Consider the following 71,889-nt stretch of genomic DNA (forward strand, 5'->3'; position numbering starts at 1 on the left):
GATGTGATGAGAGAAAGATCTATTTCCCTCCCAATCTTTTATAAGAATCTTGCAATGACTCCATTAATGTCATGCATCATGATTTAACCCTAATTACAAGGAATCCAGGAGAAAAGCACAAACATCAATAAATTTAATAGATACATACACACAGCACATGGAATGGTGGAGAGCAATGCAGGTAGTCCTCGACTTACCACAATTGAGCCCAAAGTTTATGATGCTAAGTGAGAAATCTGTTAAGTGAGTTTTGCCCCATTTTACAACTTTTCTTGCCACATTTGTTAAGTGGATCACTACAGTTGTTAAATCACTAACATGGTTGTTAAGTGAATCCGGTTTCCCCATTGACTTTGCTATTCAGGTGGTCACATAAGGGGATCACATGAACCCAACAACCGGCAAATAAATGAATCAGTTGTCAAGTATCCAAAGGTAAATCAGATGAACACGGGATGCTAAAATGGTCACAAGTTCAAAAAGTGGTCGTAAGTCACTTTTTTCAGTGTGGTTTTCATTTTGATCACTAAATGAACTGCGGTAAGTCGAGGAGTACCTATACAAATAATATTGCGTGCCATCCACGGTAAGATGGCTTAGGGTTAATAATAAATATTATTATTGTTGTTGTTGTTGCAATAAATCTTACAAAATAAAAATAAATCACATAAAAATAAACAATTATGAAAGATAACTGGAGGTCGATCATTTACTTTTATGTGACTTATTTTACCCCTGAAAGAAGTCCCTCCCCCCCAAACCAGGAAGGCAGCTGTATCCCCATCCTCCCTGAGGTTCATTTTGACCAGGAAGTGCAATCCAGCATGGGGATCCCCCAAAGCCCTTGGAGCCCCCACAGACCGTGGGGTGACTTTGGGCCAAGCCCAACCGACTTTACAGAGTTGTGGCCCTAAAAAGGAAATAAGAGTTTTAACCCCTCCCCTTCTATCCCCACCATACAAATGCACATAAAGCATCTAAATCTTAATTTAAATCTAAATGTCAGTCATCATACACCTTGATGGATGTATTCTTTTTTTTATGTACACTGAGAGCATAAGCACCAAAGACAAATTCTTTGTGTGTCCAATCACAGTTGGCCAATAAAGAATTCAATTCAATTCTTCGTTCCACTATTCTATTCTATATTCTATTCTATTCTACTCTTCATTCTATTATTATATCCTATACTTTTTCTATTCTATTCTCTATTCCATTATTATATTCTATGCTCTTCCTCTATTCTATTCTCCATTATTATATTCTATATTCTACTCTACTTTCCCTATTCTCTATTCCATTATTATATTCTATAATCTTCCTCTATTCTATTCTCTATTCCATTATATTCTATATTCTAATCAACTTTCTCTATTCTATTCTATATTAGATTATTATATTCTGTGCTCTTTCTCTGTTCTATTCTCCATCCCATTACTATATTCTATATTCTACTCTACTTTCCCTATTATCTATTCCATTATTATATTCTATAATCTTTCTCTATTCTATTCTCTATTTCATTATATTCTATATTCTACTCGACTCTCTCTATTCTATTCTTTTCTATTTTATTCTATTCTTTCCTATTCTATTCTATAGATCTCATAGAATTTAGACGCCATTAAAATCAATACACTTCCATTTCTCCCCTCCCCTCCCCCAAATTCGGGTATGTGTGTAATAGTCGCGTGGCCCATTGAGCTTCCCCCCCCGACCGTCAATCAAGCAAGGGAGTGGGGGGAAATCAATGCTTCTCGGCCTAGAAGGGACACGGGGCCTAGTCAAAGAGGCTCCGGCGGGCAGCCCCCTCCTCTAGGCAAGAGGCGGCCAGGCCCGACACCCACCTGAGCCATGCCCGCCCGGTGTCACCTGCTCCTCAGGGTCTTTTCCGCGTCCGCCTAGCTCCGAGCCGGCGTGAGGGAGGGAAAGCGGCCGCCTTCTCGCCTCCTCAGCCGCGGCTTTTATACCTCAGCGAAGCCGCCTTCGCGCGGACGCCGCCATCTTTATACGTCTCCTCACGCCGCCGCACAGAGGCTGCCCCGCCCTCTCCCCTGCCTACGGGCCAATCGGCTGTCGAAGAGCGGGCTCGCGCGCTTCTCGCCCATTGGGCCCCTCGCGCGCGCGCCGCCAATACAAGCACGGGCGGGGAAGGGCGGCCAATAGGAGCGGCGGGAGGGCGGGGCCCGAAGAGGCGGCGGTGGTGGTGGGGCGACTTAGAAACGCAAGAGGGGAAAAGGGTGGGCTTTCGGGCTGTCGGTCAAACCCGGGAAAACAACTGACTCGCCAATAGGAAGCCAGTCTTCATAAATCATTAATAATAAAGATATATGAAGTGTGCAAGGATGCACGTACGAATCCATCCAGTTGGAGCACTGCAACCCTGGGATTGCGGAAAATATAAGCAGATCACTAGAGTGGAGCAGATAGGCGTAAAAAAGCATTGCCAATACTGGTCTATTTAATAGCAATAGCATTTTAGATTTATATACCGCTTTATAGTGCTTTCCAGCCCTCTCAAAACGGTTTACAAAGTCAGCCTCTTGTCCCCAACAATCTGGCTCCTTATTTTGCCCACCTCAGAAGGACCGAAAGCTGAGTCAACCTTGTGCTGATCAGGATCCAACTGCTGGCGGTGGGCAGAATTAGCTTTCAATTCTGCATTATAAGCACTAGGAAGGAAGGAAGGAAGGAAGGAAGGAAGGAAGGAAGGAAGGAAGGAAGGAAGGAAGGAAGGACAGACAGACACTTAGGACAGACAATAGCAATAGACCTTAGACTTAAATACCGCTTCAAAGTGCTTTACAGCCCTCTCTAAGCGGTTTACTGAGTCAGCCTACTTCTCCCAACAATCTGGGTCTCCTCATTTTACCCACCTAGGAAGGATGGAAGGCTGAGTCACCTTGAGACAGTCAGGATCCAACTGCTGGCAGTGGGCAGAGTTAGCCTTCAATACTGCATTCTAACCACTGTCACGATGGATGGATGGATCCATGGAAGGAAGGAAAGAAGGAAGGAAGGAATAGCACTTAAACTTATATACCACTTCACAGTGCTTTAGAGCCCTCTCAAAGCGGGAAAACTCAGACCCACCAAATGATCCTTCAGGCAAATTAATTAATTTGCAACAGCAACAGCAAAAAAAAAAAAGTTATCAAGCAGTTTATTGGTTACATTTGCATACAGGCGAATGTGACGATATCAAACAAGCTTCAAAAAGGAGTGGATTTTTTTTTTTAAAAAAAAGTCATATTACAGTGACCCTGAGCAACTTCAAAATTTCAATTTAAACTGAACTGAGTTTAAAGGCTAAACTACCCTTTAGCAAATTCCTCAAAAGCCTCTCCAATGGGCAGGACACAGGTAAGTCCTCGGTTTACAACAATTCGGAGCTAAATGTTTGTCGCTAAGCAAGAAGGCTGTTAAGGGAGTGGCGCCTGATTTTATGACTTTTCCCCCTCCACTGTTATTAAGCGAATCTGTGCAATGGTTAAGCAAATCCATCTTTCCCCTTCCATTGACTTCGCTTGTTCGAAGCTACCTGGGAAAGTCACCAATGGTGCTTAATTCTGATGACATGATGATGGAGATGCACCTGGATATTTGTAAGCATGGGAACCGGTCGTAAGTCACTTTTTTTTTTAGTGCTGTTGCAGGGTGGATTTGATATAAATCAAGTCGATTTAAATCACTAGTACAAAGGCTTGATTTAAATCAACTTGATTCAAATCCTCATTTTTAAAGAGCGACCTTCATCGCTGTCTTGCAGCAGCTCACCGACAGTCCCAATATTGCAGCATATATACAGCCTCATGCTAACATAACCGAGCTCCTTTTTATGCTGAATAAACACAATTATTAACGTATCTTAAATAGAGATAGAAATAGATTTACTCCAAAAGCGTTTTATTAAAATCAATTTAATAAAAGTAAAAAAATATCCAATTGAAAATTTAAAAATTCTATTTAAATGTTTTAAAAACGATTTTTTTTACAATCTATTTTTATCCACCCTGCGCTGTTGTAACTTCAAACAGTTGCTAAGTGAACGGTTGTAAATCAAGGATTACCTGTGTCCCAGCTAACGCTAAGCTTGGCTTCCATTTTTACATGTAGCACCAAAAATAATAATAATAATAATCTCAAATGTTATTTCCTTGGTTACGGTTTGCATGTGTGCTAATTTGTGCCCCTAAAATAAATCACGCGCGAGACCCGGGAAATCATGCAACTGCAACTCCAATGTGTAGTTTGCGCCTTGAGTGAACCAGGCCAGATTGCAGATTTGGGGAGTGGATGGATGTCCCCTAAGGTATCTGAACTGCCCTTCACGTTCTAAAAATCCTCAAAAATTAGCTCTCCTGACGGTTAGTTTAGGATTAAACACTTGTACCCCAAGCAGATGTGGTTGTATTTGGTTTGGTTTTTTGAAAGTGAGGTAGCATCGAGGCTTTTACTCAGAACTCCTTACTGTGGAGTGCTACAGTTACGTCCTCTCCCATCAAGCCATGATTTAGGTCTCCACATCTTCCCACTTAACCGTGAGACGGATCTTGGAGTCTTAGTGAGACAACCAGCTAAATATGAGCCAGCGGTGTGTGGCGGCAGCCCCAAAAAACAATGCAATGCTAAATTGCATTAACAGAGGGATACACTCAAGATCAAGGGAGGTACCAATACCACTCTATATAAAGTAAGGGCACCCCTAGAATACTGCATCCAGTTTTGGTCACTACACTATGAAAAAAGATGCTGAGACTCTACAAAGAGTGCAGAGAAGAGCAACAAAGAGGATTAGGGAACTGGAGGCTAAAACATACGACGAACGGTTGCAGGAACTGGGCATGGCTGGTCTAGTAAAGAGAAGGACCAGGGGAGACAGGATAGAAATCTTCCAATATTGGAGGGGCTGCCACAGAGAGGAGGGGTCAAGCTATTCTCCAAAGCCCTCCGAAGGCCAGACAAGGAACAATGGATAGAAACTGAACAAGGAGAGATTCAACCTAGAAATATGGAGGAATTTCCTGACAGTGAGAACCATCAACCCATGGGACAGAAGTTGCCTTTGGAAGTTTTGGGGGCTTCATCGCTGGTTGATTAAATATTCCAAGAACTGTAAGGAAAGCAAATAAAATAAAATAAAAAAATCTGGATGGTTTCAGCCATCTGCGGAATGCTAACTTGGAAAAAAAAAATACTGCAGGAGGAGACAGAATGCAAAATCAGGGGGGGAATAAATCTCTGGCAGTCCCTTTTTTAAAGTAACTGGGCTCAACTCATGGGGTTTAAACTGCAGAAAAAATTGGCTGGGATTTTTAATATTTCTTGACAAAAGCACCTCTGTCAGCTGCGGGCCGAGAACTGGCAAGCAATCTTAACATTTGAGGAATTAACTTTAAGCCCTTTGCGGCTGCAAGGGAGTGCATTAAACCACCGGCCGTGCCTCTCTCTATTTAAATTGGCAATCCTAGCCACAGATCCTCACCAGGGTGGGTTCATTTTCTGCAAGAGCCACCTCAGTAGAGTCAGCTTTCCGTTCAATAAGCTAGCGTATTTTTTGGAGTATAAGTTGCTCTGAAGTATAAGAGCATCTAGCTTTTGGGGAGGAAAACAAGGAATTTTTTTTTGCCTCCCAGCAATTTGCCTCCTTGCAGCAAACAGCCTGTTTCAATTTCAATTTAGCACAAGCAGCTGATTGTCGGGCCTCCCCATGATCAGCTGTTTTAGGCTTCAGGGATTGCCATAGCCTATTGCCGCCTCCACACGCCCCATTTTCAGCCTTCGTTTCCTGTTTTCAGGCTCTATGCGCCCTGTTTTTGGCCTCTGCGTGCCCCATTTTCCGCCCGTTCCGGGCAGCAAGAATAAAAAATGGGGCGCGCAGAGGCCAAAAATGACCTGCGGGGGCAGAAAACGGGGGGGGGGGCACAGGCAGAAATAGGCAATGGAAATCTCTGCCTCCAGAAACAGCTGATGGTTGGGAGGCTGATCCAACCAACCATCAGCTGCTTGTGCTAATCAAGCTGTGCTGAAGCTGAAATGGGCTGTTTGCTGTTTGCTGCAAGGAGGCAAATTGCTGGGAGGCAGAGGCCAGCGGGTGGGGGCTGGCGGGTGGGCGGGGCTACATTCAGTGTATAAGACGCACCCAAATTTTCACCCTCTTTTAGCCTGCGTCCAAAACGGACTACATGGGGACTCCTGGGAGGGGAGGGGTGGGCGGGGCCAGCCAGGAGTGGGATTTGGGGGTTCTCCGAACTGCACCGAATCTTAGCTAGAGGTTCTCCCGAACCCGTCAACCCCCAGCAGCCCAGCCCTGAGGGCCCGTACCCCTTTTATATATTCCCCCCCTCTTTTCCTGCTTCAGACTGCAGAAAGAGCATCGCTCGATCTTTAAAGTAATTTTTAAAAGGAACCCCAAGGAAATTTGGAATAAACGCAATTCTTGATCGACCAGCCGAGGCCACAGAACAAAACAAGGCCAAACCACAAAACCTGGTTTCGTTACACCAGCTTTTGTTATATGCCTAGGAAAAGAAGGAAGAAACAATGGTCTGATTTTAAGGATTTTTCCATCGCTCCAATCACTGCGAGCACAGAGAATTCCTCTTATTCTTGCAGGCACCTCTGTTAAAAAAAACAAACCAACCACCCCACAATCACAAAATGCTAATGCTATATTAAAAGGTAGCACAGCATTGCCGATACTGAATGGTGACTTTGTTTTCCACTTTGTCATTTCGGCGCTTCTGCCTTCCAGCTCTCGGCGGTCAAAAGAAAAGAGGAAAAATAGAAGTGTTCTCTTTGGAGAATACATGATTCCCCAAAGTTCTTTGGGATATTCATTAAGCGAGTTAAATAATTGTGGGGGAGTTTTCCGCTCCAAAGAGATATGCGTGATTTTTTTTTCCCTCCCCAAAACCAGCACAGATCCTTTTGTGCAAAAAAAAAAAGAGCTTGTTTTTAAGAGAAGAGTCTGCTTTTTCTGATTCAAACGCTTCTGTTCTGGATTTTGTACAGACGCACACAAAATGCGTTTCCCCCCCCCCCTTGTCCTTCCGCGAATACTACAGTGATTCTAGGCAACGTTAAAATCAGATCTTCTCTCTTGAAATGCTGACTAGGTTCTTGCCTTGACAGACGGGCAATTCATTTTCTTCTTCTTCTTTTTTACTTCCTCCTATTGCAATTCATCCGTAGGACAGGGATTATATTTGCAGCTGAAACTGGTAAGTGCTGCTTTTCCACTGGGTGATATCGGCATTCAGCATGGTCCGTTCGGTGAAGGTGACGTGTCCTTCCCCGTCGACAAGAACGATGGTGTTCGCTCTGGGGAAAAAAAGGGGGGGGGAGGGGGGGACAAGAAATTTATTCATTTATCGGCACAAGTACAGGCGGTCTTGACTTACAAATAGTTCCTTTAGTGACCATTCAAAGTTACGGCGGCCCTAAAAAAAAAAAGACTTATGATTCAAGAATTTTAGCAACCGGTTTTGTGTCTGGTTGCTGGGTGGGCATGGACATGGCGGGCGTGGCCTACTTGCACCATGGCAGGTGGGGTTATTTTTGCCCTTGACTTGCAAACCAGGAGGCCCGTTTTTTCCCTTCCCAGAGTTTCCATGCAGGTCCTGCATTTATCTGGCATCCCAAATGGGCCGCGTGGAAACTCCTGGGAGGGGAGGGCCAGGGTGGGCGGGGCCAGCCAGTCATTGCAACTACCGGTTCGGCGAACTAGATGTAAAATTAGCATTCGGTTCGGCCGAACCTAAACCGTCTGAATCCCACCTCTGCTTATGACCAAATTTCACACTTGCATCGCCGCCGTCACCTTGTAGGTCATCTAGTCCAACCACCCAGCCCAAGCAGGAGACCCTACACCATTTCTGACAGATGGCAATCCAGTCTCTCCTTGAGAGCTTCCAGGGATGAAAGTCAAGAGGGAAGCCAGAGTCACGTAACGACTAACAAGGGCGGCGATTCACTGAACAATGGCGGCGAGAGAGGTCGTAAAATGGGGCAAAATTCACAAATGTTTTGCATAGCCACAGAAATCTGGGGCTCCATTCTGGTCGTAAGTCGAGGACTATCTATATTATGCTGTTTTTAGGACACTAAGCAGTCCACCGCAAGACAAAGATATATATATGTGTGTGTGTGTGTGTGTGTGTGTGTGTGTGTATTTGTGCTGATAAATAAATAAAGGGAGACTAGTATATATCTATTTCAAGCTATTTAGCTCTCATCAGCTAGCCATACCCTTACTGGGAATTGAACCTCCCATATTTGGGCATACCAGGGGTAACACAAATATATATCATCATATATTTGTGGGGTCAAAATGTGGGCTTAAAAATATGTGGGCTTAAGCCCACAGCTTGAAGATGGCAGGTGAGATCCTGCCGAAACGTTGCAAAGACAATCTCAACCTTACACGGGAAAAGACCCGAATACAACAAAACCAGCATATATGTGTGTGTGTGTGTGTGTGTGTGTGTGTGTTTGTGTGTGTGTGTGTGTGTGTGTGTGTGTGTGACTAATGCAACAAATTCAATTGCATTTTAAAAGCTAAATGGATATAAAAGATGGATTAGGATTCAAAACCACTCCGAGCGTTATTAATAATTTTTCAATGCTCTTCTAAACAGTCAGGATTTGCTCCACGGAAGGCCAAGGGAGATGATTTATTTCAAGCAAGATTAAGGTAGTTCTAAGATAATTATCTTCAGGGTTCCTAATTCTTCATTCGTCTGTCCATCCCTTTAGTCATGTAGCAACGAGAGAAACAAGCTGGAGACAGACAGGAAATTGAAAACGGGGTTGAAAAAACCCTTAAGGGCAGCAACTTAAGATCCTGTCTCTTTGCTCGACACAGTAGAATTCTGGACCTTTGGCCCGGTTTTATTAGAGATTACCTGGCGTTGCCCGGGTATTTATTTATAGGGGAAAAATGTCCGGACCAAACATAATTTTTAATGTTGGATTTTCGCCCTTACCAGAGGGAGCCCCCTTGTGGAGTACTGTGAAGCTGTTACCATGGCAACTCCACCGTGCTGTACAGTAGAAGCCATTTTAAGGCAGTACAGTAGAAGCCATTTTAAGGCACAACAGGCTGTATCTTAACGGAACACCCCCCCTGAGGGGCATCTTACCCCCACAGTATTTGTCTCCAGAGAGTAAGTCATCTGTGTACCAAGTTTGATTGAAATTGCTCGATCAAAATCCTTCTGAATTAAGAGTTGGAAGGGATCTTGGAGATCATCTAGTCCAACCCACTGCTGAATCCGGAGACCCTATACCATGCCAGACAAGTGACTGTCCAGTTTTCCTCTGCTCCGCCAAGCAGCTGGAGCATCGCAAGGCAGTGGTGCGCATGCACGTGGTGGACTCCCGGCCCCGTCGCAGTGTACCGGTTGCGACGGGATACAGAATCCATCTATCCTCTGTGCACCAAAGGATGCTCTTTTCTCTTTAAAAAAGTAGGGTGCAACATTTTAAGAAGGAGAGAGAGGCTGCCTACCAGTAGTGGGTTCCGGATCCCGTTCCAACCGGTACTGTTGGAACGGGGCCAGCGGCGTCCACATAGACGCGCGCAGCGCACGCATGCATCTTAGCGCCTCCGCGAGCCCCCACAATGCTCCAGCTGCTCAGCGGAGTGTCGCGCAGATGCTGTATGCGCCGTGCGCGGAAGCGCCGAAGACTTAAAAGACCGCTAAGGAGCTCGGGTGGGCAGGTGGGCCCTCCTGTGCACCATACCGGAACGGTATCCAGTGCTCCGGGCAGGCTCCGGTTCACCCGTACCAGGGCATACCCCCTGCAACCTACCACTGCTGTCTGCCTATTATTTTTCCCACTGGCACCTCCATCCGCCCTGCCAAATCAATTCCCAACGGAGAAGCTCAACTGTGTCCTTGTTTGTGTCTCTATATCGGGCCAAATTCGGGATTTATGACACTCTCCTGGAACAGGGGTGGGGGAAAAGGAAGACAGATAAAGTTTTTTGACTCTTGGCTTCCAGATAATATTGGATTTTGATTTATAATCAACTTATCTGGCTTGCAAGGCTTGGTCGGACATTTACATCCCCCCCCCCCGAAAGGTAATAACTGTAATCAATAAATTACAATGGCAATCAATTGAAATCACCAAGTTTGCCGGGTGGGGTCCAGCCCAGAATTAAAACGAGCCTTCCTTCAACTTTCCCGGCGTGGGAAATTCACTTTGCAGGATGGCTCAGGCCACAAATTTTGACTCTTGTTGGGTGTTTGTCATCATTCTTTTTTCCCTTCATCTTTTGATCTATGGCAGCTCGTGCTTATTTCATCCCCAAACGTACGTTGGCAGTAGGTGTATCAAAGTCTCAGCGTAATCAATTCCTTTGCAGAGAGCCCAATAAATCTGGAGCGAACAATGGCTTCTATGTCTGGGAGCAGCAATTTAATTTGAGGGGTGGGCTGTTTTTTCCTGGGCTGGGGGATCTTGATGGGATTTCTTCCTTTTAACGCAGAGTGGGTAAACTCTATTTACATCAGGTATATGCATACTCACCCATTCACTATTAAAAATGGCAGGAAAAATTATATCCTCTCTATCTGGTGTCGGCCAGCAATAGAATCTGGGTGGACCTTTCCTGGCTGTAACTACTACAGGTTTACTCCTTGACTTATAACAACTGGGACCAGAATGTCAGTTGCTAAGCAAGGCGGTTGTTAAATAAGTCACAGCCAATTTCCTTTTTTTTTCCTTTGCCACGATTATTAAGCAAATCACTATCATTGTTCAATGAATCATGGGGTCGCAAATAGCAATAGATTTTATATACCTTACTTTTATATACCTTATACCCTTAGATTTATATACTGTTTCACAGTGCTTTCCAGACCTCTCTAAGCAGTTTACAGAGCCAGCCTCTTGCCCCCAACAATCTGGGTCCTCATTTTACCCACCTCGGAAGGATGGAAGGCTGAGTCAACCTTGAGCTGGTCAGGATTGAACTGCTGGTGTGTGGGCAGAGTTAGCCTGCAATACTGCATTCTAATCACTGCACTACAATGAGAAGGAAGGAAGGAAAGAAGGAGAGGGAGAAGAAAGAAGGAAGGAAAAGGGAGGGAGGAAACAGGAAAAGGGAGGGAAGAAAGTAAGGAAGGAAGGAAGGAAGGGAAAAAAGAGCATTAGTACTAGGCTTTAGATTTATATACTGCTTAACAGTGCTTTGCAGCCCTCCCTAAGCAGTTTATAATGTCAGGCTATTCCCTCCAGCAATTGGAGCCCTCATGTAACCGACCTTGGAAGGATGGAAGACTGAGTCAACTTTAAGTCGGTCAGAATCGAACAACAGACTGTGGCAGAGTTAACCTGCAATACTGCATTCTAGATACAGTTCCACCATGGCAAGGAAGGAAGGAGGGAGGAAGGGAGAAAGGAAGGAAGGAAGGAAGGAAGGAAGGAAGGAAGGAAGGAAGGAAGGAAGGAGAAACAATAGCACTTAGACTTATATACTGCTTCACAGTGTTTTTACAGCCCTCTCTAAGCAGTTTACAGAGTCAGCCCCCAACAATCTGGGTCCTCATTTTACCCACCTCGGAAGGATGGAAGGCTCAATCAACCTTGAGATGGTCAGAATCGAACTGCTAGAAGCCACAGCAGTCAGCAAAAGTAGCCTGCAATACTGCATTCTAACCACGGCGCCACCTGGTGATCTGGTGATCCCAGTTGCTGCAACTGTTGTAAATACAGTCAGATTGCCCAAATTCTGATCAGGAGACCATTGGAATGCCATGACGGTTACTAAGTGTCAGGTTCGATCGTAACTCCTGCTTGAACAGGGGGCTGGACTAGAAGACCTCCATGGTCCCTTCCAGCTCATTCATTCATTATTTTTTTTACTGCTATTGTAATTTTGAATGGCCACAAAATGAATGGTTGCAAGTCAAGGATTAGCTGAAGTCTGGGAGGACTGCATTCACTTAAAAAGATAAAAGGAAAAGGTTCCCCTCGCACACATGTGCTAGTCGTTCCCGACTCTAGGGGGCGGCGCTCATCTCCGTTTCAAAGCCGAAGAGCCAGCGCTGTCCCAAGACGTCTCCGTGGTCGTGTGGCCGGCATGACTCAACGCCGAAGGCGCACGGAACGCTGTTCCCTTCCCACCAAAGGTTTTCTACTTGCAATTTTTTTTATCTGCTTTCAAACTGCTTGGTTGGCAGAAGCTGGGACAAGTCACGGGAGCTCACTCCGTTACGCGGAGCTAGGGATTCAAACCACTGACCTTTCTGATCGACAGGTCTTAGCCACTGAGCCACCGCGTCCTCCTTTCACTTACAGGTTCTCTAAAATGCAATCGAGACAGTAAAATTTTCCTCTTACCTGGTTCCATAATCTGGACATCGGACGCACAAAGCTGCGTACTTGTTTAGGAACGGAAGGACGTAATCCTTTCCCTGGTCCTCCATTGCAGGGTCCGGAAGCTGACTGGAGCAAAAAGAAGCCAAATCAGAGATCATGGAACTGAAATTCACCACTTTCTGTGCTTAGATGAGTATTTATTGGTGGCATAGGGGTAATCTTGTAAGTGGTGCTATGGCCTAGAGGTGGAGCTCTCGCCTCACAATAAGGAGTTCCATCCTAGGTAGAAACTGATTATTTCTCTGTCTGGACACAATGAGAATATAGCTGATGCTAAATTCCGTATTGGCGACAGGAAGGGCATCCGGCCAATACATACTCAGCTCCATTCAGTTGCCCCAACGCCACCCCAGAAGGCATTTCCCCCCTCCTGGAGGCTCAAGGAAAGCCTCCGGAGCTCAAGGAGGGAAAAAACGCCCTCCTTGCCGTGGTGCAGGAGGCCGGCTAGGCCACGCCCACCAGGCCACGCCCACTCAGCAATCGGGCAGAGAACCGGTGGCTAAAATTTTTGAAGCCCACCCCTGGAAGCTTGGGGGTCATTTCCCTGATGAATTATGGCAGGGGTTCCCAATCCCCAGTCTCTGAACCAATACCGGCCTGCAGCTAGCCACTCAAGAATAAATAATTCTATTCTATTCTATTCTGTAATTCTATTCTATTTATTTTGCAATTCTATTCTATTCTGTAATTCTGTTCTATTCTGTAATTCTATTCTATTCTGTAATTCTATTCTATTCTGTAATTCTATTCTGTAATTCTATTCTATAATTCTATTCTATTCTATAATTCTGTTCTGTAATTCTATTCTATTCTGTAATTCTATTCTATTCTGTAATTCTATTCTATTCTGTAGTTCTATTCTATTCTATTCTATTCTGTAATTCTATTCTATTCTATTTTGTAATTCTATTCTATTCTATTTTGTAATTCTATTCTATTCTGTAATTCTATTCTATTCTGTAATTCTATTTGGTAATTCTATTCTATTCTATTCTATAATTCTGTTCTGTAATTCTATTCTATTCTGTAATTCTATTCTATTCTATGTTCTATTCCATCCTCTATTCTCTATATCCCATTCTCTATTCTATTTCCTGGATTCTGGATGGGGACCATACCGCCATCAAGTCAGTCGGTCTGTAAGCCAAGGCAAGGGAAGTTATGAATCTCCAGATGTTGATGGCCTACAACTCTCAAACTCGCAGACCCTTGGACATCTGCAGTCCCCCAGAGAACAGCTTGGAGCAAAGCAAGAGAGGACATGGAGCCTTACGGGTCCTGGTTATTCAGCAGTTTAATCAGTTCCTGGACCAAGTCTTCTTTCTTGAGGTTCTGGCTGTGCTTGACGACATCTGAAAAAAGCTGCTTTCCGTACTGAAGTTTCTTCCAGGGCGTATCCAGCAAAGAATTGCTCAAGCCGTAGACCCCTGTGTGGCGAGAACCAATCTACCTTCAGGCCTTTTGCCATGAAACACGAAGAAGATGCTGCCTCACCTTGGTGAGAAGTTCACGACACGCACAAAAATCAAGCTACGTTGGCGCAGAAAGACAGAAACCGTGGCAACGTGGCTTGTTTCAGCCCAACTCTCGCTGCGTCTTAACCATTTTCCATCGTGCATGGAACTCAATTTCTGGGAACTAAAAATGCTGGGAGACGCAGGGGTGAAATGCTACCGGTTCAGGCAAGTTCGCCCTGAACCAGTAGTAAAAAATACTACCAGTTTGCCCGAACAGATAGTAAAAAAATGCTTTTAAAAAGTTTTTAAAAATGGTTTTGACGATCACGCGGTACAGCTGATTGTCACAGCTGACCGCCAGAACCTTTTAAAAACTTTTTTAAAGCATTCTTTTAATACTTTCTCGGGCGAATAGGTAGTTAAAAATGCTTTAAAAAGTTTTTTAAAAAAGGTTCCCACCATCTCGCGGCACGGCAGCTTGTCACAGCTGATCGTCGGAACTGAACCAGTAGTAAAGAAAATGCTAAAATAAAGTTTAAAAAAGGTTCTGACGATCAGCTGTGCCCTGTGATTTTCAGAACTTTAAAAAAAAACCTTTTTAAAGCATTTTTAAACTATTGGTTTGGGCGAATAGGTAGTTAAAAATGCTTTAAAAATGTAAATAAAAGGTTCCAACGATCAGCTGTGCCGCGCGATCGTTAGACCCTTTTTCAAAGCATTTTTAACGAACGCTAAAAAAAAGTTTTTTTAAAAAAGTTGCCCATGCCCACCCAGTCACATGACACACACCCCCCCAAAAAACCACACCCACAGAACCGGTAGGGAAAAAAATTGAATTTCACCACCGGGGAGACGGCGAAGTCCTTGTGAAGCCACTTTTGAGTTTGCAGGGCAAAAAAAGGGATGATCAACTAGACAGCAAGATATGCATTCACTGATTTTGCTTAGGGGAATAAAACGATGCAAAATATACCCCGGATAATCCGGAAGGTTTATATGTTTGGAGCAGTTTGCTGAAAAAAAAAAAGGAAATGCTTCAATGCGACAATGAGGCTTTGTTATCTGGAGCCCTGTAGTTTTGCCACAGATAAGCTGGGAAATAAAAGCCTTAACGCCACGTATCCCCGTGTGATAAAAGTCACTTTGCTAGAGACGGAATACTGTAAATGGAAAGCGCTAATAGCAGGTTCACAGTTATCTTACCCAGCAAAAAGATTTATTAGGGCTGTTTGATCAAAAGAATTGCCTGCTTGTTTTGTTCCCGGAGCTGGATTAATCGCAAAAAGTGCCCCAAATTAGGGTGGGTTTGATTTAAATCAAGTCGATTTTAATCACAATTTAAATCACAAGTTAAAAAGGCTTGATTTATGTCGACTCGGTTTAAATTGCAATGGATGGGACCAAGCCAGGGTGGATTTGATTTAAATCGTAATTTTTAAAGAGCAACTGTCATCTTTCAGAACTTCCAGACGTTGTGAATGCCCCAACACTGAAAGTCTTTAAGAAGATGTTGGATAGCCATTTGTCTGAAACGATATAGGGTTTCCTGCCTAGGCAGGGGGTTGGACTAGATGACCTCCAAGATCCCTTCCCACTGGATTTAAATCAAATCCAGGGTGGATTTGATTTAAATCATAATTTTAAAAGCGCAACTGTCATCTTTCAGAACTTCCAGACGTTGTGAATGCCCCAACGCTGGAAGTCTTTGAGAAGATGTTGGATAGCCATTTGTCTGAAACGGTATAGGGTTTCCTGCCTAGGCAGGGGGTTGGACTAGATGACCTCCAAGGTCCCTTCCCACTCCGTTACTGTTAACCTGGAGCGTGGCTGAGAATCAGGAATTGGGTAGGTCTAGTTTAATAGAAAGAAGGACTAGGGGAGACAGGGTAGCAGTCTTCCAATATCTCAGGGGCTGCCACAAAGAAGAGGGATAAACTATTCCCCAAAGCACCTGAAGGCAGGACAAGAAGCAATGGGTGGAAACTAATTAACGAGAGAAACAACTTAGAACTGAGGAGAAATTTCCTGACAGTGAGAACAGTTAATCAATGGAACAGAAGTTGCCTCCAGAAGTTGTGAATGCTCCAACACTGGAAATCTTTAAGAAGATGTTGGATAACCATTTGTCTGAAGTGGTGTAGGGTTTCCTGCCTAAGCAGGGGGTTGGACTAGAAGACCTCCAAGGTCCCTTCCAATTATTATCATCATCATCATCATCATCATCATCATCATCATCATCATTATTATTTAACCCACCGGGATTTAGGAAGACAGGTTCTGGATCTCCTTTGTTTCCGTAATAGTAAATTACATCTCCATTAGTGGTGCTAAAAGATAAAAATAGCAGAAGAAGTAGAAAATGAGTTCTCCTTGTAAAAACCGGCAACTTAAATCTTAGATTCAATCTGACTTATCCTTTATTTCCACATTGTCATTAACATCTACTACATCTTTATTTACTGATTAGCGCTTGGGCCCAATCAAAGTGCACAGTTCCAGAAACAGATGATTACTAAGATTTGATAAAAGCAATTTAAAACGGAATTGGAATAAAATACGATTTAAAATGAAATTGGGAATCCCAACATGATTTAAAATGAAATTGGAATAAAACACGATGTAAAATGAAATGGGAATAAAATGCAGTCTAAAATGAAACTGGAACAGAATACAAGGATTCGAGATATAGATAAATAGAGTATGATAACATTATATTTCAGTGTCACCCCTGCAATCTACCCCAATCGGTCCCACATAGGCTGATGTCAGCTGAACCATTTTTGCTAAAGTACCGTGCTGTGTTAAATGTTATTTTCAGGTTGTAGCCGTACATAAGGGAAGTTGTTTTGATGTGGTTATCCCAGTGGGGCATTTGTATATGGACCGAGGTACCTGTCCCTCACCCCTTTCTACAGGCAACAATCAAATAGGATGTGAGCCAAGTTTTCTACCTCTGTTGCGCTGCAAAGGATTCAGTTCTAACGTTGTGCAATCTTCAGTCCAGGAAGATTTCCCCCCCATCCCAATTTCTGTTCAGAAATCAGCAAACTATTTTCTTTTCTCCAAATTAATCTGATGACATTTCTACAGTAGGGACACTGGTTAAGAAAAGCAAGCGGAGGACTCCAGCATGGAAAATAAATTTTTTAAAATTGATTTGATCCAATTAATGTTCTTTGAAAATTAACTATATATATTAAAAAAGCCAACACTTTTGAAATTAGCAGCTAAGATCCGATGAGGAAAATCTTTTTGCTGGAAGAGACATGGAATTGCCCTAGAGTAGCTCGGTTTTACTGCCTTCAAAGAATTAAAAGAAAATTCCATTTATCCAGGGAGAATTTGATTATTCCCTTCCCAACGCTTCTATCCGCAATGTTAGAAGCACCTAAGATGAGTCCAATATACTAAATTAGCACAGTTCCTTGTGCCAATTCCATTAGTTGGTTATTAATATTTTCTTATATATTTTGCTGAACCAGCCATTGTATATTCTAATCACATCTCCTTGTTGTAAAATCCATGTCTGCTATTTTTATCCTTCCGGGATAATCACCAACTGCATTCAAGAACCAATTAGATTTAAAAAAAAAACAACACTTAAAATTACCATACCATAAATAGGACTCAATGTCAGCACACACCTATGGAATTAAGGAAGGGGAGGGGTGGAGAAGCCAAATCAACAGACCACCCAATCTTTACCGAAGGAAAAACATGCTTGTAGAAGGTTAAAAAAAAAAAAAAGTCCATCAGCAGAATAAAATTATCTGCGTAGATGTGCATAATAAACTCGTCCCCAAACAAATGAAAAGTTAATTAGTCAAATATATGCAGTGATATGAATTAGGCATCCATCTTCGGTACCATAAAACCTTCAGAGGGAAATTAACTAACTCCCTAATATTTGTTGAGCTTAAAGAGGGTAAAGGCTCAGCTTAAATGAGGATTCCCCCCCCCCCCCCCGTCTAGCGGAACGGTGAAGTCCAAATGCACCTTCTCTCTTTTGAGACAGGAATAAAACTGCAGGTGTATTTTTGGCCACTTTTTAGACCACAAATTGGGGGCCTGGTGGGACAGCCAAGATTATTGCAAGGGGAAGTTGCTCCAGCTCGAAGCAATAAAATTGATTTGAAGGGAGAACAGGCCAGATCTTAGCAACAAGGATCACGAAAAACTAGAAACATATTTTGCAGGGTTGAAAGTTTGAAAGCACGTAAAAAATGCAAGTAGAAAAATAGGAACCACCTTTGGCGGGAAGGGAACAGCGTTCTGTGCGCCTTCGGCATTGAGTCATGCCGGCCACATGACTACGGAGACGTCTTCGGACAGCGCTGGCTCTTGGGCTTTGAAACGGAGATGAGCAACGCCTCCTAGAGTCGGGAACGACTAGCACATATGTGCGAGGGGAACCTTTAGCTTTACCTTATCTATAAGCTAAATCCGGCATTTTTCCTGGCTAAAGTGGAACCGATCCAGTGCCTCCTGACCCCTCCCTGCTTTCCAACTCCTTTTCATCTTTTACACCCCGTCACTTCTTTCCTTAGCTTTGATTTCACAATCTTCTCTCTTATTTTAATTTCCTTTTTTGTTTTAAGTGACATATATTGGGAAGAGAGAGAAACGGTTTTGCCTATTTTGAAATACCATTCAGGGTGAATTTAGCAGCTTTTGTCTTCGTTCCTCCCCCCTTTTAAATATTAAGACTAGGCACCGTACGTAGTATGTTCGGTTCTTGTTTGATTTATGTCAGCTTACGAAGTTGGAAAAATACATTCCCCATCGCTTTCTAAAAGCTGTTTGCAAAGAAAGCCATTTGCATAGTTTAGGAAACGCTGCTGTCGCAATATACATCAATTTCGGCTTTTTAAAATTCGGGCACGCTTGTTCTGACAGATGAACGTAATTCCGTCTGTGTCTAAAATAGATTTTTTTAAAAATAGTTTTATTAGCAGCACCCTGGGATACCAGCACGTTGGTAGTTTATCCCTGCTTCCACCTTACGGCTCATCCTAAAAATCCCAAGTATTTATTGCATTCCTCCCTTGATAACCATTTCCAGTCTCTGCCACTTTCTCTCCCCCTCTTTTCTTCTTTCTTTCTGTCTCTTTCTTCTTTCCTTCCTTCTTTCACTCCCTCCATTTCTTTCTTCTTTCCTTCCTTCCTTCCTTCCTTCCCGCCCTTTTTTTCTTCCTTCCTTCCCTCCGTTTCTTTTTTCCTCCTCTGTCTCTTTCTTTTTTCTTTCTTTCTTTCCTTCTTTCTCCCCCTTTTTTCTTTCTCTCTTCTTTCCTTCCTTCCTTCCCTTTCTTCTTTCCTTCCCTCCCTCCCTCTTTCTTTTTCTTTCTTTCTCTCTCTTTCTTTCTTTCTTTCTTTCTTTCTTTCTTTCTTCCTTCTTTACTTCCCTCCCTCCTTTCTTTTCTCCTTCTCTCTCTCTGTCTCTCTCTCTGTCTCTCTCTCTTTCTCCATTTGGCATCCTGTGGACTAATCCTTACCCTTGACTTCCATTTGCCCAATCATCCAAGTCACAGTTATCCCAAAGGTGCTTTTTCAAAAGCTGCTTTTTCTTCGGGAACTGAAGACGCTTCTTGGATGAGAAGTGAAACATTTTCAATTTAAAAAACAACAACTAAGAAAGCCCAGTTGCTTTTTGAAAGAGCACTTTTGGGACAAGCAAAGATGAGTTCATATTGAGATGGGTAACTTCCCCCCCCTACATTTTTTTTTTAAAAAAGGGTCTTCTTGCTATGCCTAGTCACACCAGTGACCGAATTCTTTACCCTTCAAAGAGAAGGAATGCCAGCCGGCAATTGAGCAGGTCCTGAAGTGGGTTTCATATTTCTTTTTAAACAAAAAACAAAAAACCCACCCATATTTCCTCCTGAAAAACTAGGGGAAGGAACTATAAAAACACCTTTGTTACCTACTATGGTATCAAGGGAGACAGACAGAAATGATGGATGGATGGAGGAATGAAAGAGATGGGAAAGAGGGAGGGAGGGAGGGAAGGGAATAAAGAAATGAACAAAGGAAGAGAGAAAGAGATGGGTGGGAGGGAGGGAGGGAAGGAAGGGAATAAAGAAATGAACAAAGGAAGAGAGAAAGAGATGGGAGGGAGGGAGGGAAGGAAGGACTAGCAGGAATTAGCAGTCTTCCGATATCTCAGGGGCTGCCACAAAGAAGAGGGAGTCAAGCTATTCTCCAAAGCACCTGAGGGTAAGACAAGAAGCAATGGGTGGAAACTAATCAAGGAGAAGCAACCTGGAATTACGGTATCTTTTTTTTTTTAATGTACACTGAGAGCATATGCACCAAAGACAAATTCCTTGTTTATTCAATCACATTAGGCCAATAAAGAATTCTATTCTATTCTATCCTCTCAAAGTTGTTTGACCGGCACTGGGATTTCATCCTACTGGCATTTTGGATGCAAACAGATTCCTACGCTTTCAAGCGAGACGCGTGTGGCCCAGCACAAAAGGAATAGATAAAACAAAAAGGGTTTTTAAAAGATATATATTCATATCGAAGAAGGACCGGTTGGGTTAGGCAAACTAATAACCAGCCTCAGAAAATAAGAATTTGTGTCGGTCGGTTTTCTTTTTTAAAAAAACTGCTTTGCGGCTGTCACATCAACCAGGGCGAATATGATTCTGATTTATCGCTTTATTTTCCCCGACGAGACTGGAAACACCTTTTAAGTTCAACAAGTTTACGTTTCTCCCTGCAAAACGCAGGATGCAGCCCCAAGAGACCGTGGTTCTGCGTCAGGCATTCATCATTCTGCCTCTTTTTAGAGACGTCCCCCCCCCCAAAGAAAAACAGGCTGCGCGGAGCTGTTAATTTTAAGTTAGAAACACTAAAATGCAAGATAATGAACATATCGCGTTTGTTTCGCGATGCAAAGAGAGTGGATCAAAGATGCGGTCTGGCTGCGTAGCCATCCATGTGAATTATCCTACAGTTCCTTGGCGTTTTTTTTGTTTTCTTCTTACCAGTTTATTTGTCTTGATTAAAAAGAGAGGGGGAAGGGAAAGAGAGAGAGAGAAAGAAAGGGAGAGAGAGATGGGTGGAAGAGAGAGGGAAAAGGAGGGAGGGAGGGAGAGAGAGAGAGAGAGGGAAAGGGAGAGAGAGAGGGAGAGAAAGGGAAAGAGAGAGGGGGAAAGGGGGGAGTGAGAGGGGGGGAGAGGGAAAGAGAGAGAGGGGGGGGAAAGGGAGAGAGAGAGGGAGAGAAAGGGAAAGAGAGAGGGAGAGAGAGGGAGAGAGAGATGGTGAGTGAGAGAGAGAGAGAGAGAGAGAGAGAGAGAGAGAGAGAGAAATAAAGGGAAAGAGCGAGAGAGGGAAAGGGAGAGGGGGAAAGGGAGAGGGAGAGAAAGGGAGAGAGAGGGAAAGAGGGGGGAGTGAGAGGGGGGAGAGGGAAAGAAAGAGAGAGAGGGAAAGGGAGAGAGAGAGGGAGAGAAAGGGAAAGGGAGAGAGAGGGAGAGAAAGGGAAAGGGAGAGAGAGAGGGAGAGAAAGGGAAAGAGAGAGCGAGAGAGGGGGAGAGAGGTGGTGAGTGAGAGAGAAAGGGAGAGAGAGAGAGAGAAATAAAGGGAAAGAGAGTGAGAGAGGGAAAGGGAGAGAGGGAGAGGGAGAGAAAGGGAAAGAGAGAGAGGGAAAGAGAGGGGGGAGTGAGACAGAGAGGGGGGAGAGGGAAAGAGAGAGCGAGAGAGGGAGAGAGAAAGAAAGAAAGGGAAAGAGAGAGGGAGAGAGGGAAGGAGAGAGGGAGGAGGGAGAGAGGGAGAGAGTCACAGTCTCCTGGTTTTTAGCCTGGTCGTTCCTTAACTGCCTACTAGACCAAACTGGCTCTAGTGATTAAACTAAGTTAAGTAAATAAAACCAAGTTAAATAGAAACTGGGCTTTTTGCCCCCAAAAGAAGTAGACTTGTAGTTGAAGTACTACACTGAGAAAGAGGCCAAAAATTCAAAAGTGACAGTGAGACAGGCAACAAACAAACAAACAAACACAATAAAGAAGTTGAACATGATTTAATTACAAAGAGCATTTGCATTGGACGCCTAGCAATGATTAGACTTCTTTGATAATAACTTCTTGGGCTTTTTCGGCATGGCTTCTGCTAATCAGAAGCTAAGAAACCCTTGAACACCGAGACAGGATTGGAATTAATGAAATCAATTACGAATTGAGTGAGGAGGAAGTGATGAGAAGCCAACTCATCAAAGCCAGCTCTTCAAACGTACTTAGGAACTGAGCCAGATTGTACAATTTAAAAAAAAAGAGAGAGGAAAACAACAATCATCCTAATTTTATTGACACGGCCGTCCCCGGGGGGCTTGCTTTTAACATCAGTCCTTGGGGGGGGGGGGGGGAGGAAAAAGAATATTAGTTTCAATTTTGAGGGATTAATATAGGAATAAGGACACTTGAAGTGCATGCTTGCTAATATACAGTAATTGGGGACAATATGCTGATTCTGTAAACTGCTTAGGTATGGAAAGCAGGATATAAGTCTAAGTGCTGTTGCTATCTTCCTCCCTCCCTCCTGGGTGACCCAGGCGATGCTGCAACGGTCGTTAAGTGTGAAAAATGGCCATAAGGGCCGTTGCATCCTTGAATGATTGTAAACCGAGGACTGCCTGACGCAATCTTAATAGAATTAAGAGAGTTGGAAGAGACCTTGGAGATCTTCTAGTCCAACCCACTGCTCAAGCTGGAGACCTTACACCATTCCAGATAATTGACTGTCCAATAGAGTTAAGAGAGTTGGAAGGGACCTTGGAGATCTTCTAGTCCAACCCACTGCTCAAGCTGGAGACCTTATACCATTCCAGATAATTGACTGTCCAGTTTTCCTCCTTCAGTGGTCTTCCAAGAAACAAGAATCATTAATTAATGGGAGGTGGAAATCCGACTCATTAACCGTACATGATCATTGAAATAACCATTAAGCTGCGATCACGGCATAGTGGTTAGAAGAAGGCACTATTGCAGGCCAATTCTGCCAACCGAAAGCAGTTCGATCCTCACAGGCTCAAGGTTGACTCAGCCTTCCATCCTTCCGAGGTCGGTAAAACGAGGACCCAGATTGTTGGGGGTGGGGGCAAGAGGCTGACTCTGTAAACCCTTTAGAGAGGGCGGTGGGCTCCACCAGAGTCCACGCCAGAACGTCGAGCCTAATAAATGATTGGATTTCCTTTGAGCTATGTCTGGAGGCTCATAAATGAATTAGGCCGTCTTCTGGGAACTTCAGAGAGCCAAACCTGCTTCCGCTTTATGAAGATCAACGAATCCTCGATTCAAAGTGGCACAGGAGACAACTCCAATACTTAATCAAGTGGAAGGGCTACCCATTATCGGAGGCATCTTGGGTGAAAAGCAGAAATATCCAGGCTGATCGCCTCATAGCAAAAGTCCATGCAGAAAATCCAAGCAAGCCTGGGGAAGGGACACATCCTTAAGTTATATACCTGTGCTCAAATTGTCTTTGTGTCACACAGGTCGCTTTCGGGAAGTGAGGGGAGCCGGATGTCAACTTCTAAAGCGTTGCCATGACTATTATCAGGCTGGCATGTGGTGGTGGGGGAAATTCCATGCATGCCTTCGGCTGGAGTCGGATCTCATGTCTACAGCCTAGTTGGAGAATATGAATTATGACGCAGGACAGAAGGGAGGGGATTACAGGGGTAAAGTTGAAATGCAATTCAGTGGAAGCAGTTTTGCCTCCACCGGAGTCCACGCCAGAACGTCGAGCCTAATAAATGATTGGATTTCCTTTGAGCTATGTCTGGAGGCTTGTAAATTAATTAGGCCGACTTCTGGGAACTTCACACTCTGAAGCCCTGAGAAACGATATATAGGTTTGAATGCTATTGCTATCATTTCAGCAGAATTATCAACGTGGGACGTCATGGCAAACTTCACCATGGTGTCATCCCCTCCGCAGGGAAGGAAATATGGTTTATTCCTCATCTTTTCAGTTCAGCTTGGACAGGTTGCCTTGATGCTGACCCTGACTCCCACGCGTCTTCCTTCTCCTCTGATTCTGCTGCTGGAGGAGCCACTGGCCGACAGGCCACAACAGCTACCTTGACTGGCAAGCTGAGGTGAATTCTAATAGCCTCCTGGACACGGAGGAGGCTTTTAAAATAATAATAATAAAAAAATCTACCACCCACCGCTTTGACCGTCAAGATGTGGCTTTTATAAAAACCAGGTTTCTCTCAAACGACAGTCGTGACGACCGTTGATTCGGCATTGTCTCCCGTTCGCGGAGGTGAGAAGCCTACGCTGCATTTATTCTTGCTTGTATCTGAAGTACGATGGAGAGGGAGAACGGTAATCCTCCTTTTGTGGCAAAGAAAGCCAACATACCCAGCTGGCACGCTGGCTGGGTAATTCTGGGAGCCGAAATCCACAGGACTTAAAAGTTTCCAAGATTAAGAAAGGCAGAACTGTACAGTTAGGGAAAGGCTGTCATGGAAGCTGAACATTAAGAATTCCGGCATCAGGAATGTGCCTTCTCGCTCAGTATATGTGCAGGAACTCGGCACCTTATGAAATCAATCAATTAATCCATCAATCAGAATAGAACTGGAAGGGACCTTGGAGGTCTTCTAGTCCAGCCCCTTGCCCAAGAAGGAGACCCTATACCATTTCAGACAAATGGCGGTCCAGTCTCTTCTTAAAAACCTCCAGGGATGGAGCGGCTACAACTTCTGGTGGCAAGCTGTTCCACTGGTTAACGGTCCTCACTGTTAGGAGGTTTCTCCTTAATTCCAAGTTGCTTCTCTCCTTGATTTGTTTCCCTCCACCATCAAGGACAATGGACAAGGCGTTGAAAAGACCAACCTGCTTTTCAATATGCTGCAAATTAGATTCAAAGAGGGGTCGGTGTGAAAAGCCGCCAGATGGCAGGGTAGGATGGACTGAAGCGGTTTGGGAAAGCAACAGAAATGCAAAAAAAGCAAAGCTGAACTACAGCCATGGGGGAACTCATGAATGACAGGTCTGGAAAACAACATGTATTTCAGCACCCAGCTGTTTCCCGCCAGGGTGTGTGTGTGTGTGTGTGTGTGTGTGTGTGTGTGTGTAATGGCCTTGATTCAGAAAAAAACTCAGGCCATCCAAACCGAAGCCAAAATCCCCTGCAAAGTTGTAATTCTCCATTTCGGAATTCAAACGCTGCACTTAAGAAGGGGGGGGGGAGACATACCAGGTAGCATGGAGCCTCTGCTACAAAGCAACATACAGATAACACCTGCGGAGTCGGAATCCGAGTTTTGCTGCTCAGTGGAGAAGGTTTACTACTACAGACTTACCTTAAGTCGGCTGCTAACAAATTAAAGCCATTGTAAAGGTGTCCCTCCGAGGCCACTTTCTTCAAATAAGAGTAACTGTCCATTTCTGACGTCAAGAAATTGGTCACCAGGGCACCTGCAAAGAGAGAGGAATATAACAAGGGGTTTATGACACAGGAGCATCGCTTCCCAGAAGGGAGACCAGATATTTCGCCACATCAGGTAAGCTTAGGAGTATTCCATAACTAAATGAGGTGTGAGAGTGAATGCACTCGAACCACTGTACATCTAGGGAGGGAGGGAGGAAGGAAATGAAGGGAGGGAGGGAGGGAAGAAGGAAGGAAGGGAGGGAGGATTGAAGGAGGAATGAAGTAAATGGAGAGAGGGAGGAAGGGAGGGAGCCAGGGAGAGAGGAAGGAAGGCAGAGAGGGAGGGAGGAAGGAAATGAAGGGAGGGAGGGAAGAAAGAAGGAAGGGAGGGAGGATGGAAGGGAGGGAGGAAATGAAGGGAGGGAGGGAAGGGAGGAACGAAGTAAATGGAGAGAGGGAGGAGGGAGGGAGGAAGGAAAGGAAGGAAGGAAGAGAAGATTGAAGGAGGAATGAAGTAAATGGAGAAAGGGAGGAGGGAGGGAGGGAGGGAGGGAATAAGGAAGGAAGGAGGGAGCAAGGAAGGAAGCAGGGAGGGAGGATGGAAGGGAGGGAGGATGGAAGGGAGGGAGGGAGGAAATGAAGGGAGGGATGGAAGAAGGAAGGAAGGAAGGGAAGATAGAAGGAGGAACAAAGTAAATGGAGAGAGGGAGGAGGGAGGGAGGATCGAAGGGAGGGAGGGAAGGGAGGAACGAAGTAAATGGAGAGAGGGAGGATGGAAGGGAGGATGGAAGGGAGGAAATGAAGGGAGGGAAGAAGGAAGGAAGGAAGGGAGGAATGAAGTAAATGGAGAGAAGGAGGAGGGAGGGAGGAAGGAAATGAAGGAAGGAAGGAAGGAAAGGAGGAAGGAAAATGAATGAATCCAACCCAAAGCACCAGACTTTCCCTAACAGAAGAGCGCTAGCAATAGCTCTTAGACTTATATACCACTTCATACTGTTTTACAGCCCTCTCTTAGGGGTTTACAGAGTCACCCCCCAACAATCGGGCTCCTCCTTTTACTGACTTCGGAAGGATGAAAAGTTGAGTCCACCTTGAACTGCTCAGGATTGAAGGAATCGGACTCCTGGCGGCGGGCAGTGAGTCAGCCTGCAATACTGCAATCCAACCACCAGGGCTCCCTCTTTAACTATAGACAGCAATTACAGTTTTTAATTACCGTATTTTTCGGACTATAAGACACACTTTTTATACAGGCTCTGCGACAGTTAGGCATAAACGTTTTCTTTTTTAGTTGGCATCCCAAGGAAACTTCACATACTCGCCTCTTCCTTTTGCCTGCTTGTTGATCTGAGGCTGCATGTAATTGGTCAAGGCGGCCATCTTGCCTTTCTTGCTGATTCCAAGCCAGGATCCGCCTTCTTTCCCTTCTTCCATATCCAAGCCTGCCGTTAACAACAAACACCAATGAACGAACCGGGCACCATTACGCAAAAACGTGGTTGGTGGCCAACCAACTGGGAAGCGATTTCTTAGGGTGAGACACGAAAGGTACGTAGCAGTGATGGCGAACCTATGGAGCGAACCTATGGAGCATGTGCGCTCTGGCCATGAGTTCACCCTTTTTTAAAGCCATTTTTCGCCCTCCCCAAACTTTATAGGAGTCTGGGAAGGGCAAAAAGAGCCCCCCCCCCCCCCGGAGGCTTCAGAGCGCAAAAAAACCTCCGGAGCGCAAAAAACCATCCCTACGGGCAAACTGGAAGTTCAGGAACGGACTTCCGGTTTGCTTGGAGGTTTGTTTTGAGCACTCCAAAGGCTTCAGGGAAGCCTCCTGAAGGTCCCTGAAGCCTCCGGACGGCTTCCGGGGGGGCGGGGGAGGCTGTTTTCGCCCTCCCCCCAGGCTCCTATAAAGCCTCTGGAGCCTGGGGAGGGCGAAAAAAGCATGCAAAAAATGGGGGGTCGCGCCTGTAGTGTGCGCATGCGCACTGGGGGGGTGGCGCATTGCATTACGCCGCCCCGAGTCCTGTGTGGAGAGGGAGCGGCTAATAAATTCAAATTTATTATTATTATTAATTAATTTATTATCATGGGTGCGGCACGCCCGCACAGGGGGCCCCTGCGCTCCCCCCAGTTATGGCACGCGAGCCAAAAAAGGTTCGCCATCGCTGGTATATAGCTTTCAGAGGCGGCACGCAGAGCCCTCTGCCTGGGCCTGCGCGCCATTGCCAACTGCTCTTCTTCAAGTTGCGGCAGAGATTGGTTCCTACCAGGAGGTGGTAAGTCGGCCGGCCACACCCCTGAACTGGTTTTAACGGGGCCACCATTTTGCTTTTTGCTTCTGCACATGCACAGCTTTTTAAAAAAACCACTGCGCATGTATGCATTGCGCAGTGGTGGGTTGCAGGCGGAAGGCCTGGTACGGGCATACCAGAGCCTGCCTGGAGCACCAGATACCGTTGCTCCAGAGGGCCCACCCACCCACCCGAGCTCCGTGGAGCAGCTGGAGCGTCGCAGAGGCGCTAAGACGCATGTGGACGGTTGGAACGGGATTGGGGACCCACCATTGGCATTGCGTGCATTAAGCGTGCGCACGCCCGAGGCGCGGCCCTGAGCGAACCAGCAGTAGAAGAAGCCGGAACCCAACCCTGGGTAGTGGTAATCACAGGTGGCCCCGACCATCTGCCCCAACTCCATGGCATCCCATTTAGGCCCAATTCTGGCACTCCGTAAGAAAAAGTTTCGCCATGACTGGTGTAGGGTCTCCTGCTTGAGTGGGGGGTTGGACTAGATGACCTACAAGGTCCCTTCCAATAACTCTGTTATTCTGTTCGTTAGTTAAAACCTAAAAATACGTCTGGTTTCACACAGAGAGGAAAGGAAGGAAGGATTTAGCCGCTGCGACACAAGAAGCAAGCAGAAGATAAATTACCTTCTTGAGAAGATTGACAGTTCAAGGCCTACGTCTTATAAAACCAAGGACGGGCACACACGCACAATAAATGCATCAAAACAGACCAGAGCGCTTTTAAAATTCAAATTTCAGCAGGCGCCCCCTCCCCTCCTCCTCGCTAAGCATCACTCGGTATAAAAAGGGGGGAGGAAGAGGAAGGGGTGTGTACAGCCCAGGCTCGTCAAGAATTCAGAATGAACGCCAGACTTTCAGAAAGTTTAAAAAAAAAGAGAGAAAGAAGAACTTTGGGGCAGACGGAAAGAGTGAGAGAATAATTCATCCTCCGCAGCATCCCTGCCAGTGACAACAACGTTAAGCAGAAGAGAAGAGTTTAAAAAATAATAATAATCCCCATGGTTTGACTGTTCAAATCTCATTTTTATCTCTGTGCATACTGAAACATGTCCTTCAGGATGGCTAGGCAGGAGAGAGAAAAGGAGGGAGGGAGAAAGGAAGGAAGGAAGGGAGAAAAGAAAGAAGGGGCGAAGACTGGAAATAGTTATCAAGTGAGGAATGCAATAAATACTCAGGATTTTGAGAGAGCAGGAGAGGGAGAGAGAGAGGGAGATGTACGACTAAATCTTCAACTAATTGACTGAAATGCTTCTAAAATGGGCAGCATCGGATCTGTTGAAGCTCTATACCTACCACTGAGGATCTCGCTGCTGTTGTCCCAAAAATCGGCGGACTTGGAAGGCCTGTGATAATATTCATCTCTGTTAGCGGCTAGGATCAACCTTGTAGGGGAAAGAACAGAAAATCCATGATTGCACCGAAAAAGGATATTTGCTTTATTACTTCAGCTGCATTAAGATCACTGTTGCAGAAAATGACAGGCTTACACTTCTCAGGATACAGGGAGAGTTTATTTGGCAGCCAGGTTCAGAAAGCTAACACGTAGCTAACATTGGAAATTCTGAACAACCTTCAATATCGAAGCACGCGTTCTTATACATTCTCAAAAGCAGCGCAACACGGAAACACTTAACTCATTTCTTACTGGTTACCTTGAGGAAAAAGCCTTATCAGGAGATGGGGGTCTTACTTCTCCTTTTGTTACAGGTATGGACTACGTGCCATTAACAAACTTTAATGGAACCTTGTGGTTTTGGACTTTTGACATAGGGACGTTGGCTAGAACATGTTGTGGTTGAAGGCTGATGACATTTCCCTGTCCCTTGAAGCAAGCTTCTAACTGTCCCTTTCATGCCACGTCTTCATTCTTCTATTTTAATCCATATTTTATTCTACTTTAATACAACAAGGGAAGAAAACAGGAATGCTACACGTCACCCTAAGCTACAGTTTAACCATGGTTTGCTGAATAAGGTGCAATCATCAGAGCTTGCCTTCGACCCCGAGCCACGATGCGGTGCGCGGGGATCCAAAAAGGTCTTCGATTCTGCGGATTTTTTTTTAATTGTTTCCATTTTTTTCTGCATCGTTTTCATTGTTTGTACAATTTGGGAATTGTAAGCTGCCCAAAGTCCCTGGGTTGGGTTGGGCGGCTATAGAAACTGAATTTTAAAAAATGCAGAACGCGAGAACAGTCATTTTCAGGCTACCTACAGATACAGAGGTCCTCGACTTGGAAATGGTAACTTGGATCTCTGCTCGTTTTGCCGACATCCAAGATCCTGGATTTCCTGACAGCGAGAACAATTAATCAGTGGAACAGCTTGCCTCCGGAAGTTGTGAATGCTCCAACACTGGAAGTTTTTAAGAAGATGTTGGATAGCCATTTGTCTGAAATGGTATAGGGTTTCCTGACTAAGCAGGGGGTTGGACTAGAAGACCTCCAAGGCCCCTTCCAACTCTGTTCTTCTATTCTATTCCATTCCATTCCATTCCATATTCTATTCTAGAAGTTTTTTAAAAAGAGATTGGATAACCCTTTGTCTGAAGTGGTGTAGGGTTTCCTGCTTAAGCAGGGGGTTGGACTAGAAGACCTCCAAGGCCCCTTCCAACACTTGTTATTCTATTCTCTTCTGTTCTCTTCTATTCTGTTGTCGTTCTGTTCTGTTCTATTCTATTCTGTTCTCTTCTATTCTGTTGTTGTTCTATTCTATTCTATTCTATTCTATTCTATTCTATTCTATTCCATTCCATTCCATTCCTGTATCTATCCTATCTTATCCCCAGACATGCTGCCAGAGGGAGGGGTAAAGAAGCCAATTAAACAGATTTCCCTTTGTCTTATTTGACGATTCGAGGGGTTGAATCTGTGACCTCGTAGGCCCGCTCTGTCGTGAAATTACAGCTTTGCCTGGAAGTATTCAGGGAAAAAACTCCTGCGAAAATTTGGGCGACACCCACGCAGCCAAGCCGAGTGAATTAATGCCATCGCACCACTGCTGTCGACAACCAGCCAGCTCGCCTAGAAGCAGTTCCCGCACAAGTTTCCGATTCCTTCCCAGCTCTGCATCGTAAACAACAACACACAGCATCCTTCAGGGATGGCTCCCAAGAGGCACCTTTTAATCATATTTGGTTTATTTTTATTTGTACTCTGTCGCAACGCATCCGTTGAAGAACGCGCAGCTTTGAAAGGACCTACGTGCTTCCAATCCATTTAATCCAACAGAGGCAAGAACACGGAAGCTAACAAAGGAGAAGAAAAAGTTGGGAGTGAACACGATGAAGCTAACCTTGGTTTGAAGATCCAGGCTTAAGGTTCGCAAATGGCTGACGGGCTTCTTTCTTGGGTTCGGATAAACTATGGTTTCTGGGAAATCTTATGCCAGCAAGCCAATCCCAAATCTGCAAAGAGGACTATAGGTTCAAAATATCGTGGTTTCAGCCAGGATGGAAATAAATGAATGGGTTTCACCTTGTGCAAAAACACTGTTTACCTATGGCCTGCTGAACAAACCTTGGCGAATCTAAGGTTTATTTATTTCCTTCTTATATAGCTGCCATTCCTTTACATTTTTCAGTGGAGCGGGAAGAGGCTTAAGCAAGGGACGAAAACAAACACTACGAAGCTAACCTTGGTTTGAAGATCCTGGCTTAAGGTTTGCAAAACGTTTGGCTGGCATTTGCTGATTTGCTCCTTTCCTGGTTCGGATAAGCTATGGTTTTTGGGAGCTTCTCAATCATGATGTATTTGTGTGTTTCTTCATACAACGAACCGTGATTCACAGAGCGTGCCAGCCCATTGCTTGTTAATCAGGTAGGGCACAGCTTCATCAGGAGGTTGTGAGTTCAATCCTAGGTAGAGGCAGATGTAGAGTCTCCTGCTTGGGCAGAGGGTTGGACTAGATGACCTGCAAGGTCCCTTCCAATTCTGTTCATTTGAATCAGTACATCCACAAACAGTTGTGATTTCGCTGACATGAATGGATTTGTATTTTGAACCCAGAGTCCTCTTTTTAGACTTGGGGTTGGCTTGCTGGCATAAACCAGCTTCCCAGAAACCATAGTTTATCCAAACTGGGAATGGAGCAATACAATACAATACAATACAATAGTAGGGTTGGAAGGGACCTTGGAGGTCTTCTAGTCCAACCCCCTGCCTAGGCAGGAAACCCTATACCATTTCAGACAAATGGCTATCCAACATCTTCTTAAAGACTTCCAGTGTTGGGGCATTCACAACTTCTGGAGGCAACTTCTGTTCCACTGATTAATTGTTCTCACTGTCAGGAAGTTTCTCCTCAGTTCTAAGTTGCTTCTCTCCTTGATTAGTTTCCACCCATTGCTTCTTGTTCTACCCTCAGGTGCCTTGGAGAATAGTTTGACTCCTTCTTCTTTGGGGCAGCCCCTGAGATATTGGAAGACTGCTATCATGTCTCCCCTAGTCCTTCTTTTCATTAAACTAGACATACCCAGTTCCTGCAGCCGTTCTTCATGTTTTAGTCTCCAGTCCCCTAATCACCTTTGTTGCTCTTCTCTGCACTCTTTCTAGAGTCTCCACATCTTTTCTACATCGTGGCGACCAAAACTGGATACTGCATTCCAAGTGTGGCCTTACCAAGGCATTATAAAGTGGTATTAACCCTTCACGTGATCTTGATCCCTCTGCTTATGCAGCCTAGAACTGTGTTGGCTTTTTGGGCAGCTGCTGCACACGGCTGGCTCATATTTAAATGGTTGTCCACTAGGACTCCAAAATCCCTCTCACAGTTACTACTGTTGAGCAAGGTACCACCTATACTGTACCTGTGCATTTGGTTTTTCTTGCCTAAATGTAGAACCTTACTCTTTTCACCATTGAATTTCATTTTATTAGATAGTGCCCAACGTTCAAGTTTGTCAAGATCCTTCTGTATCTTAAGCCTATCTTCTGGAGTGTTGGCTATTCCTGCCAGCTTGGAGCAAAATCAGGCTATTTATTCAAATTAAGACAGCAACTTCCTTCAGACCTAGGGAAACAGATTCAGACACACACACTGGGGAGAACACCCATCTTTAAGGTAACCTCACCAAAAATCAGCCGCAGCCAAAAATTAGATTCTCTAAGAAATCTAGAAGGACTCCAAAACAAGCTGTACAACCACAACTGCACAAAGATTTATGCAACTTCTGACTGTGTGTATGTGTGTCCGTGCGTGCCTAGACGGAAAGTCAAGAGTCCGTACTGCCGAAGCAATTTCCTGTGATATAATTCACTTCCATAAAAAAAAAAAAAGATTATGAGATTATAGCTCCGAAACATAAAACCTATATTTACAAACAGCAGCGATTTGCATTACCAAAATGGGATTTGGGAAGGTCTCTGCAAACAGGAAAACATAGAAAGGAGAGGCACTTATTTACAGCATGACAAATAGAGACTCTTACAGGGGAAGGAACATGAAGGGCACCTAATTACAACTCAGTAGCTCCACCAACGAACCGGTACAGGCAGTCCTCGACTTATGACCAAAACAGAGGCAGTTCTCGACTTACGATCATAACGGAGCCGAAAATTTCCATCGCTAAGGAAGAAAGTTGTTAAGTGAGCTTTAGCACTTAGTGCTTAGACTTATATACGGTTCCACAGTGTTTTCCAGCCCTCTCTAAGTGGTTTTCAGCGTCAGCCTGTTGCCCCCAACAATCTGGGCCCTCATTTAACTGACCTCGGAAGGATGGAAGGCTGAGTTAACCTTGAGCTGGGGAGGATCGAACTGCTGGCAGTGAGTTAGCTTTCAATACTGCATTCTAACCACTGTGCACCATGGATGGATGGAAGGAAGGAAAAAAGGGAGGGAGGGAGAGGTGGAGTGGGGAGGGAGAGAGAGAGAGAGAGAGAGGGAGAGAGAGAAAGAACAGATATTCTTACACCCCAATTACAGCTACAAGGAGTCCTGGGCTTACGACAGTTCGCTTAGTGGCTTTTCGAAGTTACAACAGCACTGAAAAAAGTGAATACTTCTCACACTTATGACAAGGTGGGTAAAAGGAGGAGCCAGATGGTTGGAGGCAAGATGCTGACTCTGTAAAACTGCTTAGAGAGAGATGTAAAGCACTGTGGAGCAGTATAGAAGTATAAGTGCTATTGTCCTTCCTTCCTTCCTTCCTTCCTTCCTTCCTCCCTCCCTCCCTCCCTCCCTTCTTTCCTTCCTTCCATCCATCCATCCATCCATCCATGGTGCACAGTGGTTAGAATGCAGTATTGAAAGCTAACTCACTGGGAGGAAGGAAGGGAAAAAGGAATAGCAATAGCACTTAGGCTTATATACCTCTTCACAGTGCTTTACAGCCCGCTCTAAATGGTTTAGAGTCAGCAAATTGCCCCCAATAATCTGGGTCCTCATTTCACCCACCTCAGCCAGCCTTGAGCCAGTGAAGATCAAACTCCTTGCAGTGGGCAGAGTCAGCCTGCAATGCTGCATTTTAACCACTGGGCAGCAAGGAAGGAAGGAAGGAAGGAAGGAAGGAAGGAAGGAAGGAAGGAAGGAAGGAAAAGGAAAGGAAGAAAGGGAAGGAAGGAAGGAAGGAAGGAAGGAAGGAAGGAAGGAAGGAAGGAAGGAAGGAAACTCTCTAAGCAGTTTTACAAAGTCAGCATCTTGCCTCCAACCATCTGGCTCCTCCTTTTACCCACCTTGTCGTAAGTATGAGAAATGGTCACTTTTTCAGTGCTGTTGTAACTTTGAACGGCCACTAAGCGAACTGTCGTAAGCCCAGAACTACTTGTAGCTGTAATTGGGGTGTAAGAATATCTGTTTTCTCTCTGTGTGTGTCTCTCTCTCCCTCTCCCTCCCTCCAGCTGCTACAACCTTAATCCTGGCAAACTCCCCTTACAACATTATTCCTGCTACATCTTTATGCTCGGGCAAGGGTATGAGAGCAAAGGCGGCGGGATCTTAAGCCATGGAGAGCTTTACATATTCTGCTGCAGATAAATGGAAGATGGCGCATTTAAGGAGGGTTGATCTTAAAAGTCTGCGCTTGGATTTCTGCACCGGCTGAACAGATAAAGGAACGAGGGACCAGTATGTTCTCAGTCACAGGCTGGTTTTATGGAACAACAACAACAGAGAGATTTAAGCTTTGTATCTATATTTGCATTCCTCCCCCCCCCCACTCCTCCACCCATTAATTTGTGTTTTCAAAAGGCAAAATGTTTGTACAGGCAAGTCCTCGACTCACAACAGTTCATTTAGAATAGAATGATAAAGTTGGAAGGGACCTTGGAGGTCTTCTAGTCCAACCCACTGCCTAAGCAGGAAACCCTACACCACTTCAGACAAATGGTTATCCAATCTCTTCTTAAAAACTTCCAGTGTTGGAGCATTCACAGCTTCTGGAGGCAAGTGGTTCCACTGGTTAATTGTTCTCACTGTCAGGAAATGTCTCCTTAGTTCTAAGTTGCTTCTCTCCTTGATTAGTTTCCACCCATTGCCTCTTGTCCTGCCTTCAGGTGCCTTGGAGAATAGCTTGACTCCCTCTTCTTTGGGGCAGCCCCTGAGATATTGGAACACTGCTATCATGTCTCCCCTAGTCCTTCTTTTCATTAAACTAGACCTACCCAGTTCCTGCAACCGTTCTTCATATGTTTTAGCCTCCAGTCCCCTAATCATCTTTCTTGCTCTTCTCCCTACTCTTTCTAGAGTCTCAATTATAAGGGACCTTGGAGGTCTTCTAGTCCTATCCCCTGCTCAAGGAGGAGATCATATATACCATTCTGACAAATGGCTGTCCAATCACTTCTTGAAATCTTCTGGTGATGGAAGCAATCCATTGGTGGCAATCTGTTCCACTGGTTAATTGTTCACACTGTCGGGAAGTTTCTCCTTAGTTCTCGGTTGCTTCTCTCCTTGATTAGTTTCCACCCATTGCTTCTTGTCCTGCCTTCAGGTGCTTTGGAGAATAGTTTGACTCCCTCTTCTTTGGGGCAGCCCCTGAGATATTGGAACACTGCTATCATGTCTCCCCTAGTCCTTCTTTCTATTAAACTAGACACACCCAGTTCCTGCAACCGTTCTTCATATGTTTTAGCCTCCAGTCCCCTAATCCTCTTTGTTGCTCTTCTCTGCACTCTTTCTGGAGTCTCCACATCTTTTTTACATCGTGGCGACCAAAACTGGATGCAGGATTCCAAAGGTGGCGTTATAAAGTGGTATCAACACTTCACGTGATCTTGATTTAGTGGCTGTTCAAAGTTACAACACCACTGGAAAAAGAGAATTATGACCAGTGATGAGATCCTGCTGGTTTAACAACCAGTTTGGTGATCGCATGCTTTGCACACCTGCGCCTGAAGCACACCTGTGCAGTTTTAACAAAACTTACCTTCCACGTTATGTTCTGGGAAGTAACACAGCTGAGGGGGCGGCAATCCGTTCTGCCGCAGGAATCAGCTGAGAGGACATCGGTAAGTAGAGCGTAGGGTGTAGGTGGGCCCACCTGATTGCCGGAGAGACCAGTTCATCCGAACCGTTTGAATCCCACTCCTGCTTATGACCGTTTTCCACTTACAACCTTTGTGGCCTCCTTACGACCACATGGTCAAAATTTACGGGCTTGGCAACTGGTTCATACTTACGACCGTTGCTGTGTCCCAAGGTCATGGGATCCCTTTTGGCGACCTTATGACCAGTCAACGGGGGGAGTCAGATTCACTTAACAACCGAGTTACTAACTTATCAACGGCAGTGATTCACTTAACAACGGTGGCAAGAACGTTTGTAAAACGGGGCAGAACTCACTTCGCAAATCTCCCACTTAACAACAGGAACGTTGGGCTCAATGGTGGTCGTAAGTCAAGGACTACCTGTATAATTCCAACTCGTTTGGTATTTATCACATACGAATGTTTCCTTGGTGGAATTATTTTCTACTAGCCGATAACCCGGTGCTGCTTGGGGATTTATTTATAGGGGGGAAATGTCCGGACCAAATGTAATTTCTAATGTTGGATTTTCCCCCTTACCAGAGGGAGCCCCCTTGTGGAGGACTGTGGAGCTATTACCAGGGCAACTCCACTGCGCTGTACAGTAGAAGCCATTTGAAGGCAGTACAGTCGAAGCCATTTGAAGGCACAACAGGCTGTATCTTAACAGAACACACACCCCGAGGGGTGTTAGGGGCGTCTTACCCCCCACAGTATTTGTTTCCAGAGAGTAAGTCATCTGTGTACCAAGTTTGGTTGAAATTGCTCGAGGCGTTACACACACACACATATACAATAGATAGATAGATATTGTAGATGTTAGATAGATAGATAGATAGATAGATAGATAGATAGATGATAGATAGATAGATAGATAGATACTGTAGATGATAGATAGATAGATAGATAGATAGATAGATAGATAGATAGATAGATAGATAGATAGATAGATACTGTAGATGATTGATTGATAGATAGATAGATAGATAGATAGATAGATAGATAGATAGATAGATACTGTAGATGATAGATAGATAGATACTGTAGATGATAGATAGATAGATAGATAGATAGATAGATACTGTAGATGATAGACAGACAGATAGATAGATACTGTAGATGATAGATAGATAGATAGATAGATAGATAGATAGATAGATAGATAGTGTAGATGATAGATAGATAGATAGATAGATAGTGTAGATGATAGATAGATAGATAGATAGATAGATAGATACTGTAGATGATAGATAGATAGATAGATAGATAGATAGATAGATACTGCAGATGATAGATAGATAGATAGATAGATAGATAGATACTGTAGATGATAGATAGATAGATAGATAGATACTGTAGATGATAGATAGATAGATAGATAGATACTGTAGATGATAGATAGATAGATAGATAGATAGATAGATAGATAGATAGATAAATATAGAGATAGAGATATTCATATTCATTCTGCATATTCACTTAGAGGCTTATCATTTCCTAACTGTTGCCTAGTGTTCCTACACAATTGCTTGGCATTATATCCTTCATTAGATTTATCTCACCAGGTTTCTGGCATAAAAAAACAACAACCCACACAGCATGAAACCAAAAAAGATATCCGTTAAGAAACCTCAGGTGACAACATTTCTACCAGGTATTTATTAAGCAAATTCATGCATTTGCGATAAATACCTATCTAACAAATGCACGCCCTTGTAAGAAAAATGTATCTCCACTTATAAGAAAAATGTATCTATGGTATAAGCAGACAAGGAAAAAAATATTTTTAAAGGCTCTTACAGTGGAGGATAAATAAATACAACTGAAATGGAAACCTTTCACTCAAAAAAGTATCTTACAAGTTAAAACATTTAGGCAAAACAATAGCAAACTGGGCATATTTTTACTGAAGTCCTCATTCTGAAGTGACATTGTAACATTTGTGGAGGAATATGGTACATTGCATAGTTTCACTGGATCTAAATTATGTGGAGTCGAGGCTTAAAAAGCTAGTTTGCCAGAACTGGACTGCAATTTGTGGCATAGCATAATGTGTGAAAAAACAAGCACTGTAATCCAGTTTAGGATAAGGGGATTCCCCCAGCCAAAGGTTTATTCAGCAAACTATGGAAAAAACCACTCACAGGGGGCCATCAGCTGGAATGAAGAATGGAATGGAATCAGGATAGGATAGAAGAGAATAGAAAGAGGAAAGAAGGAAGGAGAATAGAACAGAATAGAATAAAGAGAGAAGAGAGAAGAGGAGAAGAAAAGAGGAAAACAAAAGAACAGAACGGGAATTAGAAAAGGATTAGATTAGAATAGAAAAGAGAATAGAGGAGAAGAGGGATTAGAATAGAATACAGAATAGGATAGGATATAATAGAATAGAATAGAAAGGGGAAAGAAGGAAGGAGAATAGAGAAAAGTGATAAGAGAGGAGAGGAGAGGAAGAATAGAATAGAACAGAACAGGAATTAGAACAGGGTTAAATTAAATTAGAATAGAATACAAAAGAGAAGGGAGAAGAGGAGAAGAAAAGAGGAAAAGAAAAGAACAGAACGGGAATTAGAAAAGGATTAGATTAGAATAGAATAGAAAAGAGAATAGAGGAGAAGAGGGATTAGAATAGAATATAGGATAGGATATAATAGAATAGAATAGAAAGAGGAAAGAAGGAAGGAGAATAGAATAGAGAAAAGTGATAAGAGATAAGCGAGGAGAGGAGAGGAAGAATAGAATAGAACAGAACAGGAATTAGAACAGGGTTAAATTAAATTAGAATAGAATAGAAAAGAGAAGAGAGAAGAGGAGAGGAGAAGAAAAGAACAGAAAGGGAATTAGAAAAGGATTAATTATATTAGATTAGAATAGAATAGAATAGAATAGAGAAGAGGGATTGGAATAGAATATAGAATATAATAGGATAGAATATAGAATAGACTAGAATAGGAAACAGAATAGGAAATGAATGGAATGGAATGGAATGGTATTAACACTTTACATAATATTGTCTCTTAATCCACATGTTAAAAAAGGTTTTAGCAGACAAAGCAGAAAAGTCATCCAAGAATCCAAGACCATCCCTGCGATTTTTAAGCCACAATGGTATTTCCAAACTCTAGCAAGAGCCACAACACGCGTTATCGACAAAGAGACGGCGAAGCGGAATTGCACATTTACCTGTAGGCATTTTTGGACACGGGACGTGGGTCAAACTTAAAGAAAAGAATGCACATGGATGGGGGGAAAGTGGAGCTTCCTTGCAGAGATGGTCAGTCAAAGGTCATCCTTCCCGGTGTCTGCTGCAAATGAAACACGGACAGCTGATCAGACTCGGAAATTGTTAAGTTTGTGATCCTACTACACACCCCAGGTAGTCCTCGACTCACAACAATTCATTTAAGTGACCGAAATTTCAAGGGCACTGAAAAAAGTGACTTATGATCGTTTCTCATACTTATGACTGTTGCAGCTTCACGTGATTTACATTTACGACGGTTGCAGTGTCCCTGTGGTCACGTGATCCCCTGTTGCAACTTTCTGACCTTCCCAGTGTGCGCATGCGCAGAGTTGCCGGACGAAGGGAACAGCTAAAGAACAAGGGTCGACTTGGGAGTAAGGCCACAGGCGGACGATGAAGGGCCCCTCCCAGAGGAAATAAGAGAGGAGCAAAGGGGGAGTGGAGTTAGCAGGAGACAACTACTTCGCTTCATTGGTTTGGGACTCTCCGAGACTCCTTGCCAAGTTCTGCAGAGATCGGCCTGGCAGCTCTCCAAGCCAGATAAGGTCTGTGACTGTAAATCCTCCCTCGAAAGACTTTGCCGGAGGTGAATGAGTAGAATTCACAGTCAATTAATAAAAGGGTTTTTTGTCAGGACAAGGAGTTTGCTTCAGGCTCTTGGGAAGCCTCGGTCAGAAGAGTAATAACACAACGGTGTGCGCTTTCATCTTCTTCCAAGTGAAAGTGAGGATTAAAATGCGAGTAACTGAAACAATCACCTGTACATCACCCAAACAGAAAAGAGCTTGGCTGTATCAAGGGTGTTCCAGAATGCAGAGGGAAAGAAATCAATAGCTGAACTCCAAGCAGCTCGGAATAATTGACTTAACCTTGCCCCAGTGAGCGATGATCAAGCGGTTTTATCGAAAACAAATTAAATTACTTTTATGAGCCCGAGAGTACGGCTGCGGAGAGAGAAAAAAGAGATCCCTTCCTACTCCCGCGCTAGGGACTCAGCTTCTCCCTTCCAAGATCTGTGATTGTGAAAGATCTATGAAAGTCCAAAAGAAATTTGGACAAAGGTGGTTAGAAAAGATGATAGGGTAACAGGTAGATTTCGAACCTGAACTGTTTTCAGAGGATAATTAGAACTGCGGGGGGAAAAAGGAATGGCCTGCCTTCCACTGAGGATCTGTATGCTGCAGTAGTCAAAAAGAGGGCCGTGAAAATATCTACAAACCCCTTGCATACTGGGCAACTATCCTCAAAATGAGACACTATAGGGCACTGCACACCAAGACGACAAGACACAAGGACAGTTTTTTCCCGAATGCCATCACTCTGCTAAAAAACTAATTCCCTCACCACTGCCAAACTATTCACTAAGTCTGCATTACTATTACTATTAGTCTTCTCATTGTTCCTATCACCCATCTCCTCCCACTTATGACTGCAGGACTGTAACTTTGTGGCTTGTATCCTTACGATTTATATCGATATTGATTGTTTCCTGATTGCTTATTTGTACCTTATGAGTATCATTAAGTGTTGTACCTTGTGATTCTTGACAAATGTGTCCTGCCTTTTTATGCATCTGCACCAATGACAAATTCCTTGTGTGTCCAATCACAGTTGGCCAATAAAGAATTCTATTCTATTCTATTCTATTCTATGCTATGCTATTCTAGACTATAACCATGTTGCTTGCATCTTTACGATCTATAGTTTTATTTGTTTCCTAATATGATTTGATTGCTTACTAGTAACTTATGGTTATCATTAAGTCTTGTAATGTATCTTTTCTTTTATGTACACTGAGAGCATCTGCACCAAAGACAAATTCCTTGTGTGTCAAATCACACTTGGCCAATAAAGAATTCTATTCTATTCTATTCTATTCTATTCTATTCTATTCTATGCTATGCTAATCTATTCTCTATTCTATTCCATTCTCTATTCTATTCCTCTATTCTATTCCATTCTCTATTCTATTCTCTAATTTCTATTCTCTAATTTCTATTCTATATCCTATTCTATTCCTCTATTCTATTCTAGACTATAACCATGTTGCTTGCATCTTTACAATTTATATTATTTTATTTGCTTCCTAGTTGATTTGATGGCTTACTAGTAACTTATGATTATCATTAAGTCTTGTAATGTATCTTTTCTTTTATGTACACAGAGAGCATATGCACCAAAGACAAATTCCTTGTGTGTCCAATCACACTTGGTCAATAAAGAATTCTATTCTATTCTATTCTATGCTATACTATATTCTATTCTATTCCATTCTATTCTATTCTCTATTCTATTCTCTAATTTCTATTCTATATCCTATTCTATTCTCTATTCTATTCTAGACTATAACCGTGTTGCTTGCATCTTTACAATTTATATTGTTTTATTTGTTTCCTAGTTGATTTGATGTCTTATTAGTTACCTATGACTACCACTAAGTGTTATATCTTATGATTCTTTTATGTACACTGAGAGCATATGAACCAAAGACAAATTCCTTGTGTGTCCAATCACACTTAGCTAATAAAGAATTCTATTCTATTTTTACTAGGTATAATACCAGAAAAACCTGATAAGAAAAGTATGCGTCTTTCCCTGTGTTGTATGTTAATTAAGCCAGGTATGCCCTGTCTTCTCCACCACCAATGTTGGTTGAGGAACTTCAACTTGCATCTGGATGAAAAATAAACCTGAGTTTCGTGAACAGCCCAAGGTTTAAAAGATCCATTTGGATTCTTAATGGGTAGCCACTGTCTTTTTTAGGGTGTTTCTTCGAAGTTTAACCTACAGCTCTGGTACAATGTCCAAGAGCTCCTTCACCCTAAACATTAACCATGCTCATCTTCCAAGGTCAGACAGATGCTGCCATCTACTGTGACAATCAGGTTATGGGAAGCTACGGTAATGCCTTTAAAAAAAAAAACACCTGTCCACTTGTACAACTTGATTAGAAAACCAGCATTGTTTAAAGCACCTTTAAACTCAACGACAATTGTTAAAAGATGACAACAAAGCTCTGAAGAAGAAGTCATTATAAATGACATGCTCACAAGAGACGCCACGAAAAGACCAGAGACGAGGATGAGATATAAATCAAGGAGTGATGGCTACATTAAGGCTGACATTTCCAATATTTTGTCTGTCTCGCATCGCTGCTTCTTATTATCGCCCTTTGCTCCATATTTTATTTATTCTAAGTGATTAGCTTTATATAGATCTGTTAAAAACATGACAGCTTAACATTGTTATAATAATTGAAATCTATGCAGCCCCTTGATTTGCCAGTTTGGTTGTCTAAACAATGCAAAGCACTCACTTAGCTCTATTTGAATAGAGCTGTGATGGCGGACCTCTGGCACGCGGGGCCATTTGTCAGGGCACGCGTGGCTTTGCCCTGTCAGCTCCAGCGCGCATGCAAGAATCCGGTCTTGCCAGAGACCAGAGAGCCCACGCGGGGACAGAGGAAGGCTGACTTGAGCGCAGGCGGGCGGTTTGCTGGCACGTCCTTTGATTGTTGGGGGTACTCCCATTCGCCCTTAGTGACGGGGAATGCTTTGTCCTGCGAGCGAAGGCTGCCCCCCCCCCTCTGCAACATGCTGCGGGTGCAAGTGGAAGGTGCTGGAAGCCTCCGGAGGGCCTGGGGAGGGGGAGATCAGGAAGGCCATTTTCGCCCTTCCCAGGCTCCTAGAAATCTAGATCAGGGGTGTCAAACTCAATTGCATCGAGGGCCACATCAGAGCTGTCGTTGACCGTGTGTATGTGGAGGGGAGAGAGAGAGATTGGGTGGGTGTGGTCAATTAGGTGGGCATGGCCAGCTTGACACCACCCACTGGGTGTGGCCAACTGGGTGGCTGTGGCCAGTTTGACGCCACTCCCCAAACTGCTGGTATGTTTCCTCTTCGCACTAGGTAGACCAGGACGACCCCGGCGGGCAGGATCTGACCACATTGTGGGCTGGATCTGGCTCGCGAGCCCCGAGTTCGACACCCCTGACCTGGATGTAGAAGCTTTTCTTTTAATGGGAAGAGATGCCCATTCATATTTCCCATTTCTACTTGCAACTGGCATTTCAATTCTCTGGGTAGATTGGAATAGAACCCCCGAAATGCAGGATCTGTTTCTAAAATTGACCCTGCTACCTTTTTTCTCCCCCTTCTTCTTAACGTTTACGCCACTCCAGTGTTTTCCTGGTATAAAATTCACTGTTGGAAATATGGCACGGGGAATCCTTTGACTTACGACAATTGAGCCCAAAATGTCTGTTACTAACAGTGGTGGGTTGCAGGCAGTACGCCCCAGTACAGTGGTACCGGTACCTGGCCGGAGCACCGACTACCGTTCCAGTACGGTGCTCCGGAGGGCCCACCCACCCGCCTGAGCTCCCTACCTATATTTCAGCTTTTCGGCACCTGCACGACGCTCCGCCGAGCAGCTGGAGAGTCGCGGAGGCTCGCGGAGGCGTCACAAGAGGTAAGGATGCATGTGCGCACCTGCTGCCTTTATGTGGTGGACGCCGGGCCCCATTGCAACCGTACCAGTTGCAATGGGATCCGCAACCCATCACTGGTTGCTAAGCGACAGTTGTCAAATGAGTTTTGCTCCGGTTTACCGCCTTCCTTGCCAGAGTTGTTAAGTGAATCACGGTAGGGGTTAAGTTAGCAACAGGGTTGTTAAGTGAATCTGATTTTGCCATTCAAATATGAATCAGTTGCCAAGCATCCAAATGTAAATCACGTGCAGCATGGGAATACTGCAATGGTCATAAGTGCGAAACCTGGTCGTCAGTCACTTTTTTCAGGGCTGGTGTAACTTTGAACGGTCACTAAATGAACTGTTGTAAGTCGAGGACTACCTGTATTTTACCTGCACGTATAAGAATTGTTTGAGCCTCACGGGTTACTAGACAGAGCGTCGATTCTTTTTTATTATAATTAGGAATATATATCCACAGCCAGGGCTGCAGTTAACATATTTTTGAGGGATAGAGAGACCAAAAGGCAGCTGTATAAATGCTTTTGGATGATTATTTTTTTAAAAAAAATCCTACAAAACCCGTGCTCTTCGCAAGACGGATCACTGAGGAAGTGATTTGGTTCCCTAAATTGTACAGAATAAATACTGCAGACTGGAAGGAAGTGCTAAAGAACAGCTGAAATACCCCAAGCATAGAGATAACTAGAAGGAATATTATGCTTAAGAACTCTTCTGAAAAGGAGCAGAAGACATTGGAATTCATGCCAGATTGTACTTACTGGATAAAATATTCATCCATTTATAAAGTTACTATTCGACAATGTTAATTTCTAGCTTCCTTTTTCTGGTGACTAAGAATACTTTTTAAACATACATGGGAGCTATTGTTTCCAAGGCCTTTGGAATATTGATGTTTATTTCCCTGCTCAAGCCATATAAACTTTGACATCAGCCAGAATTACTTTATTATTTATTACTTTTATAGCCCATCTAAATTTCCAGTCCTTCCTCTTCACAAATCATGCAGCAACAAAAGTAGATAATGCATATAATAGCTTAAGCATGGTATGAATCTGGCCACTGTGGTTTGTAAATCAAGGTTTACGGCTCAATACAATGTGAATTCAGCCAACTGTGCCTGAGAAAAAAATGCTTAAAGATCATGGTTTATGGTGAGGTCAACGTAGCTATTGTTTATCCCACCACCACTCTGGAAAGGCAAGTTTTATTCTAGGTGGCTTGTTCTGGTTTTTCTTTAGATTTTCCACACCTAAAAAAAATGTGAATGTCCTTGGCTTTCAAATCTGGGCTGAATTTCAAAATGCAAGAATTATTTAGAATATTATCTAAGAAATATTACATCAACCCAAACCATATTTTTGGAAGATATACACAAATTTCATTAAACTAGATTCGTATGCTTGCACTTTGGTAGTAATTCCACTCAACCGAGATGAAAATAATGTTTTTATGAACTGTATTAAGCTATATTATCAGAAAATTTCCATGTATGTATGTATGTATGTATGTATGTATGTATGTCTCTCTGTCTATCTATCTATCTATCTATCTATCTTTCTATCTATCTATCTATCTATCATCTATCTATCTATCTATCTATCTATCTATCATGTTTGTTTTCAAGCATAACTCTGGAATGCCTCGAGCAATTTCAACCAAACTAGTTTTAATTTAGACCTTTACCACCAACTTTGTATTCCTCTCATAGCCCCAGTAGACTAGACTAGAGTTCACTTATAATTGTTTTGCTTTTTTGTGTCTAAGGAAAACAGAATAGCTTATGCAATAATGAATTTCTTAAGATGCCACAAACACCCATGCATCTCTTTTTGTATACCTAATTATCATTGGTTTGGTACAAGGTGGATAAAAATCGATGATTTAAAAAAAAATCGGTTTTTTCAAACTTTAAATCGGATTTTTTAATATTTTCATCCAATTTATTTTAATAAAATGCTTTTGGAGTAAAAATCTATCTAGTTTTCTATTTAAGGTACATTAATAATTTAGTTTATTCAGCACGAAATGGAGCTCAGTTATGCAGCATGAAGGCTGTATATTCTGTAATATTGGGACTGTCAGTGAGTCAACAATGAGTCAGAGGAGGAGCTGCTGTGGGACAGAGATGATAGCTGCTCTTTAAAAATTAGGATTTCAATCGAGTCAATTGAAATCAAGCCTTTTTACTAGTGATTTAAATCGAGTCGGTTTAAATCCAATCCACCCATCCAAAAGACAGAATAAAATTCCTATTTGCACGTTTACCTACTACCCAGGTCTGCTGATCAAAAGCAACTACCGGTAAGTCTTTAATATGTCCTTAAGTTTTCCTACTGGGAGGGGGAAAAAAGCAAAAAAAAAAAAAAGGGGGACACACACAAACAAAACAGATTATCTTCCTGTTTGTAGCCAAAAATTACTTTGGGAAAATTGCCACAGTTGCCTTGAAGTTGTTTCAACTAAATATTACATTGGCTCCATATGGTGAAAGCAGTAACAGTACAGGGAGCTGCATCTGTTTTCAAGAAATCATTTACTTAGCAAAATGATATTTTTAAAAAAAAAAAAACACGGTGGAATAGGGTCCAACATTTAAATAGCTGTAACTCAGAATAGGACACAGAGGTCATAATAAAAATTTTTCTGCGTACAGGTTCAAGAGTGAGATGCCCTCTACACGATTGGATTTATTCCCAAATAAGTAGGCATGAGATCAGGAACATAGCAACAAGGCTCCGTGTAACTCAGAACAGCCTACACCAGCTGGCAGAAACGTCTCAAATTACAGACTTTCAACAGCACATTTAATGATAGTTCAAAGTTGCAATAAGATAAAAGGTAAAGTTTCTCCTCGTAGATATACAGTATGTGCTAGTCGTTCCCAACTCTAGGGGGCGGTGCTCATCTCTGTTTCAAAGCCGAAGAGCCAGCGCTGTCCGAAGACGTCTCCGTGGTCATGTGGCCGGCATGACTCAACTCCGAAGGCGCACGGAACGCTGTTCCCTTCCCACCAAAGGTGGTTCCTATTTTTCTACTTGCATTTTGTACATGCTTTCGAACTGCTAGGTTGGCAGAAGCTGGGACAAGTCACGGGAGCTCACTCGGTTACGCGGCACTAGGGATTCGAACCGCTGAACTGCCGATCTTTCTGATCGACAAGCTCAGCGTCTTAGCCACTGAGCCACCGCTTCCCCCTAGTCCTTGACTTACAACATCTCATTTAATGATAGTTCAAAGTTAGCACAATAGCACTGGGGGGGAAAAATGACTTATGGCTGTTTTTCACACTTAGGACTACCGCAGCATTCCCAGGGTCACATTAACAATATTCAGAGATTTGGCAACTGACTCATATTTATGACGGTTGCAGGGTCCCAGGTTCAGGTGACCTGCTTTTGTGACCTTCAAACAAGCAAAGTCAAATGGGGAAGCCACATTCCCCTAACAACTGTGTTACCCACGTGACCATTGCAACGGTTTGCTTAATGGCAGCAAGAAAAATAATTAAGTGGGGCAAAACTCACTTAACAACTCTCACCTAGCAACAGGGCTCAATTGTAGTCGTAAGTCGAGGACTACCTATATCAGATGAGAACCTTTCTTAGTCCCTACAGGTTGCTTGGAAATGACTCTGAAACGCTCAGGAAATAGTCAGGCACGGGAAGAGTTTTTGTGTTTTCTTTTCTGTGGGAAATGGCTCTTTGAGTGTTTAAGATTGCCTGCTTTACACTAAAGTACAATTAGTTCATTTGCTGGCATTTCCTATCTGATTTACTTGGTAAGGCTGACATCAGCCTGAAAAACAAGGGAGGGGTTCACCCATTATGCAGCTGCGGGCTGAGCTGTCTCTTATCTGACCATTCCCTAGGCAGCACTTCTCTCTTTGCTCCATCTCCCAAACGTACCTTTTACAGATAATGAAAAATCTACAACCAACCCATAAAAATCAGACAGCATCAAGGACTCCGCAGTATCAACAATTAGGCCAAGCACACCCATGGCCTGACTCAACAATTAACCCATTTATCTGGGTTTGCACAATATACTGACCTGCAAATTCTATTAATTCTATTTAAATGATGGTCTCTGAAAGAGGCTAAAACACATGGACCAGTCATTGGTCAAGCAATTGAAAATGTATCCATGTATCCAAATATAGACCCACTCTAATCTGGTACAAATGTGAAACCCAAAACATCAGCCTTAACTTTACTTTCAAAGTCATTAAGAGGCCATTGAGGAAGGATAGTGTACGATATGAGAACAAAAAATATATATTTCAGAGAAAGCCAGAATATTTGCCCTGTATTCCAAAGATGCTTTTTTTCAAGAGGCAACTTTCTGGTTTTTCTTTGAAGATGTTTCACTTCTCATCCAAGAAGCTTCTTCAGCTCTTGGATGAGAAGCGAAATGTCTCCAAGAAAAAAACAAAGAAAGTCCAGTTGCTTCTTGAAAAAGCCCATTTGGGACCACCATGACCAGGATTGACTGAGAATCTCCATAGACATTTGCCCTGTAAGTCAATAAAACAGAACAAAAGGCAAAAATGCTTCTTTGGCAACTTGGCCTGTCTCAGAAAACCCACAAAACTCACTTTTAACCCAATGACCATATTATCCCATTTTCTAGATCTGGACCTACTTTGTTTTTGACTCTATTTTTCTCTTTTGAATTCTCCCAACTTGCTTTCAGTGTCTTTTAATTATTGGACTATTTTATAATGTATGTGTCCAGTATGAACACTGTACGCGAGACACAGGTAATCCTCAACTTGTGACCACAATGGAGCCCAAAATTTCCATTGTTAAAAGCAAGGCAGTTGAGTTTTGCCCCATTTTACAACCATTCTCGCCACGCTTGTGAAGTGAAGCACTGCAGGTAAGTTGGTAGCGTGATTATTTAGTGACAACCTGGCTTCCCCCTTGACTCTGCTTGTCAGAAAGTTGCAAAAGGGGATCACGGGACCACTGCAACCGTCATAAATACGAGTCAGTTGACAAGCATCCAAATTTCAATCACGTGACCATAGGGATGCTGCAGGGGTCGTAAGTGTGAAAAAAACGTTCCTGGCTGGGTCACGCTTTTCTATGCGGTTGTAACTTCCAATGGTCCCTCTAAACAAATGGTTGCAAGTCGAGAACTTCCTATACAAATGTGATAAATGGACACTAAATGGACACCTAAAATGGACCCCTAACATTAAAAACATCATCAAAAAAGCACAAGGAATGTTCTTTCTGCTCCAACTCACGAAGCTCAAACTGCCCAAGCAGCTACTGATTCTGTTCTACAGAGGAATTGTTGAGTCTGTCCTCTACATCTCCATATCTGTCTGGTTTGGCTCTGCATCCCAACAAGACAGACACGGACTTCAGAGGAGAATCAGAACTGCAGGAAAAACAATGGCTGCCAACCTGCCTTCCATTGAGGACCTGCACACTGCACGAGTCAAAAAGAGGGCTGGGAAAATATCTACAGACCCCTCACATCCTGGACATAAATTGTTTCAACTCCTACCCTCAAAACGACGCTATAGAGCACTGCACACCAGAACAACTAGACACAAGGAGAGTTTTTTCCCAACGCCATCATTCTGCTAAAGAAATAATTCCCTCACCACTGTTAAACTATTTACTAAGGCTGCATTACTATTACTATGTCTTCTCATCGGTCCTATCACCCATCTCCTCCCACTTATGACTGTATGACTGTAACTTTGTTGCTTGTATCCTTACGATTTATATTCCTAATATGATTTAATTCCTTATTTGTACCCTATGACCATCATTCAGTGTTGTACCTGATGATTCTTGACGAATGTATCTTTTCTTTTTATGTTCTCTGAGAGCGTATTATGCACCAAAGACAAATTCCTTGTGTGTCCAATCACACTTGGCCAATAAAGAATTCTGTTCTGTTCTAAATGCCACACAACAATCCTGCGAGGTAGACCGATAGAGGAAGGGATCCAAAGTCGACCCAAGACTGAGGCTCTCCCTGCCCCTAGTCTCCCCCCATTTCCCACAGCGAAGGTTCCTGCCTTCAAACCCATCATCCCCAGCTAAAGAGAGGCCAGAGGGCGTATTTCCGGACTACAACTCCCACAATCCCTCGTCAGGGAGTTTCAAGCGGGGGGACGATGGGACTTGAAGTCCACCATGTCAGCCTCAGCCCAAAAGATACTCCTTGTTCCCATCAGCCCCCGCGGCCTGCCCCAGACCCTCAGGGACCCGGCTGGGCCCACCACTTCCGGTCCCCCCAAACTCACCCTCAAACGGCTCGAGCGGCGCCTTCAACAGTTTCACCGAGCAGCCGCTTCCGGGCGCGCCAACCACCATTCAAGAAGCAGCGCCCCGATTGGACCGCCTCGCCTCCGCCTCCTCCGAAGCGTGCGCATGCGACCCAGGCCGAATCGACGCCTCCTCCTGTTGCTGCCCCGCCCCTTCGTGCTCCGCGCGCGGATGAGTTCTGTTTCCCCCGGTCGCTCTGGAGACGCCGCCGTTCCGCTTGCTTGCCTCCCCTCCCTCCGCCGGCGTTCGCTCGCTCGCTCTCTTTCTGCCCTGCCCCCGGCTCTTCCTTCTCTTGCTCGCTCCTCCCTCCTCCTCCTCCTCTCTTTTTTCCCCTCCTTTCTCGGTCGAATGGCTTTTTTTTCTTGCACCTTTTGCAGCAATCTTGCATTTTAATTTTTTTTAATTTTTTAAAAATGAAGGCAATCCAGGGAAGGCAACAGCCTTGGGGGGATTTGCAGGGCAACCTCCTAAATGCCAAGGGGTTCCAAAGCCACCGCCTGGGCAGCTTGCTTAGCTCAGCAAATGCACCGTCGCAAAAAGTGCTTTTTCCCGGCTATAAATATCCCAAGTCCCACCCTGTGCCATTGATTTTCATCCCCCCCCCCCTGCGATTCGTCTAGCCTTGTGCTGCAGGGGAAATCCCTCGCCCGGGCCCAATGCGTTTGCCCTACATCAGCAGGCGCGCCCAGCCCTTTGCAATCTCTGCCCCCCCACCCCTTATTCCTCTCCTCCCCCCGCCTGCAAAACACGGTTCAAACCGCGCTCCCTGCACGCGCTGGGGGTTCGCACGACCTTGCTTGGCTTTGCTGAAGCTTTGCAGTCTCGGCTGCAGACTCTATCAAAGAGAGCCGCGCTAAACGGCCCAGGTGTTGCGGCTGGCATCCTCGCTGCCCCCTTCGCCCGTCTGCTTGCCACGCATCACCCACGGGTGGGAGTGGGTAGGAGACCCCCCCCATGGATAAAACCAACCGGGGCTGGGCTTGAATTGCGCCCACTCTCCTCCCTCCCATCCCACGACCCCTTCCCACTCCCAGGCGGGACCTGTCCAGAGGACCCTTTCCCACTTCTTTGAATTCCACCGTGGAAGAGGAGGGGGGGAGGAAAAAAATAAGAGTCAAAGGAGAGTCGTGGGAACGCAGCTCCCGAGGCTCGGGCGATCCCGCCAAGTTTGGCAGCAGCTCCTCTGCCTCGCATCCAAAAGGAGAGGGAACGTCGCGGGAATGAATGCGACCCTTGGGGGGGGGAGAAGACCCTCCCCACGTGGGAGTGGGGATGTATAGTGGGACTCTGCTCTTCCCAGACTAGCCTGGCTGGAGTGAGTCGTGGTGGTGGGAGGGAATGAGTGGGGAGTGGGTGAGGGGGTGGGATGGAATGAGTTGGGGGGTGAGTGGAGGATGTATTGGGAGTGAATGAGGGGGGTGGGAGTGAACGAATGGGGGCCTGGGGGCTGTGGGGGGGTGGATTGGTGGGAGTGAATGAGTGGGTGAGGGGAGTGGGATGGAATGAGTGGGGGTCTGGGGGCTGAGTGGGGTTGGATTGGTGGGAGGTAGAGTGGGTGGGTGTGGGATGGAATGAGGGGGGTGGGAGTCTGAGTGGGGGGTGGGTGGAAGTGAAAGTGGGGAGTGGGAGTGAATTAGTGGGTGTGAGTGGATGGAATGAGTTGGTGGGTGTGAGAGGAAGGGTGTATTGGGAGTGAATGAGGGAGGGGGAGCCAGTGAGTGGAGGGATGGGAGTGAATGAGTGAGGGTCTGGGGGGGTGGATTGGTGGGAGGGAATGAGTAGGGGTGGGAGGGAGGGAATGAGTGAGTCAGTGAGGGGGGGGAGAGGGGGGCGGAGCCATCCAAGCGCCGCCCCCTGCCTCCCCCTCCTCCTTGCGCTCGTGGGAACCCGCCGGCTCTCGCGCGGCGCAGGGCAGAGCGCTCGCGGCGGGCGCGGAAGATGCTCAGCGGTCCTCGCGGCGGCCTCCTCCTCCTCCTCCGAGCAGCGCAGCTCCTCCGCCTGAGGCCAGGTCTGCATCTTCCTCCCTTCCTCCTCCCCAGGCCGGCTTGCCGCCAAGCCCCCCGCCCACCCCTTCCCACCAGGCTGCGGCGGCTGCTTTGCCTTGGCTGCTCTCCGAAGGAGCATCCTTTCGCCTTCCCTTGCGCGGGTGGCGTTGTTGCGAGGCGTGGGGTGGTGAGGGGAGGGATGGACAGCAACGCCAACCGGTCTGGCGGCACAAAAAGGGGTCTAAACAGACCCCGCTTTGTGCCGCGTGGGAACCCTGCAGTGGGGGGTGGGGGGTGGGTCCGGTTGGAGATAGAGCCGCCCCGCCCCGCTTTGGCTCCGGAAAAGGCTCCGGAGGGGTCCGCTTGGATGGAAGGCAATGGAGGAAGGGGGTGGGGTGAGGGAAGGAAAAAAAGGAAGGAAGGAGGCAGAGTGAAGGAAGGAAGGAGATGAGACTGAGAGGAAGGAAGGAAGGAGATTGAGAGGAAGGATGGAAGGAAGGAAGGAAGGAAGGAAGGAAGGAAGGAGATGAGAATGGAAGGGAGGAAGGAAGAAAGGAGGTGAGAATGAGAGGAAGGAAGGAGATGAGAATGGAAGGAAGGAAGGAGATGAGAAAGAGAAAGGAAGGAAGGAAGGAGATGAGAATGGAAGGAAGGAAATGAGAATGAGAGGAAGGAAGGAGATGAGAATGGAAGGAAGGAAATGAGAATGAGAGGAAGGAAGGAGATGAGAATGGAAGGAAGGAAGGTGATGAGAATGAGAGGAAGGAAGAAAAGAGGGAGGGAGGGAGGGAAAAGGAAAGAAGGAAGGAAGGCGGGGCTGTCCCTTGAGGCCGGAAAGAAAAATGGTGTGTGAGTGTGTGTGTCCCTTCCCTGCTTCTCTTTCCTCTCTCTCTTCTCCCCCTGCATCAGCCGTTCCGGGGTCCCCCACCTGCGCTCCCTAAACTTCTCCTTCCCTTGCAGCCTGATGTGCTATGGGGGATCTGGCGAAGGGTAGCCAGAAGTTGATGGGGAGAATGGCTTGGTGGGTTGGGAGTTGAGGTGAGGAGGGGGGGAGAGTGGGGGCTGCTAGGCGTGGTTGGCAAGCCCTGGGTTCAATCTCTGCTTGCTTCCCTTGGTGGAAAGGGTGTGTGTGTGTCTCCTGGCCCCTTATGGGGGGTGGGGTTCCAGCCTCATTGGTATTGTGGTGCCTTTGACAGTCATCTTGGCTGTCCTTTGGGATGAAGCATTGAGTTGTAAGGCTGGCTGGCTTTCCTAGGGGGGGGTGGAGGGAGGGAGAGAGAGAGAGAGAGAGAGGGAGGGAGGGAGGGAGGGAGAGATCCTTGTGATGAAGGATGGTTTTTTTTTTCATCTTCTGGAGTTGGTAGGAAGGTGTGGGGGGCTGATCCTTCAGAGCTCATTTATTATTATTCGTAATTATTATTATTACCCCTTGACGTACGACCACAACTGAGCCAAACATTTACGTTGCTAAGGGAGACGTTTGTTAAGTGAGCTGCGCCCCGTTTTGTGACCTTTCTTGCCACTGTTAAGTAAAAAAAAACACTGCAGTTCAATTCGTAACAATGGTTAGAGTTAGGGTGAATCTGGCTTCCCCATTGATTTTGCTTGTTGGAAAGTCGCAAAAGGAAGTCACGGGACACTGCAACCGTCGTAAATAGGTGTCACTTGCCCAGCGTCCGAATTTTGATCACGTGGCCGTGGAGAGAAAGGCAACGGCCGTAAGTGTGAAAAACGGTCGTAAGTCACTCTTTTCAGTGGCATTGTAACTTTGAACGGTCACTAAAGGAACTGCTGTAAGTAGAGGACTACCTGTATTTCGTAGGGGATCTTTAGTGCTCTCTGAATTTTGTCGTTTGCTTGAAGGCATTTTATTACCCAGCTAGGTAACATCATCAGTATTTGAAAGGAATGACATTTGCAGAGAGGAGGAGAAGGAGGAGGACTGTGGGGTCCTTGGTGCTCTCTGAGCTTGGTGATTTTCTTGCAGAGGTTTCATTAGCAAACTAGATAACATCTTCTTTTTTAATTATTATTATTAATAATAATAATAATAATAATAATAATAATAATAATAATAATAATAATAATAATAATAATAATAATAATAATAATAATAATAATAATAATAATAATAATAATAATAATAATAATATTTTCTATTACTGCCCATTTCAGGCACTCCCTAGCAGCCCCAAATCTTATCTGACAGCCTTTTGCCTTGACTTGATTGCATTGTGGTTAAATGCACATTGTGTTGCCCTCTTTTTTCATGCTTCCTGCAAGATTGGGGTTGAAAGAAACTTTTATTTGGGGGGATACTCTCCAGACGCAAAGGGGGGCTTAATTTGAGGAGGCCTGCAAGAGCAGGAATGATGGGGAGGTTGTCGCAGAACGGAATGTTATTCTGAGCAGTATCATTTTTTTTCTATTTGTAACAATCCGGTGTTTAAATGGGGGAAATTGATTGTTTGTTTCTATCTAACCCACCTTTATTATTTTTTCAAATAACTCAAGGAGGTGGTCATAGCTAATACACTTTGCACTTCCTATTTCCCCCAACAACAACCTTGTGAGGTGGTTTGGGTTGAGACAGAAGAGACATGGGCTGCCCCAAAGTCACCCAGCCAGTTTTCAGGCCTGAAGTGGGACTAGAACTCACCAGCTCCTGGTGATTGGTCCAAAGTCTCCTGGTTGGCTTTTTTGGCTAAGGTGGGACTAGAACTCACAGCCTCCTGATGATTGGCTCAACCTCACCTATCTGGCTTTCATGCCTAAGGCGGGACTAGAACTCACAGCCTCCTGGTGATTGGCTCAAACTCACCTATCTGGCTTTCAGGCCTAAGGCGGGACTAGAACTCACAGTCTCCTGGTGATTGGCTCAACCTCACCTATCTGGCTTTCATGCCTAAGGCGGGACTAGAACTCCCAGCCTCCTGGTGATTGGCTCAACCTCACCTATCTGGCTTTCATGCCTAAGGCGGGACTAGAACTCCCAGCCTCCTGGTGATTGGCTCAACTTCACCTATCTGGCTTTCATGCCTAAGGCGGGACTAGAACTCACAGCCTCCTGGTGATTGGCTCAACCTCACCTATCTGGCTTTCATGCCTAAGGCGGGACTAGAACTCCCAGCCTCCTGGTGATTGGCTCAAACTCACCTATCTGGCTTTCAGGCCTAAGGTGGGACTAGAACTCACTGTCTCCTATCCATTGGCCAAAGTCAGCCAGCTGGTTTCATGGCTAAAGCAGAACTTGAACTCACGATCTTTTGCTTTCTAGCCTGGTGCCTTAACTCCTAGAAGGACAGAATATGGGTCTCATTAGTTGGGTGCATTTTCTTTGGAAGTCTGCCTCAAAAAGTTTCAATATTGACTCCATGGGTCGATGAGGTCTATCCCATATGTGGATGTTATAATAGGTAAAGGTTCCCCTCGCACATAGGTACTAGCCGTTCCCGACTCTAGGGGGCGGTGCTCATCTCCATTTCAAAGCCGAAGAGCCAGCGCTGTCCGAAGACGTCTCCGTGGTCATGTGGTCGGCATGACTCAACGCCGAAGGCGCACGGAACGCTGTTCCCTTCCCACCAAAGGTGGCTCCTATTTTTCTACTTGTGTTTTTTTACCTGCTTTCGAACTGCTAGGTTGGCAGAAGCTGGGACGAGTCACGGGAGCTCGCTCCGTTACGGGGCACTAGGGATTCGAACCGCCGAACTGCCGACCTTTCTGATGTTATCATAGTGTGCCACATAATGAGACAGCTGTTCAGACTGCAATCCCCCCCCCCCCCATTGAGGCCTTCATCTTGTTATTATTTGTAGTATTTTCAGTGAAAGTTAAATTATTTTCATATAATAAGCATTTTTGGGAGTGATGAAAAATCCTGAAACATTATGAAGGAGTCAATGAGCCTGAAGAATTTGTTGCGCTGCGATCTGTCTGAGCACAAATGAAATTTGCATGGACGCCGATCCGTAATACAGGTAGTCCTCAACATACAACCACAGTTGAGCCCAAACGTTCTGTTGCTGCGTGAAATGTTAAGTGAATTTTGCTCCATTTTATGCCCTTTCTTGCCATAATTAATTGAATCACTGCTGTTAAGTTATGTCCAGAATAAGAGCTGGAAGGGACCTCGGAGGTCTTCTAGTCCAACCCTCTGCTCAAGCAGGGGACCCTTTACCATTTTAGGCAAGTGGCTGTCCGGTTTCGTCTTGAAAGCCTGCAGTGTTCTGGTAGCAAGCTGTTCCACTGGTTATTTATCCTTGCTGTTTAGGAAGTTTCCTCTTAATTCCAAGTTGCTTCTTTCCTTGATTACTTAGAATAATTTGACCCCCTCCTCTTTGCAATACAATACAATAATACAATAGCAGAGTTGGAAGGGACCTTGGAGGTCTTTTAGTCCAACCCCCTGCCTAGGCAGGAAACCCTATACCGTTTCAGACAAATGGCTATCCAACATCTTCTTAAAGACTTCCAGTGTTGGGGCATTCACAACTTCTGGAGGCAAGTAGTTCCACGGATTAATTGTTCTAACTGTCAAGAAATTTCTCCTTAGTTCTAGGTTGCTTCTCTCCTTGATTAGTTTCCACCCATTGCTTCTTGTTATGCCCTCAGGTGCCTTGGAGAATAGCTTGACTCCCTCTTCTTTGGGGCAACCCCTGAGATATTGGAAGACTGCTATCATGTCTCCCCTAGTCCTTCTTTCTCTTAAGCTAAACATACCCAGTTCCTGCAACCGTTCTTCATATGCTTTAGTCTCCAGTCCCCTAATCATCTTTGTTGCTCTTCTCTGCACTCTTTCTAGAGTCTCCACATCTTTTCTACATCTTTGTGGCAGCCCCTCAAATACTGGAAAACTGCTATCGTGCCCCCTTAATTCAACTAGCCATACCTAATTTCTGCAACCGTTCTTCCGATGTTTTAGTCTCCAGCCCTTTAATCATTTTAGTTGCTCTTCTTTGCTCTTCTTTCCAGAATACCCTCAACTCAAGTGGGAGCAGAATTTCTTGTTGCTAAGCAATATGGTCGTTAAGTGATTTTATGACCTTTTTTTGCCGTGGTTGTTGAGCGAGTCACTGCCGCGGTTAAATGAACGGGGCAGTCGTTAAGTGAAACTGGATTTGCCCATTGATGTTGCTGGTTGGAAGAGGGTTAGGAAGATTGCAACCGGTGAACATGTGGCCCTGGGATGCTACAACTGCCGTTAATACACACCAGTTGCCAAGTGGTAGAATTTGGATCACATGACCATGGAGATGTTATGACGGTCATAACCGGGAAGCCTGGCGGTCGTTTACTTCCCACCCCCCCAGTAACATTGTAACTTCAGTCACTAAGTGAATGGATTGTAAGTCGAGGACTCTGGGAAGAGGATTTGGGTTGTCTAGATATTTGGAATGGTGGGCAGAGCTGACCTCAACCAAGATTGGGAATTACACAGAGGATGGGGGCCGAATTTCGTATTGCTTATCGGCTCCTGATTTAGCCAATCCAAATTGTCACCAAGTGCAAAAAAAGGTTTTTTCATATTTTATTTCCCTTGCAAACCATAGTTGGCTCTTTTTTTTGGGGGGGGGGGTAAAAAGTTTCATTGGTTTTAAAGACATTTATGGGAAAAAGGTCATAGGGTACATAGAAAATTTTAGTAGCTTCCATGTTGGCAGTAGAAATTCCCCCCCCAATCTCACACTTTTACAATTTTAAAAATAACATGTAAAGGATAGCATAAGCAGAATTCTTACTTTATGTCAACAACATGTTCAATCATCTCTTTCTTTGTCGCTTTCTAGTATATCAACAATTGCAATAATATTTCAGATGTTTTTATTTTTGTGACCTGAGCCTTCTCGATATTGCTTCCTCCTCTCTCTGCTCCCGGGTGGAGCCGTGCCCCTCTCCCTCTCCATATCTTGTACATTGCTGCTTGTTTCCCCACCTCTGCTATCTTCGTCCTCTGGGAGGGAAAAATGTTTTTTAAATAAAGGCCTCTGCCTCGTCCACTGTCTTAATTCTAACTAGTTGGCTCTTGATGGACAGAGCAAATCCCAAACAGCGGTTGTAAATGTTGCGTTATTGTCACAGAGCACAGGGAGCCAACTTTTGAGACTTTGGGAAAAGTTCAAAGCACCGGAGGGCAGGACAAGAAATAATCATCAGCTGGCTGGCAGAAAACGGAAGATCGGCTCTTCTGATTTCTGGCACTGCTGCACACACAAAGGCCAGCTGATGAGCGCATGCACACGCGCGCCAGGAACCTGGAAGAGGGTGACGCCGCACATGCCAAGTGACATGGCTCTGCGTGCCACTTTGGGCACGCATGCCATAGATTTGCCATCACGGGACTAGTCAGTCATTTATCTGAAATGGTACAGATTCTCCTGCTTGAGCAGGGGTCCATTCCATTCTATATTCTATTCCATATTCTATTCTATTCCATTTTATTTTCCATTCCATTCTATTTCGATTCTATTCTCTATTCTATTTTCTATTCTATTCTATTTTGATTCCATTCCATTCTATTCTAATCTCCATTCCGTTCACTATTCTATTCTATTCTATATTCTATTCCATTCTCTATTCTCTATATTCTATTCCTATTCTACTCCTATTCCATTCTATTCTTTATTCTATTCCATTCTCTGCTCTATTCTATTCCATTCTATTCTAATCTCCATTCCATTCCATTCACTAGTCTATTCTATTCTATATTCTATTCCATTCTCCATTCTCTATATTCTATTCTATTCCTAGTCTACTAATATTCCATTCCATTCTATTCTTTATTCTATTCCATTCTCTATTCTATTCTATTTTCTATTTTCTATTCTATTCCTATTCTAGTCCTATTCCATTCTATTTCTACTTCTATTTCTATTCCTATTCTCCTCCTATTCCATTCCATTCTATTTCTATTCTATTCCTATTCCATTCTATTCTATATTCTATTCCATTCTCTGTTCTATTCTGTTCTATTCCTGTTCCTATTCCATTCTATTTCTACTTCTATTCCTATTCCATTCCATTCTATTTCTATTCTATTCCTGTTCCATTCCATTCTATATTCTATTCCATTCTCTATTTTATTCTATTCTATTCCATTCCATTCAACTTTCCTGTCATACCTTCTGTCTCCCCGGCGTATTCTGTTCTATTGCTCCCGTTCTTTAAAATTCCTGAGCTGTGGCACTCTGGAGACGGGGGTTTAGGCAACCGTATCACAATTACCGAAATCCGAGCCAGTGCGCCTTGTTTGCAATTTGTTTTCTGCAAGTGGCTGGATTTGGTCGTGAGAAATCTATCAGAAAATGTGTGGGAGCGATTTGTAATCTCCAATCTATCATTTTTTGCTGGCCGTAATATTTCTTTGCATAGCTGTGCGCGCGGCTGCTTTGGACGCTGTAAAGAAACGGTGTTCTTGCTAAGGAAAATGAAATATTCCTTTCCCCCCACCCTGCCCTTATGGAATCCTAACTGGATTGGTAGATGGTCTTTGTAACAATAATTGTTGTTGTGCAAGTGTCACACAGAGAGAAATTTGATTACAGGAAGTATCCAATAAACATGTGGTGTTCTATTCAAACATCTTGTTGGTCAGTGTTTGTGGATCAGTGTGGTTCTACATAAATCACCGGGCTGGTTTCACACCACATGCGCAACCACAAATGCTGGCTTATGAACCCCATGTTCTGATCCAGGCTTCCTTAAAAAGCAAGAAGCAAAGTCTTGGTCCCGGCAAAACCCCTTTTATTTACACGACTGGGAATTCCTTTCATTCACAGTCAGCCAGGCTTAGCAAACAGTCTTTCAGAGGAATGTTTATCCACACGCACCTTATCTCGCTTGGAGAGCTGCCAGATAACTAGTTTCCAAACGCAGGGCAAGGCAAAAACTTGGCACAGAGTCTCTTATAGTCACAAACAGAACTTTCCACTCTTGAAACGACCGAAGGAACGAATTGTTTCCTGCAAAATCCCCCTCCCCATTCGCTCCTCTTTTGTTTCCTCTGGAAGGGGACAATCACCTCCCAAGTCGACCCTGCTTTCTTAGTTGTTCTTGTCTTCTGGCAGCTCTGTGCATGCGCACACTGGGAACAGGCTCCAGCTGTTCCTCTGCCTCACTGCTGTCTAGCTTCCTCTCTGACGCAGAGCCCTGGTCTGAGCTTTCCTCAGCCCCCAGTTCCTGGAACAGAGACATTCTTTAGGAACAGGCTCCAGCTGTTCAGACAGTCAGACTCCCAGGGGGCGGGGGTCTTAGCCAACTTTATAGGCTGTCTGTCTTTTGAGTCTCAGGCTTGGTTGACTCTTGCTGGGTGATGATGTACTGAAAGGGCTTTGGGATTCCTATTATCGCTCTGCCTGAAGGAAGTAGATCTTTGTTATGTAGAATAGACTGGCTCAGGCCTTAATGGCCCATTGACAAAGGTGGGGGGGGATGTGTTTCTGTCTCCCTTTTGGGGGGAAATAGTCTGCCCTTTTAATATTTCCTAGAATATCTCATTTTCCTAGGAGGGGGGCGGGGGCAAACTTCCTACAGAATCTGAATGCTTTCCTTTAACAAGGAAAAAAAAACACCACCCTAATTGAAGGACATCATTTCTTTATAAAAACAGCCCCAGGTTTAAGTTGGCAAAAAAGCAACCAAGGTTAATTTTGAAATGCTCTGAGGTTTGCAGATTTCTCTAAAAGCCACTCCCCCCCCTCTGATTTTTTAAAAAACCATAATGGCATAGTAAAAGCCGCATAGCAAGCAGGAAAAGGAAAGTTATATTTTATTACTGTATCTCTGCAGCAATGATGCCTCTCCTAAATTTAACTAAAATTGTTGTTCGCTTAAACAAGGGGCCTAAAATAGCCAAATTATCTTTAGCCAAGTTGGAGTTTTTTTGGAAAAGAAATCTCTTCCAGATCAGCATAAATTCACTGCCTGTCAATGTATCGGATCTGTTTATATCTCTACTAGTTGTGATCGGACTTGATAAATTGACAGCTTAATGAATAGTTATGATTGGTCTCTCCTCTCCCCTTCTCTCCCTCAGCCTGGCACCATTGATCCTCTCCTATCCCCTTCTCTCCCTTGGTCTTGCCCCACAGAGGCCTCTCCTATCTTATCTCCTTCTTTCCCTCAGGCTGGCCCAATTAATCTTTATCCCAGCCCTTAGGCTGGATCAATCAATCAATCAATCAATTTAAATTTATTAGCCGCTCCCTTTCCGAATAGGACTCCTGCTGGCCATGCCCAAGTGGCAGTTGTAACAGAGTTCTTTTCAGGTGGGGAGGGGGAGTAGAACACTTAACTCCTTAGCATCACAGCATGTTAACAATAATGTAAGAAATACTAATGCTCTGATGGTCATTTCAAAAAATCTTTTCTAAGCGAGCACCTAGAAGCTAAGAGAAACCTAAGTGCCAAATTTTAAGTTTGTAGGCTTTACGGTTCTGGAGATTTCGTGATGAAGCGTGAGTGGTATTTCGCTTTTATAGAGAGAGATTTTTCCTCCTTATTTTAAACAAGCTTACTTTAAACTGGGTTTGCGTAGCGCTGTCCAGCCCTCTGTTTTGTTTTGCTGTTTTGATAGCTGAGGTTGGATTCACCAAATTAATCTCTTAGCAGACAGGGCTAAAATAGCTCATCTAGAATATAATTAGATTATCATTACGGCCGGCAGATTTTAAAGGCCCTGTGATTAAGCGGCCAGTTGGATAAATTAGGACTTGTCACGCAGGTAAGTCTGCTTGATTAAGAGTGTTTAAAAAAGAGAGAGAGAGAGAAGACAAAATTTTGGCCTTGGTGAGTTAGGATTAAAGTCACCAAGATTATAGGTAGTCCTCGACATACGACCACATAAACTATCTGTTGGTAAGCGAGATATTTGTTAAGTGAGTTTTGCCCCATTTTACGACCTTTCTTGATTGTTAAGACAATTACTGCAGTTGTTAAGTTAGTAACATAGTTTTGTTAAGGGAATCTGTCTTCCCTGTTGACTTTGCTTGTCACAAGGTCGCAAAAGGTGAACCACATAGCCCTGGGACACGGTGACCGTCATTAATGTGAACCAGTTGCCAAGTGTTTGAATTTTGATCAAGTCAACTTGGGGAGGCTAAAATGGTCGTAAGTGTGAACAACGGTCCTTTTTTCAGTGCCTTTGTGACGGTCACTAAATGAACTGTAATAAGTTGAGGGCTACCTGTATTCCCCTTGGATTCTCTTACCGCGGTGGGTAACTGTCATTAGTGTGCACCCTGAACTATGTTACAAAATAAAGTTGACGGATGTTTAACAGAATAACAACAGTTGGAAGGGGCCTTGTAGGTCATCTAGTCCAACCCCCCTGCCCAAGCAGGAGACCCTACACCTTTTCTGAGAGATGGCAGTCCAGTCTCTTCTTGAAAGCCTCCAGGGATGAAGCTCTCACAACTCCGAAGGCAACTTCTGTTCCATGGGTTGATGGTTCTCACTGTCAGAAAATTCCTCCTTATTTCTAGGTTGAATCTCTCCTCTCCATCCATTGTTCCTTGTCTGGCCTTGAGGTGCTTTGGAGAATAGCTTGACCCCCTCCTCTCTGTGGCAGCCCCTCAAATATTGGAAGACTGCTATCCTGTCTCCCCTGGTCCTTCTCTTCACTAGACTAGCCGTGCTCAGTTCCTGCAACCATTCATTGTATGTTTTAGTCTCCAGTCCCCTAATCATCCTGTTTGCTCTTCTAGAATCTCAACATCTTTTTTATAACTTTCCTTTATTGGTCCCTTTTGACTGTGGTGTTGTAGTTTCTGACTTTATAACTGTCATCTCAAATGTATTGAAAATCAGTGATGCCCAACTGCAGCTAGAATTGTTTATGCCCAAAATTGGAAGGGTGAAGAGATTCCCCACAGATGAAAATGTGGTTAAGAAAATAGTAGAATGTGCGGAAATGAATAGATTAACACTTGCAATTAAAGGAAAGGAAGAATCTGATTATTATAATATATGGGAGCTATTTTAATCAACGGTTTGGAGAATAAATATGAAAGTAGCGTATTATAAAGTTAAATAAGTTAAGAAGAGAAATGTTATAACAATAGATACGTGAAGTTTTAAATACTAGTATTAAAATAAGAATAGATATTACGTAATGAATATTGTGGTAAGCTTTAACTATTATGGCGCAAAAGATTTGTACCCAGACGATAGGCTGTTTAATGAACGATGAAATGTTTGTATTAAAAGAAAATTCCCAAAAAATTATATAAAAAAACAACTCCATGTAATGCAACTTAGGAGGACATTAGGCCATTTAGCGATCGGCCATTCCTGATCTGAATGTACATATTTTGTACATTGGAATATATGATGGTATTAAAGTTGAAGCTGCTATACTCTGATCAATATCCCTCCTGCCAAGATAATCAGCCCAAATAGAGATGCATTTTTGGTATCGATTTCAGAATTCATAATGCACACAGACGGACCCCCCCCCCCTTCCATGCTACCCTTATGCAAACAAGCAAACACATCTGGAGCAATTCTTAAATAGTCCTTTTAAATACGGAGGGAAGATGGGCCAGCATCAATAGGTCGGGAGTGGTGTTTACAAAAAAAATATTGCTTCTGTTTTAGAATGGAAATACCAGATCTTATCACAACAAGGAGAGGGAGAATAAAAGGAAAAAACGGAGATTATTATTTTCTTCCTTTTCAAGCTACGTTGTTTCGAAACAAATTTTGTTCCTCGTTGCCTTGAGCAAATGAGAAAATCGGCGTTGTTTGATAGGACCTATAGTTAGTATATGGAAGCAGGTTTAGGGAAGAGATCTTTTCCAGTTCTAATCAAGAAGAATAGATAAGTTCTAATCCAGCATAGATAAAACTCTCACCATCTCTGCTTGGACTGAATGGTCTATACATCTTTCAAATAAGTGGTTGCGTGGCATTAGTGGTGGATATTCCTCTCCGTCCATCAAATTGGTCTTTTGTGGCGGAGAAGAGCACGAGGGATCACCTGGTGTCCTCCTTTCCCTCTCTTTTGTTGCCGTTGTGTACACAAAAATAGAAATAATCCAAAGCCACCCCCCCCCTTTGGGATTTCTCCCTGCTAATGACCCTGTGTTGTTCTCAGGGGACTTCTGGAAAAGTTTTACACTGTGTGTAATAGATCACATGTTGTTCAAGCTTCTGTTTAACTCTTGATCCGCAGTGGCCTCTTTTTAACCTGCTTTTTGACCTGACTCAGCCAAATGAATTGTTGTTGAAGCTTGCTGATGTTTTTAATAAACACCACGCTGTGGTTTTGGGCCGGCGGAAGTGGGATGCACGGGAATCGGGGTATGTATGTATGTGCACCCTAAGCCGGGAAGCAGTCCCCGTGCAGAATCGCGAGGGCCGTAAAGTGCCTACTTGCAATCTGGCTGAAAGTTGCTTTATCGATGGGAGCACCGAGAACATGGACTGTTTTGAGATAAAAACCGCTGTGCAAAGCTGGTTTTTAATCCTTCCCCTTTCGTCCTCCTCCTCTCCCTCCCCATTCTGGCCTTCCCTTTTCTCGTTGTCAAAATGTGTTTGGTCACCTCAAACAAGATATCTGAAGTGAAGGGAAGCTAAATGAAACAGCTTTCATGGGTAAATATGTTTTGCGCAGGGCATTCGGTGTGTTTTGCACGACGCCTTCTGAATTACAATGAGCATTTTCCCTTTGTGTGTGTGTGTGTGTGTGTGTGTGTGTGTATTTTTTTTCCCCCGTAAAAAGAAATGATGTGGTGGGAATGTAACTCTCAAGCTATCCTACGCCAATTTAAAAGGGAAGTCCTTTGGAAAATTAATAATACAGCCACCGTGGTTTCCAAAAACAACTTCTGATTCTTGCTGGAGGTAAATTCGTTTACAACATTGGAGTTCCTTCCCATTTTTTTAAAAAAAAATATTGTTAGAGAGAAATGCAATTCCTAAGTTCCAGAAAGAAAGAAGAAAAAGAAAGAAAGAGAAAGAAGGAAGGAAGGAAGGAAGGAAGGAAGAAAGAAAGAAAGAAAGAAAGAAAGAAAGAAAGAAGAAAGAAAGAAGAAAGAAAGAAAGAAAGAAAGAAAGAAAGAAAGAAAGAAAGAGAAAGAAAAAAGCTTTTGTAAAGAATCAAGTTTTGGAAATGTTGAATGCAATATAAAGCGGTCTTCAACTTACGACTACAATTGAGTCTAAAATTTCTGTTGCTAAGCAAGACAGAGGAGATCATCCTATTGCCTGGCCTTTCTTGCCACTGTTGTTAAGTGAGCCACTGCAGTTGTGAAGTTTAATAATCCAGTTGTTCTGTAAATCTGGCTTCCCCACTGACTTTGCTTGCCAGAACGTTGCAAAAGGGGATCACCTGAACACAGCAATCATCATAAATACGAGTCAGTTGCCAAGCTTCTGAATTCTGACCACATGACCACGAGGGAGGTTGCAACGGTCGTTAAGTGTGAAAAATGGTCATACGTCACTTTCCCCCATTGCCGTCGTAGCTTTGCGTGGTCACTAAATGAACTGTCGTAGGTTTGAGGGCTACCTGTTATGGTCTAGGCCTCCTTTTTAACAAAACGATGCGTCTGTGAGGTGTGTCTCCTTTTTCCTGAAGAGGCTTTTGACATTTTCTTCTTGGGTTTGCTCTTTTTGCAAGAAATGTCATTTGAACAACAGTATGGAGAGAAAGGAGAGGGGGGGAAAAAAGGATGTGGGATTACTATTTATTACTATTTATTCATGTCATCTGAAATGATATCAGTGGAATAATGAGTTAAGACGAAATGTCATATTTTGTTGAAATTTATTTCTCCCGACCTCTTTTTATTAATACCCTAGCTAGATACCCCATGCTTTGCAACGAAACTATGCGATCGGGCAATGCAGGAGAAATCCGGTTCGGAGATTAACCTGGCTCCTTCAAATTTGATTTCATGTCCTGTAGCTTTAAGGTGCTCCAAAACAGAACACCTCAACAAGAGAATAATTATGGAAGCCATCGAAATAGAGAAACACCCCCACAACATGAATAAACTTGATGATACCTCCTGCCTACCAAACATCTGGAAACCAGCCCTAGTCAACAAACGAACACCACCCACCACCCAGGCCGTTACAAGACGAAACAACAATGCACACACAGCTGGCACCAATCAGCACCAATCTACCAATCAGGATACAACCACACAACCAATCATTCCACTTACTGAAACAAAGCCAGCACCCCATCCCCTCCCACCAAGATTTACAGAAAAGGCGGCAGCTCCGATCGCATTTTAAGCCCAAGCCTGAAGATGGCAAGTGAGATCTTGCCGAAACGTTGCCAAGACAATCTCAATCCTACACGGGAAAAGACCCGAATACAACAAAACCAGCATACCTACACCCGTGAAAATCTACGAAATATATATATATATATATATATATATATATATATATATATATATATATATATATATATATATATATATATATATATATATATATATATATATATATATATATATATATATATATATATATATATATATATATATATATATATATATATATCAGCTGATAAGGAGGAGAGCCTGTGGCTTAGTGGCTAAGACTTCTGCCTAATATGTAATACAGCCCAGGTTCAAATCCCAGTAAGGGTATGGCTAGCTGATGAGAGCTAAATAGCTCGAAATAGATCTATACTAGTCTCCCTTTATTTATTTATCAGCACAAATACAACATACACACACACACACACTCTCACACATTTGCAAAACAGTTTAACACCACAGCTGCTTCCTAATAACTTAAAAGATAATTTAAAGATTAATTTAAGCCTCAGTGCATTGTGTCCCATCTACCTAGTGCGCGCCAAACCATTCTGGTTTATTAATCACATTTACACTTTGTTTGCCAAGGTCTCCGATCTTCCCCAAAGCGCTAATAAAAACAATTCGAAGCAAATCAAGGTTGAAGCCACTGATAAAGTGCACAGCAATCCACCTTGTCTTCTTTGATAAGCCATAGTTAAGCAAACTGTGAGTTTAGCATGATGCATTGTAGTGCCCTGTGGTTAAATGTTCACACCAGCTTCAGCCACAAACAATTTTCTGCCTTTCAGTCTGAGATCTCGGTTTTTTTTTGTTTTTTTGCCATTTCATTCTTGTTTTTTTTTTTAAGATGGCAAAATCCGTTATTGCACAGCCTGGTAGCATGAAACACGTCTTGTATAATAATCACAAAGGAAACATGTTCTAACATGTGTGCTCAATTTTAAAGTAGTTGAAATCCATTGATTTTTTTTTCCAGCCAGCCTTCTCTTTCCTTGCAAAGATTTCTGTTTTGCTTCCTTCTGTCTTCTGCCATGGAATTGCCCCTAATGCCTCGTTTGGATTTCATTTCATTCGGCAGCCGGATGATGGATCCCTCTTTAACAAGATGGGTTTCTGGCAAAATACAGAATTTACAGGAATGGTTCTGCTTCCGCTGTGGAAGAATTCTCCTCTGGTTTTTTTTGCTCAGGGTGGTGGCGATAACCAAAAAGCACGGCGCCAATTCCTGGTCCCAACAAAACTCCTTTTATTAAATGAATATGAATTCCCCTCATTAACATTCAGCCAAGGGCTGGCAAACACTCTTTCAAAGGAATATTTATGACCACAGACCTTATCTAGCTTGGAAAGCTGCCATGTAAATATTTTCCAAATGAGGTGCTGTGCAAGGAAAGACTCGGCAGAGAGTCTCTGAGATTCACGGACAGATCTTCACACTCCTGAATCTAATGACTGAATGAACGAATTGTTTCCTGCAAAAGCCCCCTCCCCTTTTGCTCCTCTTTTATTTCCTATGGAAGGGGCCCATCACCGTCCACCTGTGGCTTTACTCTCAAGTCGATCCTGATTTCTGAGCTGTTCTTTTCTTCTGGCAGCCCTGCGCATGCGCGCACTGGGAACAGGCTCCAGCTGTTCCTCTGCTTCACCGCTGTCTAGCTCTGAAGGCACCTGATCACTGCCAGACGGCCTTGGTCCCATCTCTGCCTCCAATGCAGAGCCCTCGTCCATGCCTTCTCCAGCCTCCAGGACTGACCCGTGCCCCTCCCCAACCTCCTCAACGGTCCGACTCTGCTGCCAGCTGGCCACTGGCGGGCCACAACAATAACAGTGTTTTCTGATGCCCGCATGTCTCTTCATTTACTCATACAAGTAAATGAAATGTACTCATACAAGCAAGAGATTGAAAGCTGGAAATAACAAGAGTTTTTGATAGAAAATAGCAAGGGAGTGAATTGCCGAGGAAAGAGAAATAAACAACAGCGCTGACAGATGATGTTGTACTTGCAGGCTTAGCCAAGGGACAACCTTGAAAAGGTATCAGCTGGTCCAGATGATCGTGTTTATTTATTTCGTTATTTATTTGTACATCACCCTTATTTGTATAAATAACTTGAGGTGGTGAACGTATCTAAAATATCTTTCTCATTTACCTCACAAGACCAGCCCTGTCAGGTGGGTAGGGCTGAGAGAGAGGGATTGGCCCAAAGTCACCTAGTCATCTTTCAGGCCTAATGTAGGACTAGAACTCCCAAACTCCTGGTGATTGGCCCAAAATCACCCAGCCAACTTTCATGACCAAGGTGGGACTAGAACTCCCAATCTCCTGGTGATTGGCCCAAAATCACCCAGCCAACTTTCATGACCAAGGTGGGACTAGAACTCCTTGTCTCCTGGTGACTGACCCAGAGTCACCCATCCAGCTTTCATCGCCAAGGTACGACTAGAACTCCTAGTCTCCTGGTGATTGGTCCAAAGTCACCCAGTCATCTTTCAGGCCTAATGTAGGACTAGAACTCCCAATCTCCTGGTGATTGGCCCAAAGTCACCTAGCCGGCTTTCATACCTAAGGCGGGACTAGAACTCCTTGTCTCCTGGTGACTGACCCAGAGTCACCCATCCAGCTTTCATCGCCAAGGTACGACTAGAACTCCTAGTCTCCTGGTGATTGGTCCAAAGTCACCCAGTCATCTTTCAGGCCTAATGTAGGACTAGAACTCCCAATCTCCTGGTGATTGGCCCAAAATCACCCAGCCGGCTTTCATGGCCAAGGTAGGACTACAACTCTTAGTCTCCTGGTGATTGGTCCAAAGTCACCCAGTCATCTTTCAGGCCTAATGTAGGATTAGATCTCCCAATCTCCTGGTGATTGGCCCCAAATCACCCAGCCAACTTTCATGACCAAGGTGGGACTAGAACTCCCAGTCTCCTGGTGATTGGCCCAAAGTCACCCAGCCGGCTTTCATACCTAAGGGGGGACTAGAACTCCCTGTCTCCTGGTGACTGACCCAGAGTCACCCAGCCAGCTTTCTGCTATAAGTATATACCGGTTGCTAGGTGTCCAAATCTTAATCGTCTCCCGTGACGGTTGTAAGCTCGAGGCACGGATGTAAATTATTTTTTTTCCAGTGCTGCGGTAAATTCAGTCGCTAAACAAATGGCCGTTAAGTCAAGAACCGCTTATATCTTTGCTTTCTTTTGCACCGTTGTCCTACTTCTCTTCGCTGATCTTCGTACTTGGCGATTTTTCTCCAGCTCTTCCTCTTCGGCTTTTTCCCAAGTACCTCCCCACCGCCTCCGCTCTCCAGACATTGTTGTCTTTCTTATCAACAATTGTTAAGTTGTTATTGTGCTGTTGTCTTCACACCTCACCTTTCTGCTTGCCTAAACGCTCCACTCAGCTCACCACAATTGAAGGCGACCAGGTGCAGCTCACCGAACAAGCGAATGCGTTGTCTTTCGAAGCGTTTGACGGTTTGAAACCTTGGCGGAAAATGAGGGTTGGGGGCTGGGGGGGGGCGACGACTGGCCTATTGTCTCTTTGCTGTACACCAATTCAGCAAGGTAATTATTTGGCTGACTGCCCTGGCATAGGACAAGGAGTAAGGTGATTATTTCAAAAGAAGAAGAATTTGCCCGTAACCGAAAAAAAACCCCTTGATTAGCACAGTTTACACAATATATTTTTCTTCTTCTTAAAAATAACGACAAGCGTTTGCTTTGTTTTCCCGACACCGAACTAAGAATAGGGAGAGAGGAAGGAAAATTGCATCAGAAGTGGGAAAAATCCGACAACAAAGGCATGCATCAGGAAATTTTGCTATCTGACAACAGTTTGCAGAATTCTGCTTCATTGAAAAGAACGTCTCTGTTCCAGGAACGGTTTCGATGCCGGGAATTGTTGTGTCCCGCCCAGTGGAGCTGGCAGCAGAATCGGACAGTGAGGAGGTTAGGGAGGGACGGGGAGCAGTCCTGGGGGCTGAGGGAAGCTCATACGAGGGTCTGCGTCGGAGGAAGAGAGGAAGCTAGACAGCAGTGAGGCAGAGGAACAGCTGGAGCCTGTTCCCAGGGTGCGGGAACATCATATCTCTCTCTCTCATCTGTCTATCTGTCTCTTTTGCTCTATCTCATCCATCATATATATATATATATATATGTATATCGTCTGTCTGTCTGTCCGTCCGTCCGTCCGTCCATACATCTATCCATCACATATATATCTCATCTGCCTCTCTCTCTGTTGATCTATCTATCTATCTATCTATCTATCTATCTATCTATCTATCTATCTATCTATCTATCTATCTATCATCCAACCCTCTTCAAGAGAAGTCAGCTGCTTTGTGACTCACTACTTTATTCCTTATGGGGGAAATGTGTTATTCATTGTTTTTTGGGTACCCATCCCACCTGCGGCAACCAATTAACAATGAGTTAATTGTACCTGTATTTATATAGGTTCTGACGACAGGTGCTTAAGCATCTCTCTGTTCAGGAGAACCAACTTGGGCTGTTGTTCTATGGTGTCTTTAAAAAAAAGGGAGCAGAAAATTAATTTCCCCAAGTGGCCACATAAGAAACGAAGACGCCTGCGGAGGGTAGGCTGAACATAATTCTTTGCTCAATATTCCTTTCAGTAATAGCTTCAGTAAATAAATAAATAGGGCTGCGGTGACTCAATGGCTAAGAGGCTGAGCTTGTCAATCAGAAAGGTCGGCAGTTCGGCGGTTCGAAACCCTAGCGCCGCGTAACAGAGTGAGCTCCTGTTATTTGTCCCAGCTTCCGACAGATCGAAAGCATGTAAAAATGCAAGTAGAAAAATAGGAACCACCTTTGGTGGGAAGGGAACAGCGTTCCATGCGCCTTTGGCGTTGAGTTATGCCGGCCACATGACCACGGAGACGTCTTCGGATAGTGCTGGCTCTTCGGCTTTGAAACGGAGGTGAGCACCTCCCCCTGGAGTTACGCATATGTGAGAGGGGAACCTTTACCTTTAAATAAATAAATAAAAGCTCACGTCTTGCTAAAAACTCTACACTCTGTATCAATCTTCCTTTTTTTTAACGTGCGCTGACACTTTTGAAGGCTAACATTAACTCAGCATTGCTTGTAAACACCTCTTCTCCAATACACTTATGGGAAGGTCGCTAGACTTGCACAGACGTGAATTAAAATAATAAAAATAAGCTGATCTCGTACTGACAGGAGAATGAAGAGGCTAAAACTTATGAAGAACGGTTGCAGGAACTGGGGATGTCTAGTTTAATGAAAAGAAGGACTAGGGGAGACATGATAGCAGTCTTCCAATATCTCAGGGGTTGCCCCAAAGAAGAGGGAGTCAAGCTGTTCTCCAAAGCACCTGAGGGTAGAAGAAGAAGCAACGGGTGGAAACTAATCAAGGAGAGAAGCAACTTAGGGGAAATTTCCTGACAGTGAGAACAATCAATCCGTGGAACAGCTTGCCTCCAGAAGTTGTGAATTCCCCAACACTGGAAGTCTTTAAGAAGATGTTGGATAACCCTTTGTCTGAAACGGTATAGGGTTTCCTGCCTAGGCAAGGGGTTGGACTAGAAGACCTCCAAGGTCCCTTCCAACTCTACTATTGTAT

General features: G+C 44.1%; 2 protein-coding genes across 2 annotated transcripts in view; both read right to left on the bottom strand.

The window, feature by feature from the left end:
• DGCR8 (DGCR8 microprocessor complex subunit) overlaps positions 1 to 2,025 on the bottom strand; it is a 26,243-nt gene extending 24,218 nt beyond the window's left edge. Inside the window, exon 1 of the mRNA XM_081966891.1 lies at positions 1,848 to 2,025. The gene's annotated coding sequence lies outside the window, so the exon portion shown is untranslated. The remainder of the gene's footprint in view (positions 1 to 1,847) is intronic.
• A 5,015-nt stretch (positions 2,026 to 7,040) lies between these two features.
• On the bottom strand, positions 7,041 to 50,126 carry TANGO2 (transport and golgi organization 2 homolog). Its single transcript, XM_081966957.1, has 9 exons — positions 50,002 to 50,126; positions 39,179 to 39,300; positions 28,828 to 28,916; positions 26,555 to 26,674; positions 25,165 to 25,279; positions 16,107 to 16,177; positions 13,667 to 13,820; positions 12,355 to 12,459; positions 7,041 to 7,323 (listed from the first exon to the last, which is right to left on the bottom strand). Exons 2-9 carry the CDS (start codon positions 39,232 to 39,234, stop codon positions 7,203 to 7,205), a joined length of 831 nt encoding a protein of 276 aa, XP_081823083.1. The 5' UTR covers positions 39,235 to 39,300; positions 50,002 to 50,126; the 3' UTR covers positions 7,041 to 7,202.
• Positions 50,127 to 71,889: the final 21,763 nt, after the last annotated feature.

The sequence above is a fragment of the Natrix helvetica genome (genome assembly GCF_964273705.1).
Source record: "Natrix helvetica genome assembly, chromosome: 14".
In the NCBI taxonomy this organism is placed as follows: domain Eukaryota; kingdom Metazoa; phylum Chordata; class Lepidosauria; order Squamata; family Natricidae; genus Natrix; species Natrix helvetica.

Bases quoted from the DNA above. Each gene is read 5' to 3' on its own strand.
- TANGO2 (XM_081966957.1), bottom strand. From the start codon at position 39,234: ATGTGCATTCTTTTCTTTAAGTTTGACCCACGTCCCGTGTCCAAAAAT. The intron at 25,280-26,554 runs GCGAGTATGTGA...CTCTCTTTGCAG, and splicing joins CAAGCAGGCAAAAGGAAGAG to GTGCCCTGGTGACCAATTTC. The intron at 16,178-25,164 runs GTAAGTCTGTAG...TTTATCTTTTAG, and splicing joins TTGTTAGCAGCCGACTTAAG to CACCACTAATGGAGATGTAA.